The following is a 72,089-nucleotide window of genomic DNA, read 5'->3' as shown; positions in this document are numbered from 1 at the left end:
CTGTCTGACTCTAAAATCCACTCACAGCCAGTGTTTGCGCTGCCTGCGTACATGTTTCCAGGAGAACGGTGTCTGGCCTCTAGCCCATCTTTAACCCACACCACAGAGTCCTCTAGAGAACCAACTTAGTCTTCCAATAATAATGCTGTCTAAAGGAGCCAACAGAAAAATAAATGATGGGATTGGTGCAACCATTCAAACAGGACTGCGGGAACACTAATTAGGCGGGATGCAATGCCCTAGTGACAGACCTCTGCGCAGGGAAATAGGTACCAGCAGATGCCAAGGAATAGACCACAGAGGAGGAAGACCAGAACCATGAGAGGAAGATCACATGGAAACTGGCCAATTGTGTCTCCTGGGAGACACACTGGATGCTGACTAGAAGGGTCTGGTTAGACCTAGTGAAGACCATACACAGAAAAATCACCCACTTAGCAGGGTTAAAGTCAAAAGCTTACCACAGCATGTCTTCATCAACCCTCAAAAGTGAGCCTCAGAGCTCCTTTCCAGAGTGTACAGCTAGCAAGGACAAGTCCGTGAGAGCCGACACATGGCTTTGTGGCGGTAGCAGCAGTACTGTGGGTACCAGTCAGACAAGAGCTCCATACTAATGGTGTTAAGCATGTTCACATCCGGGACATAGAGAGGCTTCCAAGTGTGCATGAAAACTAGCCTGCATGTTGCAAGGATGTGGAATAGCCAAATAAGATCCTGTACAGATTGTAAGGCCAACCTAGCAAGACTGCATCCACGTTGGCCAGAAGTAGATGGAGAAGGCATTACTCCCTCTGCAGAAGTCCAAGAGCTAAAGGGTGTTCATCAGCATACTGAGGCCAGTGAGGAGGGTCAGAGACCCAGGATAAAGTACCTGAATAAGTACTTGAAGTAAACTCCATGCAACATGAAGCTATCAGGGGTTGCCTATAAAATACCAGAAACCAACTTACCATGGTGCCTACAGGAACAAAAACTAAAACAGATGCGTATTCCATGATTGCTAATCTGCACCATCAACGGCACGATAGGTATTGTACCAGGATGAAATTTTTTGGACACTTACTTGGGCTTCTCAATTCCCATCTCTTCCATAATTGCTGTATTAACTTTTTCCCGATAATTCAAAGATATATATATTGTCTCAGGGAAAAGTATTATTTTTATCATGAAGTACTGAGGATCCCAGCCACTACTTAGCTCTTGTCTTTCAGAATAAACTACTAAAGAACTAAAATCTTATTCCCATCTCCATGAGTGTTGAGCACTCATTTGAAAAAATGCAGGAGTAATTTCTGACTAAAACACTCAACAAAATAGTAATGGAAAGGTACCTAATTTGAATTGAGTACGTAATGTTGGGCAGGAGGATATTAGATAAATTCTTGCTAATTGGAAATGAAGAAAGGATGCTTACTATTGTCATTGTAATAGTATATGTGTTAGAGTTATTCAATAAAATATTTAGAAGAAAGAAATCAAAGTTGTAAGAATCTAAAATAAAAAAAAGCAAAGTATCTGTCTGCATAAGACATACTTTCATTTTGCCTGAGAATATAAATGAAAACATTACTATCAGAATTAAAACTTCAGTAAGGTATTTATTTATGTGGTATTTGACAGGGTAGATTAACATACAAAAATCGTATCCTTCATGTGTAGCCAATAGGCAGTTAGAAACTACAATAAAGGAGATCCCAATTTCAGGGCCAAAACAATATATTTAGCAAGACGCTGGAAAAAATTGTATAGAATCTATGTGAGGAAAACAGAGCTTCCAGAGAAACACAAAAATAGACTTGAATAAATAGAAGGATAAATTGTGTTGTTGGATAGGAGGATGCAATATCATGAAGGTGTTAATTGCCTCCCAAGTTAATATGTACATTTTGTTTGAATTCACTACAAATACCAACAAGATTATATTTCAGACAAGGTCTCAGTCTAAACTACTTAAGAAAATAGTGAACAAGTACAAATAAGCAGATAATCCTGAAGAAAAATGAATGGAAGAAAACATTGGTATATGAATAGACAAAGTATGAATGGTTCTACACAGGAAGTCAAAAAATAAATTTAACCATACGTAAAAATTAGTATATAGTAAACACAACATATCAAATCAATAATAAAATAATTTTTAAATCTTGCTGAGCATCAGAAGTACTATTTGGAAAAACTGACACAATTGGATTTATACCTTACACCATACCCTGGTATAGATTCCAAATACATCAGGGTTCCAATTCTACAACTTCACAATATACACAGTAGAATAAAGGAAGAATTCCTTTATCTTCTGGAACTGGGGAAACCTTTCCAACTCTCTCTCAAATCTACAAGTACTGAATGTTGATAAATTCCATTATACCACATGTTTTAATTTTATATAGCAAATAAACAAGCAGTCAAAAAAAAAACTCCAAAATGTAAAAAATAAATGCAACTTATCACAATGAATTAATTCTCTATTAAAAAAGGAATTCCTAGAAATCAAGAGGTGGAAGATCAGGAGCCCAAAACAAAAATATGCAAAGAAAGTTGACATAAAAAATAACAATAAACTCTCAAACATATGAAAGATAATCTGAGATGATTAATTACTGTAAAGGTAATGTAAATGTTTTCAAAGCTTCACTAAGCTACTATTTCTCAGTTGTTACATTAGTAAAAAAAAAAAAATACAAAAGTTGGACAATAGCTTCTGTGGTGAAACTGCAGAAAAACAGACATTCCCATACTAATCATTGCTGGTGAGGGGAATAAGTCTCTGTGGAACCCAACTAGCAACATCCAAAGTGATTTTTAATATCTACAGACCTTTGAATCCATAAATCAGATTTCTAGAAATAATTCCCAATAAGTCCCATAGCTGTACATACACAAAGTAATTATCATAAGGTTACTCAAATGGAATTATCTAATAGAAAAAGACTAAAAAGTAGTTGTACAAAATATTAGTGACCTATAAAAAAAGGAATGAAGAGAGAGGATGACAGAGGAGGAGGAAGAGAAGAAAGGAAGGTTGGTGGAAGAAAGCTTTATGCTAACATGTGGTGAAAACCAAGATACATAAAGAAAAAATGAAGACACAGAACAGTATTTCAATGCTACCTTTTGTGTAAGAAAGACTCTGTATAATTGATTTTACTCGAAAAATACAGCAGAAAATTAAATCTGAAACTAACGAAAAATCTAAACATAGGAAATAGGTTAAAAATTCCTCTGGGAATATCTTTTTATACAGTTTTCACTATTGAACAACATGAATTTTTAATATATTCAAGTAGTAAATTAAGTTGAAAAGCAACGAAAACAAGATATAAAATCAAAAACAAAAAGAAATAAATGTAACTATATCAAATGGGGAAAATACCTCTCAGAAAAAATTTACTTACAGGTAATCTAGGATACAATTCTTTGTATATTCTCAGTGAAATGTAAAAATGACCAAGAAATCCACAGCAATCATTTTATTAGAAGTAGTACAATTGATGTTTTATTTTATTTATGTTATGGAATAGAGCAAAGGAATTATTGTCAATATTGTTCTGCAATATATCCAAATATAAAATCAAGACAGTTAAGTAAAGTCTAAGAAAAAAAATAAAAAAAAAAGTAAAGTCTAAGAATTTTATTTAGAAATACTAATATTAACTCATGATTTTTCTACATATTTTCTCTAGTTCTATCTACTCAAAGGTCATAGAAGCAATGATACTCAAGTGTAGATTTTAGTTTCCATAAATAACATTCTTCATTAAAAGAAAGTATGGGGGGCTGGGGATTTAGCTCAGCGGCAAAAGCGCCTGCCTGGCAAGCGCAAGGTCGTGAATTCGGTTCCTGGTACCAGAGAAAAAAAAAAAAAAAAAAAAAAAAAAGAAAGTATGTCAGAGGATGAAAAGACAAGTTAGATTGGAGAAATTATTTACAAATAGCTTGCATTAAAGGTTTCCAGAGAAAAATTGTACATATTTGTGTAAATATGTGTGTGTGGATTTATTTTTTTTAATTCAGTTACCACAATTGTAGGCTTTGGGAGATCCAAATTCTACAAGGCAAGCAAGAAAACTAGACACTCATCAAAGAGTTGATGTTGCTGCTGGAGTCTGTGGACAGCTTGGGTACCGAATTCTTTGGGGTGACTTTATAGCTTTTTTGGTTTTAGAGCTGTCAGCTGATTAGATGAGGCCAGCCTCATTAACGAGGGTAATCTGCTATGTTCAGTGTCTACTGATTTAAATGTCAATTGCATCTAAAAAGTAACATCTAGAATTGTGTTTTAACAAAATATCTGCACACCAAAAATTAGCCAAGCAGATAGTTAAAAAGAACTATTATATCACATATCCAATGAAGGGTTATGTCTACAATACATGAAAAACATTTAAAATTAAGAAAACAAAAAGGCACCTTTTAAAATAAACAAAAGTTTTCAATACTTTATCAGAGAAAAGATCCAAAAAGTAAATTAGCACATAAAAGAGTTCAACATCTTTAGGCATTAAGAAGAAATTAAAGCCATTGCGAGATACCACCACATGCTTATGAGAAAAAACTAAATGTACTGACAATATCAAGAGGTCAGGAAGATGCAGAACCACTAGAACTTTCAGACAATGGCAATAATTCAAAATGTTATAGCCACTCTGGAAAATATCATTTTCAAAAATATATGTATAATATGTATTCTATATCATATATAATATTGTATATATCACATGACTCAATGTGATATATATCACATATATATTATATCATATATAATATTACATACATCACATGACTCAATCCCAAAATTAAGTATTCATTGAGAGGAATTAAACTCTATGTTCACCCCAAAAAAATGTACATGAAAGTTACATCAGCTTAATTCATAATGAGAAAAAAACTTAGAGGCATAATCTCTGCTCACGTGAGAATTACATTTTAGCAGATAGGGGAGTGCCAGTAAAACAGATAGAAAAGGTTAACTAGCATGTCAGGCAATATTGAACACAATGAAAAGAAATTAAAAAAAAAAAAAAAAAAAAAGCAGACAGGACAAATGGGAAAGGGACCTAAAGAAGAGGAAGGGGAAGGGAAGGGAGGAGAAGGAGAAGTAAAAAGAATTAAGATGTACTGTGTTCATGTTCCAGTTCCCTCTATGATGTGCATGATGCACTAAATACAGATACTAATTAAAAACATTTGTTAAAGAAAAGCAAGCAGACAGGGAGTCAGAGAGTTGAGGTTATAAGACACTCATGGTAGACTGAAAAGGTTAAAGGCTGGGAAAAACTTCCACTCCACAAAGGTAGGAATTGAGTGCGGTGAGTATCTGTGGCAAGAGGACACAGCAAATGCCTATGGCGGTGATGGTAAAACTCCTAGAACTTTCAGTTCTACAAACAGCCCCCTGCGGCACTTGTGCTGTAGGTTCGGCACCTTGGTAGAGTGTGCTAAGAGCAGCAGAGAGCTCACTGTGGCTGCGGTGGACTGACTGAGGGCACAGAGTGAGAAAGGACAGCAGGGAGGTAATGGGATCTGAACACATGAACAAACTCACTTTATCTTTGAGGATTTTGAGTAGAGAAGTGATAATTCACAGCTTCACTCTCTATGTTGTTGCTAAAATATGGTGTTGCAGCAAAGAACGGAAAGCAAAGGCAGGCTGTGAGCTGCTGCAACCAAGCAGGGATGAAGCAGAGCACTGTCGCCCTAGTGGTAGCAGTAGAGTGGCTCGGATTCTCCTGAAAGTAGAACCAATAGGTTTTGATATATATGGGGTAAAGAGAGTGAGGGAGGGTGAGGAGGCAGGATGTCTCTGGGATTTGGAGACTGAGCAACAAGAGAGCAGGCATTGCCATTAACTGAGACTTGTATGTAGGTAGGATCTTTAATTCCTTTTAACCAGTAGAATATGACAAAAATGATGGACTGTATCTTCTTTGATTGTTATATTATGTGTACAAAGTGATGGGATTTCTCAGTGCAATTAAGTTAATTGAAGAGAGAGATGACATTTCCTGGCCAATCAGGAGAAGCCTTTCAAGAGGGGCTCCTGGGCAGAGAAGAAACATCAGAGACACTCAGCTGTTGACTGGAGGAGAGTGCTGTGTGGTGAAGGCTGGACTCTGCCAATAGCCAGCTTGAAAGAAGACCCTGAGCTTCAGATGAGACCCACAGCCCTAACCAACACATTGACTGCAGCCTGTGAGACCCTCAGCAGACCACGTGCTAAGCCAGATCCATGGAAAGACACCCAATGTGCTGTTTTAAGCCTCTAAATTCATGCTAATTTTAAAAAATGAATGCAACAAGCAACTAGACATGAGCCTGGACTAGGAGGTCTTGCAGGAGATTTCAATTTGGAAATCATTGGTACAGGTCATATGGTGCTGCTTATTTGCCCCACTGCCACCCTTCTCCATCTCTCCCTGGGCCCCTGTAGGCCAACGCCCCCTGATTACATACACAAGCTTCCTGGACCAGACAGCAGGAAGCAACAGCAGGAGCTGAGAAAACTTAACATTGGTCAAAAGACTATTTCCCCTCTTCCCTCCAAGATCTGGATAGCACAGCACTTCAACATGGATAACAATGACCCACTGCCATGTCAGCAGTGCCTTCCTGGTGGGGCTTCACCCTCCAGACCCTCAATTCCCTACCACATGGAGTTGGTCTTAGTAGGAGCAGTGTTAGTTCACCCACAGAAGCACAAACAAAGGCAGAATACACAACGTTAAATGTTAATAGGTGATATACATAGAAGAGGATCTTTGAGGAATTTATCTTTCAAATGTTCTTATTGTCTTAATAAAGATAATCAGCTTAAGTGAGGGTGATGGAAACAATGTCACAAGTTTATAGAAAGGGGTGGTCTAGAATAGTCTTGCAGGAGAGCAAGAGATCCACAGACTAGAGAACCATACCATAGTTGCTGGCAGCATGAAAGATTCGCTTGAGGCTGTTGGTCATTTCTAATGTGTTATTATTTAGGGAGATTTCCTTCTCCTGCTATGTTCAGCTGTAGGGTGCAGACACAAAACAAGCAGTCAGAATTATTAAGGGTTGTGATTTGCCCAAGTACAGGAGACACTGTAATGAGGTGTCCAGATATTATGACATTCCTATTATGAGTTTGGTTTCATCAATCCATCCACAAGGTAAAGCAGGTTCCATTGCTAAGGACTTGCAGCTGCAACCCGCTCTGAAGGTATAATTCTTGAGTGAGTATAGAACTTCACCCTTTGAGGTCTGCCTTCAGGGAAAGTCATAAAGTCCTTTCTTACTCCATGATGAGACAGTTGATACTCAAGATCAAGATGGATCTTGACTTACCTGAAACTCTCTTCATGTCTAACTCTGCCCCTTCCCTATTCTACATCCCTCACTCTCTTACACATTTCTTCTGAGAACCTTCCCTTAAGCAATCCCCATTTCAGGCTCTGACCATTAGCATGGTCTGAAGGAAGGGTGTGAAAAACAATGGCAAAGAAAAGGGCAGACCATGATTCAGAAGCTCAGTGGTCGATGTCCACTGCAGGTGGGATCTGACAGTCATAGATACAGTTCCAGAGCTAGGTCCTTGGTTTCACCTGGGATAAGAGGATCTAAAGTAGTGAAGACTGAAGAACAACACTAATAATTAAAGGGAGATAATTACAATAGACAGTTCAGAGGACTGGCCAGGGATCCTGCTGGGGGAGAGATGTAATGGAACACAGCAGTGCTAGAGGCCAGTATTTGCAAGTATTCAAGGTATCACTTTTTACAAAGCATAATCAAAAAGAATGGAGGACAAATGAACAAAAGTCAGCCAGCCCAATAGTCATGATGATTTACCCAGATTTTACACCTCAGATCCACAACACATCAATTTCACATGAGGCTGACAAGTATGTGATTGAATTCTCAGAGCAGGGTGTGAGGAGGAGGCAAGAGGTGGACTCGTGTGACCAAGGCCTGCATGAAGATGATGTCCCTGCACGTCAGTGGCTCAAGGCATGTGTCCTATTTCAAGAGATTCAGAAAATAAGTGAATATATTGATCGTGATGGAAGCAAGAATCCTAAATGCGGAGAAAACCAAACACAAATTAAAATACAGACAGCTGGAATGAGCCTATGATAGACTGCAATTAAGGATATAGGTATAACTAATAGTTTTCAATATTTATATGTAGATATCTCTAGTAATATGCAACATAAATTATTATCATCAGGTACATGGTATACATATTTATACACATATACATAGATATATACACACATTTATATGTACATATTTATATATAAACACATACACACATATATACACACACACAATAGCTCTAACAACTAAAGATCCTAAAAGCAGCAATATAGTGATAAATCTGTTTGTAAATATCATGCTCCATCTAAAAAGTATAAGCCCACTTGAAAAGAATGGCTGATTCCAGGACAAGGGCAGGAAAAAGAACAAGGTAACTTTGGTAGACTCTTCTTTACTCTAGAAAATAACAAAAGGCTAAAAGAACTGTAAAAGGAACACAGAAACCAACTTCAAGGGACTCCTCTGAAAAATCTATACATGTTGAGCAACAAAATGTTGATAACAATACATTATACTGATCCATGGAATTACAGGAATCAGTTCCACAATTACACAAGTATAGGAATCAATAAATTAAGTGAGAAGAATTAAAAGTGTTTCCTTTTGATAAAATGCCAAATGGAAATTGATAGAACCAGAAAATCAATGTTTGGCAATCCCTGGAGTAATAATTGATTGGGAGAGGAAAAATTAATAGATGCTAAAACTAGTGAATTAAAATTGACTGGGAAAGGTTCTTAATACAGTCTCAAAATATTTCTCCGTAAAATTCTTATTTACAAAGTATAGAGGGAATAATAATGATCCTGGAGGAATAAGGTAGACATTACATTGGCCAGTGATCAAATCAGTACTACCAACCTGGAGGAAATCATCATGCAGGATGCCATGAAAAAAATACAGCACCCTCTTCAGGGACACTTCAGCCCAATTTCTGAACTAGAAAATTCTACAACTCAAGCTGAGGATCATTCTGCAAAATTACCAGTCTATAATCCTCAAAAAACTTAAAGTTATGAAAGTAAGGACTGAGAAGTATTTGCAGATTGAAGAAGACCACACAGATAGGAAGAGTGGGCACAACATGGTATCATAACTAGAGCTTTTTTCTCTAAAAAAAAATCCTTAACCTTGAAAGATGAGACTAATTTTGTCATTGAGCGTAGGTCTGTCAGGCTCACATTTATTCTTTATATCTATTGATGAATTATTAACTTTAATTTTTCAACCTCTAAAAAAGAACATCAGAAATAAATTCCCATGTAAACTATGATGAAAATACCAATAGCACTCTAAAAAAATCTTTACTTCAAAAATAATCTTTGCACCTAAGGCACTGTAGACATGAAAATAGCATGTTCCATACACATGCATCACTTACACTGACAGCACAGGTCTTTTGCTTTCCTGCCTTTTTGTAGGAGGTACTTGACATCTCAGTGATCTTGCTGTTTTGTCATAAAGTTCTTATTATATTACAGTGTGTAGTTAACAGAAGCATAAAATATCAATAAAATAAATTGTTAAATTCTTAATATGTGCTATGCATTTAGATAAGACATCAACATTTTCACATCAGCTGTGTACTTGCTTACAAAGCCTAAAAGATAGCACCAGAAATAAATTCCTATATGAACTACAATGAAAATACCAATAGAACTCTACAACAAAAATAAATTTTGCTTCAGCTGTCACACCCAAGGCAGTTTTCACACATGACAACTGCATGTCCCATAACCGTGTCTCACTTACACTGACAACATTTGTACTTAGCTTTCCTTTCCTATGTGGCAGTCTTGTCATCTCTCTTCCTGTTTTGTCAGGAGCTTTCTACTCTATTGTACAATATGCATTTAGCAAGGAAATAAAATACCAACAAAGTAAAATATTAAGTATATAATAAATGTTTAAAATAGACATCAGCACTTTCACATCATCTGTTTACTTGCTTACAAAACCTAAAAGATAACATCAAAAATAAAAAGCTATGTGAACTACAATGTAAACACAAATAAAAGTCTACCACAGAAATAAGCTTTGTTTCAACTGTTACACCCAACACAGTCTTCACACATGACAACTGCATGTTCCATAAACAAGTGTCACTTACACTAATAGCATATATTTTTTTGTACTTTCTTATAGGGCAGAAACTACATCTTTTTCATTTTCCTGTTGTTGTAGTAGGTCTTTGAGATACTATGCCTGTCTGCTCACCTATCATCTCACCAGTCTGCTCCACAATTTTTCTTGCATAGTTCTCTGGGCAGAAACATTTTTATTTTACTCTGTTGTAAATGAACTCTTATGAGTTCCAGTCACAATCCTCTAGGAAAATTTATCCATTATATTTTGCAATTGTTATTTTCTGTGTAAGTAAACAAACTATTTATGCCACACCTGCTTAGGATGGAGTAAATCACAACCATTGGCCAATGCTTTGTATTTCAAGTGACATCATAGTTGCTGCATAACTCATCAGCAAGGACTACTGCATGTTTTGTTTTGTGGTTGAAAGTTTCCATGTCAGACTTCTGTTGTGTTGAGGTTTCCCTATCAATATTGCCATCATGGTGAATGTTGATATCAGCAGTACTAGTTTGCTTTTTTTGGCCATATATACACTCAATGTTAGATCCTCTGAAATCCAAAGATTGTACTATATAATTCTCTGTTTTGAAATTGCCACATTTCATTTGAAATTTCTGCTTTGTTCCTGTGCACATTTCTTGCACTGATCAACTTGTGCTCTGTTAGCTGGGCATGGTGACCCATACCTGTAATCCCAGCACTCAGCAGGCCAAGGCAGGAGGATTGCCATGAGTTCAAAGCCAACCTGGGCTACAAAGTGATTTCAAGGCCAGCCTAAACTGTAGAATGAAACCCTGTCTCAAAAAAAAAAAAAAAAAAAAAAAAAAAAAAAAAAGCAAAGAAACTTGTGCTCTGTTAGCAAACTGGAAACGAGTAAACCAATTGTCAATTAATTTTGGAGATGGGAGCAACAGGTCTGTTCACAACATCATTCAGTTTATTACTGTATGAATAAGGACCTCATGACTGAGTTCCAGGATAAATGTCTAAATTAAAAGCATAGTAAACCTTTGCATCAACAAAGGCAAAAATTTTTATGCCATATTTTGACCCATGGCTTTTCCATAATTTTTTACGCTCCTGCAGTCACCATCAGAAATCTGTGCTGAGTACAGCAGACCTATGAATGCTTTCATTTCAGCTAGTGATGTGTCATAATAACTACACTTTTTAGTACGGCTATTGGTGCATACAAAACATTTTACTTGCACTTCAGCCTTTCTGTATTTCACAGCATCTTGTAGCATCACACTTTACAACACTGAATGGCGGTGCTGGCCTTCTGCCCAATACATTTCACCCCGGCCAAGAGCTTCTCTATATTATTGGTCTTAGTTTCAGCATCGGATCACTCCACTTGGTTTTGTGGCCATTTCACATTTCAACTAGTCACTTATGTACTCACACTGCTGTTTTCTTTGTCATATGAATCAAGGAGATCTACATTCTCTGTGTCTGTATCAGTCAATTCTTGCCCCATTCCACTGTCACAGGAACTTTGGCTCACATGGCCAATGTAAAGTCATCATGACCATCCTCATACACCCACACCACTCTTCTGTTATGAAAGCATGTATTTTGCCATAATGATCATCTTCATCATCCATTCATGAGTAATTTTTCACTTTTGATCTCCTCCAAAACTTGCAAATCTGATTTTCCATGTGCTTTCATACTGAATTGGGCTATTTCTACCAGAAAACTCCTTTTAACAAATCTCCAAATGGTGTGGGTCTATTGGACCTTCTGTGATGCCTGGATAAATATATACAAAACCAGTCAGATGGAGCATAAAGGTGAGTCCAAATTCCTTTTAGCCACTTTTTGCAGACATGCATACTCCATGCAATCTAACATACCAGTGAATAAACATATAGATTGCTTCATGTATCCCTCAGGAAAAGGTTCTGAGATGCACAGCCAGCTACTACAACACTGAAGTACATGCTTACAATAGAAAAATAAGGGATGGGTCCACTGGACCCAGGCTTATGCCCCAAGGGTGAACTTGAATGGGCTTTCTTTTTTTTTTTTTTTCCTTTTTTTTATTTTAAAGAGAAAAAGAAGGATAACATAATAATAGGGGGGCTTACCAAATTACAGACAAAGTGATAGGAAATTATCAATGGTTATTGTTTTACATATTGTTATCTACAAGATAGTTTCTCAGGAAAATAAATAGACAAATAATACTGAGTTACAGACAAAAGAGGTAGGAGATTATCAATAGTTGTTGTACTATACTTTGGTCTTGAATGGGCTTTCTAAGAGAAGGCACGCAAGATCTCTTTATACAGTTCTTACAACATTTCTGTAACTTTGAAATTGTTTCAAAGGAAAAACTAAAATACCTTATATTGTAATTTGGGGAACACAGGAATTTTCTTTATAACCTTGAGAAAGAGCCTTCAAATACCATAGAAGTTGTGTGATTCCATTGGTTCTTTCCAAAAAAGATCTACTGCCAATGTTCAGCCAAGTGAAGTGCAAATAGTTGAGTAAAAGGGAAGAATCAGACTGATTGAAAACCCTTATATACAGCCTGACATGACACAGAAACCCAGGGACCTAAAGCCCCATTTTCTATTACATGAGAATCGGATAGTAGAATCTTGGAGCGGATCTATCTGAGCCAAGCAGATCCACAGAACACCAGTGCTCATCTCCACAGTTCTAAAAAGATATCATTGGAAGGGACCGACTTAAGAGTTAACAAAAATTTGTATGGCTCTCTGCTTCTTGGTTCCCATGGCATAAATAGCTTTCCTCTGCCCAGGCCCTTCCACCCTGTGGTTGTACCTTCAACCCTGTTGAACATGGATTGACTTCTAAAACATGTGTGGTAAAAAATACAAGGATGACCGGAAGGGAAGCCATGCTGAGTCCCAGACAGTTTTGGTAGCCTCAGTGAGCTGCCCCCAACACCCCCACACCATGGAAGGAGCAGAGCTAAGCCCTGGGGCTCTTCAGGAGCCTCAGTGAGCCACACCATGCCCGTCACACCTTCACAGAAGCCACTCAGAACCTTAGAGAGCTTTGGGAGCCACGATGACTGTGCCAAACCCCCATACACTATCACAGGAGCCACACTGAGCCACAGGGCATTTCAGGAGCCTCACCTTGCCACCTACATCATCGCAGGAGTGACATTGAGCCCCAGGGAACCTCAGGATCTCCAAAAATGACAAAATAAATAAGAAAATGCAATCTCAGACCTCCACCCCACCCAGAACAAGTCCAGGAGACGTCAACATAGAAGAGGTTGAAAGTGACACACCTGAAATTTCTGAAATGATAGCAACTGAAGTAAAGAAACAACACCATCAAGCCACAGAATGAATCAGATCAGAAAAAATCTCTCAGGTTAAAAAAGAAAAGGCAACAATAATGAAAGAATTGCTCAGCACATCTAAAGATGACATAGATTAAAAAATAGAGGAGCATAGAAAAATGATGGAAACCTCGAATAAACAATATAGGAAAGAATTAGCATGCATGAAACAGATTCAAACAGATATCCACTTTGAAGATATCAATATGTAATACAACCACCATTGTTAATTCCCTACCACTTTGTTTGTAACTCTGTATTGTCTGTATTGTGCTTGTGATATGTTGTAAAATGTTGTATGTCTGTTAATGTTTCCCTCCTTTTATCTTTAAAATAAAAAAAAAAACAGATATCCAGGAAAATAAAAATTCCATTAAAACCTGCCAAAACGTCTTGAACAAAGGTGAAGATAGACTTTTAGACCTTGAAGATACTTTTGCACCCAATGATTGCAAAAGGAAAGATCTCTTAAAAATTAAAAGGAACCAGAGGGGCTGGGGATTTAGCTCAGTGGCAAAAGCGCCTGCCTGGCAAGCGCAAGGTCATGAGTTCGGTTCCTGGTACCAGAGAAAAACCAAAAAAAAAGGAACCAGAAAATAGCACTTCAAGAGTTGTAAGATGATGTAAAGCAAAACAATGTAAGACTAATAGGTGTCAACGAAACACAGGAGTCAACACTAATGACATTAAAGACTATTTACAGAAGTAATAGCAGAAAATTTCCCAAGCGTGGAAAAAGAATCTGACATACAGGTAAGTGAAGCATATAGAACTCCAATTAGCATCACAAAAATAAATCTACACCCAGACATATAATAATCAAGATCCCAGAAATTCAGCAAAGGCACAGACTATTAAAAGCTGTTAAAGAAAAGAAACAGATCACCTATAAAGGAAGCCCACCAGAATCACAGCAGATTTCTCAACACAAATCATCAAGTCAAGAAGAGCTTGGAGTGAAGTATTTCAGGTCCTGAAAGAAAATAATTTCCAGCCCAGACTGATGTACCCCATAAAACTATCCTACAAAATTAATGGAGAAATAAAATATTGCCATGTTAAAGAACAACTGCAGAAATTCATGAGTGCCAAACAACCCTACAAAGAGTACTAAAATATATTCTAGAAAGAGATAAAAATGACTACAATTTCCAGAACAACAATAGAAAGGAACCACCAAGGAAAAAAGAAATTAAACAGAAGTGGAAATTAGGAAGCCAACAGCAGGAAAATAGCATGACAAAGATAAGGCAATGCATATCAGTTATAACCATTAATGTAAACGGCTTCAATTCACTAGTCAAAAGAAACAGACTGGCAGAGCTGATCAAGAATCAGTCCAGCAATATGCTATATACAAGAAACACATTTAACTAAAAAGGAAATTCATAGACTGAAAGTCAAAGGATGGAAAACAATACTCTATGTGATAGGAACCCAGAAAAAAAGCCAATGTAGCTATTCTGTCTGCAGACAATGTGAACTTCAAATCAAGAATGGTCAAAATAGATGAAGAAAATCCCTACATGCTTGTTAGGGGAAAACTGAAAGAGGAAGAGATAACAATCACAAGTATAAGATATATCTAGCATTCATACTTTGTTTTCTGCATTTTAAATACTTCTGCTGTATCCTCTAGCTCAGTGGCAAAGAAAAAGAGAGTCAATTTAAATATGTTTGATGTTTGTGTGGTAAAGATAGTACAATTTAGTGGAAAGGATGGGTGCAAATAGAAAAATTACTTAGCTGTTTGTGGTTAAAAAATATAGTTGGATCTCTGCTTTCATTCTTTATGTTAAAGTTCCATATAAATAAAAAATTCAAATGTAAAAAAAATAAAAATAAACATATTTGAAAAAAGTAAGGGTAAATTTATAAGAATAGAATGTGGACTCAATAAACTAGTCAGTCTCAGGAACTAGGACTCCAGTTAAAGAATTACTCCATTACTCCATTAACAGTATAAAAGATGAACTCATAAACACCAGCAAAAGTCACATAATACCTACCTTTTATAATTTGTAGGACTTGTGCAAATCAAGAAATGTAAACACTAAAAAAAGTTGAAAAATAAAAGATATATTAAAAAGAAAAAAAAATTGCAAGTATCTATGCACCAAACACAGGCACATCAAACTATATGAGACAAATTTTAACAGAAAAATCAAATAAGCAGTAACACAATCGTAACACAGAGTTTAACACCTCACTGTCACAAGGAGATAGATCAACTAGAGAAAAAATCAGCAAAGAAATAACAGAACTAAGACAAATGTGTGAACAGATGGACTTAGTAGACATATACAGTGTTCCATCCAACAGCATCAGATTACACATTCTTCTCAGCTGCACACAGGACATTCTCTAAAATAGACCATATACTAGCACATACAACATGCTTAAATAAATGCAAAGGAAATGAAATTATGCTCTGCATATGATCAGACTATAGTGCAATGAAATTAGAAATTATTGACAAAAGAAATCACAAAAACTCCATAAACACATGGAAATTAAATAACACACTCCTGAAGAACCACTGAGTTACAAATGCAATTAAAGAGAAATTAAATAATATTTACAATTGAACAAAAATGCAGATACAGGGGCTGGGGATTTAGCTCAGTGGCAAATTGTCTACCTGCAAGCACAAGGTCGTGAGTTTGATTCCTGGTACCGGAAGAAAAAAAAAAAAGAAATGCAGATACAACTTACTGGAACCTGTGTGGAGCAATGAAAGCAGTCCTCAGAAGGAAATTCATAGCAATAATTCCCACATCAGGAAAACAGAACGAGCACAACTAAACATCTTTTTGCTGCACCTCGAGCCTCAAGAAAAAAGAAGAGCAACTCAAGCCCAAACAAGGGAGGAAATTATAAAGATCAGAGCAGAAATTAACACAATGAAGACTAAGAAAATAATACAAAGAATTAATGAATCAGAGAGTTGGTTCCTTCAAAGAATAAAGAGAATAAATAAGATTGATAAGCCCCTAACCAACCTTATCAAAAAAGGAAAGAAAAACTCAAATTCATGCAATAAGGAATGAAAAAGATGAAATAACTACAGATCCTGTTGAAATTCAGGAAATCATCAATACTGGCTTCAAAAATCTTTACTCTCAAAGCATGGAACATAGCAGAAATGGACAGATTTCTAGATACACATAAATTACCATAGCTGAATAAAGAAGATATAAAAATCCCAAATAACTCAATATCAGCCAACAAAATTGAAAATGTAATTTTAAAAAATTACCAACAAAGAAAAGCCCAGGTCCTGATGGATTTACAGTTGAATTCTACAAGAAAATTAGAGAAGGTTTAATGCCAATTCTTCTCAAACTCTTTAATGAAATAGAAAGGGAAGGAATTCTCCCCAGCTCATTCCTGGAGGCAATATTACCCTAATACCAAAACCAGAGAAAGACCCAAGCAAAAAAGAAAACTATAGGCCAATCTCGCTAATGAACATACATGCAAATATTCTCAATAAAATCCTAGCAAATCATCAAGAAGATTGTACATCATGATCAAGTAGGATTCATGCCAGGAAGACAGGGATGGTTCATTATATTCAAATCATTAATGTAATACACAATATCAATAGAGCCAAAGACAAAAATCACATGATCATCTCAATTGATGCAGAAAAAACTTTTGATAAAGTTCAACAGTCATTCATGATAAAAAGAAAAACCTACAGGAAATAGGAATAGATGGTCTTTACCTACAACTGATAAAACCCATCTATGACAAACCAACAGCCAACATAATTCTAAATAGACATAAACTGAAAGTTTCACTTTAAAATCAGGAACAAGACAAAGATGTCCACTGTCACCACTTCTATTCAATATAGTTCTGGAAATATTAGCCAAAGCAATTAGACGAGAGAAATAAAGGGAATAAGGACAGGAAAAGGAGAAGTGAAATTATCATTATTTGCAGATGACATGATATTGTACGTAGAAGACCCCAAAAACTCTACCAAAAGGTATATAGATTTAATAACCAAGTTCAGTAGCGTAGCTGGATACAAAGTCAACATTTAAAAATCAATAGCATTCCTGTGCACAAACAACAAACACACTGAAAGAGAAATTAGGCGAACCACACATTTCACAATAGCATACAAAAAAATGAAATACTTAGCAATCAATATAACAAAGGAAGTAAAAGATCTATACTGTAAAACTTACAGTACTCTGAAAAAAGAGATCAAGGAGTATTTCAGAAAAAAGAAAGAAATTCCTTGCTCATGGATAGGAAGAACCAACATTGTGAAAATGGCCATACTCCCAAAATTGTTGTACAGATTCAGAGCAATCCCAATTAAAATACCATTAGTATCCCTCACAGATCTAGAGAAAACATTCCTAAAATTCACCTGGAACCAGAAGAGACCTAGACTAGCAAAAGCAATCCTGGGCAACAAAGGAAAGGCAGGAGGCATAACAATTCCTGACTTGAAATTATACTATAAAGCTACTGTATAAAATCAGCATGATACTCACAAAAAAAAGACCTGAGGATCAGTCGAGCAGATTGGAAGATGCAAACACAACTACAACCACACTTAGCCACCTTAGCTTTTCTTTTTTGGTTTTCTTTTCCAGTACCTGGAATCAAACTCACAACCTCGCGCTTTCCAGGAGGGCTCTGTGCCACTGAGCTAAATCCCCATCCCTTAGCCACCTTATCTTTGATAAAAGGGCCAAACATGTTCACTGGAAGAAAGATAACCTCTTTAATAAATGATGCTGAGAAAACTGGCTGTCCACATGCCCATGACTAAAACTAGACCCATATCTATCACCATACACTAAAGTCAAATTCGATCAAAGATCTAAACATTGAAACAGAAACACTAAATATACTGAAAGAGAAAGAAAGTGGAAATCTTGAAGACATAGGGGTAGGCAGAGAGTTCATGAACAAAAACCAAACTGCATGGGAAATATTTCAAAGAATCAACAACTTGGATCTCATCTTATTGAAAAATTTTTGCACATCTAAAGAAATTACCAACAGGTTAAAAAGAAAACCTATGAATTGGGGAAAAATTTTAGCCAACTGTCCCTCAGACAAAGAACTTCTATCTAGAACATATAAAGAACTAAAAAAATCAGGCCCCTAAAATTCAAAGGCACAATCCAAAAATGGGCATCTGAGATAAATACACACTTCTCAGGTGAAGAAAAACAAAGGCAAATAAATATATGAAAAAATGTTCAACATCATTGGTCATCTGAGAAACGTAAATTAAAACAACACTGAGATTCCATCTCATCCCAGAAAGAACGCTATCATCAAGAAATCAACGAATGGCAAATTGGAGGGGCCTTGGGGAAAAAGGGACACTTCTCCACTGCTGGTGGGAGTGTAGACTGGTGAAACTACTGTGGAAATCAGTGTGGAGATTCCTCACAAAACTAGAATTAGAGACCGCATTCGAAATAGCTATTCCCCTTCTTGGTATTTCTCCAGAAAAACTGAAAACATCATAACACATCAATATGTGTGCACCCATGTTGATAGCAACACAATTTGTAAGAGTTACATCTTGGAAACAACCCAAATGTCCATCAATGGAGGAATGCAAAAAACGATGTGGTACTTTTATACAATGAAGTATTACTCAGCTATAAAAAGATAAACTCAAGGCTTTTGTAGCTAAATGGATGCAACTAGAGACCATAGTCATAAGTGAAATAAATCAGACCCTCATGTGTGAATATTGTATTGTCTCCCTAGTGCAAGAACCTGAAAGAGTGAATAAAACCCAAAAGGTATGATAGAAATTGTAAAAGAGAAAGATATTGCTCACAAGGAAGGAACAACTGGGATGAGGGAAAGGGGAAAAGAAAGAAGAAAGTGGAAAAATATATATATATGTATGTACAAGGATAGCTGGGATAATTGTATTGATGATTTCTATTGGTTTATTGAAAGAAACAGTTAATGCTTACTTTTTTTTCTTGACCAATATTGCATGCTTATATCTGGCAATCTGAACAACTAATTTGAAGACAACATTATGCAATATAACAACCACTGTTGAATTCCTAGCATCTTGTTTAGTGAAACTCTGTATCATTTGTATTTTTTATTACTTTTATCCTCCTTAATTATTTGATCAGTCTTGCATTCTTACATCTGGTAATCTGAGGAACTTCAGTGACAATAACAATATGTAATATAGCAACCATTGTTGATTCCTATCATCTTGTTTCAAAATCCTGCATCGTTTTTATTGTTTTTGTGTTGTTTTGTCTTTGTTATTGTTTTTTTCTCTTTATAATACAAATTTTTTAAAGTTTTGTATGCATAATTTGACCTACTGTGTGAAAGCTATAGTAGTATGGAAGATCAAAGTGGATGACCTTGAAACTGTAGTCTACTCAAAATAGTAAATATAAAAAAATATTGAACCCATGGCAAAGGCAGAGATTGATACTATCCTCAAAGATCTGAATGACTGCAAAAGTGGTTGTCGTGAAGGAATGCCCATTTATCTACCTGGTCAGATTCTGGTAAAAAATCAATTGTAAGGCCTGGCGTGGTGGTGCACACCTGAAATCCCAGCACTCAGCAGGCTGAGACAGGAGGATCACCATGAATTTAAGGCCAGCATGGGCTACATAATGAGTTCAAGGCCTGGCTGAACTACATAGTGAGACCTTGTCTCAAAAAAAAAAAAAAATCAGTTGTACATGGTAGACAATATCTAATGAAGAGTAGTACCAATGGTAGCTGCTGAACCAGATTTGGCATCATTATGACATATTCTGCATACAGAAATATTATATTGGTACATAAATGACAGCATACTGAGTTGGCCTGACAATTAACAAGCGACAAGTGTTCTGGATGTCAAGAATGTACATAGTACACAGTTTCAAGGTCCTACCTTGGTGGTTTAGTGGCTTTAGTTGTACTGGGACATCACCTCCAAAGCAAATGATGTGATTATATATCATATATTTCCAGCCACCACAAAAAGATTTCAAGCCTCAGAGAGCCTCCTTGGAGTCTACGTGTAGCATATTTTACAACTAGAATACTCTAGTCCACTGACCAAGTGATGTGGAAGGCTATTGGTTTCAGAAGAAATTCTAACCAAGAAAAGGTTCTGCAGCAGGTTCAGTCTGCAGCACAAGCAAACTATCTCTTGGACACTACAATGTAGGTGAAACTTGAAAATATTTTGCTCAGTAAAAGAAGCCAAACACAAAAAAAACCCACATGATTCCACTTCTGCAAAATCCCCAGAATAGACAAATCAATAGAAAGCAAACTAGTGATCACCTGTAGCTGAGGCAGAGGCAAAGTGAAAGCAAGAAGGGGAACGACTGCTAAAGGAAGCAGAATGTCTTTTAGAAGTGATGAAAATGTTCTAAAATTAGATTGTGATTGGGACAGTTAAGCTTAATTGTCAACATGACTGCCTTGTGAACTGCTTAGATGCTTAGTAAAGCACACTTCTGGGTATATCTGGGTGGGTCATGGAGTTGTGACCTTGGGAGTCTATATCTGGAACCTGGCTCCTTCCCTGTACTCTGCTTCCCCAGATGTGGGCAGCTTTGCTCCACTCCACACTTTCACCATGATATTTCTGCCTGTACCAAGCTGACCATGGACTGAAACCTTTCAAACTGCAAACTCAAATAAACTTCTACCTGTAGGCACTGAATACTTTGTCCCAGAAGAAGAAAGTTAATACAAGGCTATTAGTTACACTCTGGGCTGAAGCAGCAACCCAGGGACACAAAGCTTCATTATTGACTTCTATGGTCCATGGGAATTAATTAATATTTTGGAACCCATGGAGGTCTATCTGAAGCCACTCTTTGGATTCTCTCTGTCTGTGGTCATCTTTCTAGTTCTAAAATATATTGTTGGGATGGGCTGAGTTAACAGCTAAGGTTTTCTGGTACTTCTGATAACCAAAGGTATGAGAGCCATTAGTTTAGACAACTTATTTGTACTGGATGATTTTAATGTAGCTCTATCTAAGTCCTTCCCAATGTTACAAGTCTGAAACTCTATTATCTATTAATTGCAAATTAATAGCCCTTCATTTAAAAAGTGATCCTGAGTTTAAGCCAACCATAGGATGATTTTAATTAAACATAATTTAATGTGATTGTTTCTGAAATTCTGACACAAATGTTTTCAATATGGTACATGTTAAGTTGACCAAATTTTACAAAATAGCAGTGATTCATCTTAAAACGTAATTATATATGTTGCTATGTTAGTCTAATCTGGCCTGTGCTAGGCAATCAGTGCCAGCAAAACCTCAGCGACCTGCCAGTCACCTAACAGAGTTGATTTCCAGTTCATAAAAAAGTCAGCATGCAGCAGCACCTTTCTAGGCCTGGACTCCAAGTCTACCATGAACCAAGGCCCTTCCATCTCAACATAAAGCTAAGCATGCACTGTTGCTAGAGATACCCACATTGGAAATTAAATGTCTGGCCATCAGGCAGCACTGAGCTTTTCCACGGATAAAGTTGCACCACTCACAAACCAGAATTACTCACATTACCTGCTGTATGTCCAGAATAAAAGACTAACTGAATATTAGGGGGACCAGCAATATCTACAAGTTATTAAATAATACAAGGAAAATACAGAAGAGTAGAAAAAAGGGGAAAGACTTTATATGACATAACTACTGCAGGGTTTTAATCTGATACATTTTAAACTTTGAACTGAAAAAGTAAGACCCAAAATCTACAATACACATTGTGAAAGGGAAAGAAACTTCTCAAAAAACATAGAACAACTGGGATGGGTGAAAGGAGAAAAGAAGGAAGGGAAAAGAAAAAATATATATACAAAAGATAGATATGATAGTTATACTACTGATTTCTTTTAGTTCATTGAAAACAACAGTTTAAGTTTATAATGTTTGATCCGTTATGCATGCCTATATCTTGAAATCTGAGCAACTACTTTGAAGATACCAATACACAATATATTAACCACTGTTAATCTCCTATTATCCTGTTTTGAAATTCTGTATTATTATTTTTTCTCTTTCAAATAAGAAAACTTCAAAGATATCACTTCTTTTGCATAAGATTTTTATTTTATAATTATGCATTATTGCTGTAGAATATTTTTAAATACATCAATGTATACTGAAAATAAAATTCTAATTCTTACATGGTCACCTCCAAAAAATAAGATTGTCAATCAAGGTTGGAATAGTACTGTTTACATTTGTTTCTACTATGTTTGTTCTCCTTATCTATTTATCTAGATAGATAGATAGATGTAGATATATACTCTATTTTATATCCAGTGTTCTGACAACTATTGATTGTGATTTTGTGCAAGGCACTTCTCTCTGTGTCCCAGTGACTTCATCTTTAAAATAAGGATATTAGAATAGATTGCTTCTAAAATACCTCTCAGGTCTGCCGCTCCATGAATATATACAACCCCTTATACTTCCACATGACCCTCTTAACCTCTCCTTTCCACAGGTCACATCCAAGACCTTCTAGAACTTAAATAATAAAGACCTTGAACCGCCTCCAAGTCCACTTTTGGGACCCACACAGCTGCCAGTGTTGGGGCTCCTACCCATCAAGGTGATGCCCAGAGACTTCAACTGCTTTTTCTGTGATGTACAGATATCATTGGAGCCTTGAGCTCTTAGCTGTTATGGTTTAGCACTAAAATGCCCCTGCATGAAGTTTCATGTATGCAGAGGTAGGTGAGGGAAGGTGACTGGATCATGGGGATGGGCACTGTACTCACTGGATTAATCCACTGATGAATTCAGAGCTGAATGTGCAGTTAGAAGGTGTGGCCTGGTGGGAAGAGGTTGGGTCACTATCTGATCTGAAAGGGTGCTGTCTTGTTCCCAGCTCTTCTACTCTCTCTCTACTTCCTGGCTGCCATGAGCTGAGCAGCTTTCCTCCACTGTGTCCTTTCTGCCTTGGACCCAACCAGTTGGGGACTGGACCCTCAAAAGCCAAAAGCCAAAAACCAAAACAAACTTCTTTAAATTGCGGGTGACAGATATTTCTTCACAGCAACAGGAAACACTGGCCAAAAACTTTGATGAATCAGAGTATCATTACTCAGAATTGATGAATCTTAGAACCTCTGGTTAGAGAAGAATATTGAAGGCTGTTTCCCCCCAATAAAATGTAAACTCCTAAAAAAGGGACTTGACTCTGCTCACAACAGTTCACCCTGCCACTGAGGACACTTTCCAGAACACAACAGTTACTCAGTGAATACTTGTCATTTGAATAAATGAGTCTAAGCTTTATCCATCTGTCTTATAAAATTCTCGGAAAAACTCGTACTTCTTCCACTTCTCTATTAGCAACTGAAAGCCGATGAGCTTCTGGAGCATCCCAGTCCAGTGTTTCACTGAGGGGTATGTATACCTGAGGGTGCACAATCTAAACTCCACTGGTGACAATATAAACTCTGCCAGAACAAGTCAAGAACTGGGGTGCAGTGAAGTGGACAAACCAAATGGGCAAATGTCACTTCTGACACAGGAGATCCAGACTTCAGAAACAATTGTCTTCTTATTTCTAAACTGTATCTTACTTTACAGGATGTTTATGCCAATTTTCATCCTATCTTCTTGCTTAGATGGAGGCGGGATTGACTTTTTAAAATTTCATAATGGTACAAATTTTTTGAAATTTTTACACAAGGCACCAGGGAGCACATGTGTTGCTACAAAAGTCATATTCCTGCAGCTGGGGACCTGTGGAATCTAAGCATATGCTGGACTTAAAAAGTAAAAAAGAACTACGTAGGTCCCATCACTGACCCTATCTACACCAAAGAGACTATTCTGAGGGGGCACTGTGGAGCACAGAAGATACTTGAGGCACATGGCACTGGTGAGATGGCTGGATGGTAATGCTTCTTTTACCACTTACTAGACAGCCAGAGGAGACCCAGGGGAAAGCCAAAGACCTATAGCTCAATATGACCACCTTCATGTGAGGGCTTCCTGTGGCTCTAGAATCATAGGCTTGTAAAGTCAGCTGCTGGTGCTGCTTTACTTCCTGAATCTCTGTCAGTCTTCTGATTAAATGTTAAGGCTAGAAGACACTGCAAGAACATCCAGCTATTTCTCCACTCTTCTTCTGCAGGTGAGCAAACAAGTCTAGAGAAAAACGAACTGCATGTGCAAGGTCAAATGATTATATACTGGCAGAGCCTAGATTAAAACCCAGAAAATTCTTTTTCTGATCATTTATTTGTTTAGCTGGTGGGAAATGCTCACTAAAAATAAACCTTTGGGTTCAGCACAATCTAAACTCCACTGGTGACCAAGTGTTGTCTTTGTCAGAGAGATTATTGGTGATAATATCTTTGTCCAAAACAGAGAAAGAGAAAATGAAGAAGGATGAAGAAGAAGGAACGAGGTAAGGATCAAGAGAGGAAAGGAGGAAGGAAAAAGTAAACGCACAGTCTCTGATGGTCTAGTCTCCAGGAAACCTCAGCTCTTGCTCTGTCTTAGTAAACGAAGCTGTGCTGCACTGCCTCAAGTATTCATTTTGTTCAAAATCAAAGATAAAGGACAAAGGGCCTTGGGATTTAGCTCAGCGGCACAGCACCTGCCTGGTAAGCACAAGGTCGTCAGTTCAATTCCCAGTACTCGAAAAAAAACAAAACAAAACAAAACAAAAAAAAGATAAAGGACAAACTCACAAAACAAAAAGTACCTTTCTTCCCAGGGTTTAAATAAATCATAGGGGAATCCCACTTGGGCCCCCCTTATGTCCTTCTTTTGTACAGAAGCTTTCTTTCCCTCAATAAATATATTCTGCTCTTAACCTCCATTGTTCCTAAAACTCATTCTTCAATTATAGAGAACATAAACTCATCCCAGATATCATTCAGGTTAAGAGCTTTTATTTCCCTGTATCATTTTGGAGTTCCACACTCAGATCCTTGTTTTGTAGACTCTGGATTGGTACTCATTTAGGTAACAAATTTTTATGCTTCAAATTTTTGTTATCTTTTTGCCTGTTGTTTATAATTGCTTGTGCTTTGTCTCTTATACAGTTTTGTTAAAATGTTGATAAATCTAAGTTAAAACATGACAAGGCTATAAGATTACAATATTTCTTTAATGGGATATTTTATTCTTGTTTTGTTCTGGTATATGTTTTGTTTGAACTAGTTGCTAAATGTACTGGCTTTCCTTATTTGACTTTGTTTAGCTAGGGAGAGTAATGCTAGAATACTCCTAGTGGATTTTAATATAAACAGTTAAATGGATCTTTTTAAATCAGGCTCAGATTTAGAAAAGAACTCTATAGTGTTCCAACTAAGTTAAGCCCATAGAAGATAAGTGTTTGTTAACACGGAAGACAGGGAAGTCACTGAAGAGAAAAAACACATACCCCCTCACTGGGTCGGATGAGACATTGGAATTTTGCCCGTCCAGGAGAACACACATAAGCCATGTCCAGGAGCTATCTCCAAAAGCAGTATACTTCTGGGACAAAAACATATTTAGCCTAAGGGAGGATCTCCAACCTTTCCTCTTCTCCTAGGTCTAGTGTTAGGTAATCTTGTTCAGGCTTTTAACTATCCCTTGTAGAATTTTAACAAACAGTGGTCACTCTGCCAGCTAGTTAAATGCTCTTAGAGCAGCTGCCACTCTTTAAAGCAGAGGACTGTTTTCCCCAGCATCTCTTTGGTGAATCCCCATTGAAGCCAATGGCTGATGGAATGTTGACCAGAGAGACAGCTGGATTCCTTTCTGGAGACTGATCTCTGGTTGTGTGGGCCAAGAGACACTGAGAACAACTGAGGGGTCATGGCCAGGGCTACTCTCTGGCAGATACCCAAAGGTTCCTCGGTGGAAACTGGCACCTGACTGCTGAAAAATGTCCACTTATCTATTGTATTTATCTCTCTCTGCCAGTAGACTAGGAATTCTCCATAAGCTTTTCAGTCGAGCCACTCCTCAAAAACTAGGCTGAGACAGCTTGCAACAATTTCCATTTCACAGCAGCTAGCAGGCAAATGATTAATATTGTGTGCCTTACATATGCTAACTAAGAGGAAAAAGGGATTTTTGTCACCCTTAACTAACGTGCCTTAAGCAATATTTAAATGTGATTGCTAGGTGGTAAATAGAAGTTCAACCTGTGAGCTCCAGTTTAGATAAAACATAGTCTTGTTCTGTTGCTAGGAAAGGTCGCCTAGGTGATTAGGTATCTAGGTAGTGAACACAAACGTCTGGAGACTTCTTTGCCCTAGTGCATGGGGCAAAAGTCCTCCAGCCAATTGTTTGTTCTATCTAGAGGTGATCTCCTTTGTAGCTCAAGAATACTTTACGTACTTCCAACTTGCCTTTTTATATATGCCCTTGTCCAAAGAATAAAAAGCAATAGTTTATTACAAAGATATGCTTCCTTATTTAGACATTCCTGTCACCAGACCAGTTGTAACTTATGCTTATAAATGTCCAGTAGGAGTAAGTGCACAGTTTGTGAGTTTTCTGGGAAGATAAAATCGCGTCAGTCCGAGGGTGGATAAGCTGACCGGATTTTGTCCTCTGCTCTCTCCAGATGGCATCCACCTGCCCTGGAGTGGAATCTACTTGAGGGACGCCTTGAGGGTACAAGGATCAATTAGAAGTAGGGAGAGAATGCCCAAACTGTTTCTTTTTGTCACAGTTGAAGTCTCTTACTTCTCTCAAATGCATCATTAAGCATTGGAAGTCAAGTTTAAAAAGAGCCGTTTAATATTTTTCTGCACGTGTACATGGCCTACCTATCCCTTAGAGCCAAAATGGAATGCAGAGGGAAGTATTCATGATGCTGTTTTACAACTAGAAAGATACTGTAAAAAGGAAGGAAAATGGTCAGAAGTGCCCTGTGTTCAAATTTTCTTTGCATTAAGAAATAGTCCTTATGTAGATTCAAAATGTAAATGTGAGCCACAGGGAAATGGGCACCTCAGACTCTTAAGGCATCCACTATCCTAGAGCCTGGGACTGCTTTTCCCAATCTTTGGAGCCTGAGGACAAGACAGCCTCAATCAAAGCCTCCCCCACCATGACTGAACCTAAGGTTTCCCCTACTTGCCCTTTTTGGCTAGAGGATGGGCTTCCAGACCAGCTGTAACCCAGGCCTCTACAGGGCTATACCCACCCCTAGCTGAGTTTAGGCAAGCTCCTCAAGGACAGTACCCATTACAAGAAGTAAATGCACAATTTGGAACTGCCAGAGTTCATGTACCTTTTTCTCTCAGTAACCTGAAACAGATAAAGTTAGATCTTGGAACATTTCTAGATGACCCTGGTAAGTACATTGAGGTGTTCAGAGACCTCACCCAGACCTATGAGCTAGATTGGAAAGATGTAATGTTACTCTTAAATCAAACATTGACCTCTAATGAGACACAGGCAGCGTTACAGGGTGCTATTGCATTTGGAGATGAATACCATATTATTAATTTTAGAAAGCCAGAAGAAACACAGTCAGGGAAACTACCAATTCCCACTGGAGCCCAAGCTGCTCCTACCCAAGACCCCTACTGGCCTAGCAACTATATGGGAGATTGGAATAGGAGACATTTTCAGATATGTGTTCTTGAAGGTCTAAGAAGGATAAGAGCTAAGCCATTCAATTATTTTAAACTATCAGCTGTTCAACAAGAAAAAAGGGAACATTCCTCTGCTTTCTTAGATCCCTTACAAGAGGCATTGATAAAACATACTTCCCTAGATCCTAATTCAGTACAGGGACAAATTATTCTTAAAGATAAGTTCATTACTGTCAGCCCCAGATATTAAAAAAAGCTACAAAAAATGGCTTTCGCTCCAGATAGCTCACTTGATGTGTTAGTAAAAATTGCCTCCTCAATATTTCATAACCATGATGAGGAGGAAGCCAAGGAGAGAAAACAAAGAGACCTAGAAAAAGCAGCTGCCTTTGCTGCAGCACTAAGAGAAACAGACCCTAAGTCTGATTCTTGGGGCCCCAAGAACTCAAAGACTACATTCATCTGCTACCACTGTCAGAAGCCAGGCCACCTTAAGAGGGACTGCCCTAGAAGCCCCCTGGGCCATGCTCTAACTGCAAAGGTGACCACTGGAGGTCAGACTGCCCTCTGAAGCAAAGGTCCCAGAGCTCAGACCCATCCTACCAGTTGGTCCAGCAGGAATGAAGGGCCCTGGGGCACTCTCTGCCCTCTCCTCTGGCCAGACTGTCATCTCCACAGAGGAGCCCTGGGTAATCATGATTATAGAGGGAAAAGAAACTGGCCTATTGCTGGACATTGGCACAAGTTTCTCGGTCCTTCTTTTCAATCCTGGCCTTCCTTCCAGCCATCATACCTCAGAGAAAGGGATCACTGGAGAGGAGATAAATGGCTATTTTTCACAACCCTTAGGCTGTAACTGGCATGGCTTTCTTTTTTCACATTCCTTTTTGATAATGCCTGAAAGTCCAGTCTCTCTCTTGGGGAGAGATATTTTATCTTGTTTAAATACTGTAATATATATGCACCCAGGTCAGGTACACTGTCTTCCCCTCATGGAGACAGAAATAAATCCTGAAGTATGGGCAACTAAAGGCAAAATAGGTAGGGCATTAAGAGCTGATACATCTCAGAGATTCTACTATTTTTCCTAACCAGAGACAATATCCTTTAAAACCTGAAGTTAAAAAAGGGTTATTACCTATAATTGATAACCTAAGGGCACAAGGCTTACTTGAGCCCTGTAACAGCCCATGTAACACTCCCATCTTGGGAATTCAAAAACCCAATGGGGAATGGAGATTAGTACAGGACCTCAGATTGATAAATGGGGCAGTAGTGCCAATTCACCCAGCGATGCCTAATCCATATACACTCCTTTCTCAAATTCCAGAAAATGCCAGTTGGTTTTCAATGTTAGATTTAAAACATGCTTTCTTTTACATTCCTTTACATAGAGATTCCCAGTTTCTCTTTGCTTTTGAAGATCCTCATGACCAGGCCTCTCAATTGATATGGACAGTGCTTCCCCAAGCGTTTGGGGATAGTCCACATCTTTTGGGGCAAGTGCTTTCCCTTGACTTGGCATGGTTTGAGTCTTCCCAGCTCACAGTCTTACAGTATGTAGATGACATTCCTTTATGTGCCCCCTCAAAAGAGCTCTGCAGTCAAGGCACCTGTGCTTTGCTAAATTTTCTAGCAGACAGAAATTATAAGGTCTCTAAATCTGCAGCACAACTTTGCAGTCTTGAGGTAAAATATGTAGGCCTCATCATATCCAAAGGAACCTGAAGGCTAGGAAAGGACAGAATTAAACCAATTCTTTACTTTCCACAGCCAAAGATCCTAAAATAGCTAAGGGGATTCCTAGGAATTACAGGCTTTTGTAGCCTCTGGATACCAGGATTTGGGGAGATTGCAAGACCTCTCTATCAATTTATAAAAGAGGCCCAAAAGACAGATACCCATATTTTAACCTGGGAGCCTGATTCCCAAAAAGCATTCCAGAAGCTTAAAAAGCTCTCCTAAATGCCCCACCCCTAAGCCTCCCCACAAGGCACCATTTCAATGCATATATCAATGAGAAGCGAGATATGGCTTTAGGAGTCCTTACACAGGATTGGGGACCCACTCAACAGCCTGTAGGGTATCTGAATCATGAATTAGACACGGTAGCAAAGGGATGGCCTTCTTGTCTTAGAGTTATGGCAGCTGTAGCTCTCTTAGTGCCAGAAGCATCCAAGCTGACTTTAGGTAAAGATCTGACAGTACATACACCTCACAATCTGGAGGAGACAAGGACTTCTTTCATCCAAAGGGAGCCTCTGGTTATCAGACTGTGGACTTCTTAAATACCAGGCTCTACTTCTAGAAGGATCAGCCATTTAAATAAAGACATGCTCTTCCTTAAACCCTGCTACCTTTTTACCAGAAAAGGAGGAAACTGAGGCTAACAGACATGATTGTGAACAGCTTCATACATATGCAGGTAGAGATTAGACACACCCCTTACTAGCTCTGATTTGACCCTTTTCTGTGATGGCAGCTCCTTCATGGAAAATGGGACAAGGAAGGCAGGGTATGCAGTGGTAACTTTACATCAGATTCTTGAAAGTTCTCACTTACACCTGAGACTAGTGCTTAGCTAGTGGAGCTCATAGCTCTGACTTTACCCTCTTTATGGGAGGAGGTTACCAGCTCCTCTTGGTGGAAATCTTTGCTGACTATATTCATAATAATCCTGCTGATCTTACTATTTGGCCCAGGCATACTTAATTGTTTCTTCAGCTTTGTCTCCTCCAGATTTAGAGCTATACGCCTACCTAAGATGAAAACCCCTGGTGACTATGGAGGGCCTTTAGACAGACCCTCTGGAGAGTATATCTGACTACCAATCAACATCTACGACCCCTCCTAGCCTGAAAAAGCCATGAAAAAGTAACAGTCATTGCCTATTACTCCCTCATGGCAGTTCGGGTTACTTCTTCAGGGGGTGAATACTATAGGCAGCTGAGTTAGATAGAAATATTATAAGCAGTCAGACAGGGCCAGGTCCTCGAAGGAGCCAATATGAAAGACAAGATAAGATACCTGCGGGCCAGACCTCAAGACAAAAGGCCTAAACAAATGCACCCACATACCTTCCTAGGTGTAAAATACCAATCCTACCAGGGATTGGTATTCTAAATAGGTAGCAATCACCTTGAAGAGTCCCTGTCCCAACCCCTTACAGGAAAAGCCCCTGTTCTGTATTCATGTGTGCTTGCTATGTGACTTGCTTCACCATTTGATCCCAGTTTATTCTGAATAATTCTTATTGGTTGATCATAGTTTTGTCCATTTTTCTCCTATCTTGGACCTGCCTCACCTGGTGGTTTTGCTTTATAAAAGTCCCTAGGAAAGACAGAGTCTTGGGCAACCCACTCAGGCTCCCTTCTGTCCCTCTCTTGGACAGAAGCTTTCTTTCCTTCAATAAATATATTCGGCTCTTAAATAAATCATAATTCAGGAACACAAGAATCAGGGTGAATCATCCCTTAACGTCATCTGCAGAGCAAGTAAGCACTGTCCATGGCCCAACTCATCTTTGAAGCACAAACTTAGAGTGCTGTGGAGCCAGAAGGAAGAAGAGCTTCGGAATCATCTCATTCACATACTTCACTTTGTAGGTCAGAGATGCAGAGAGAGAACCATAACCTGAGTAGTTATAGAGGTCAGGGAAATCAAGCCAGTGGGATTAGGTAAGAGGTATTCTGGGTATGTTACAGAAAATAGTGACATTCTCCTTTAAGAAAAACAACCACAAATGATTGATAAGTGGCAGGTAACACATGGCCTCGGTAATCAAGATAAGAGTGAGGACTGTGACAAACTGTAGAAGCCAACTGCTACCCAGCTCCATTTGGCTCCTGTGAGCTTAAATTGTCAGATCATCGGGTATTTTTCTTGATAATATACATTTGTAGTTGATATGTCCCGATTTTTGCAAGGATGACAACTAGCTCAAATTAGATGCATTCCGAAGAGAATCATCCTGAAGTTGGAGCTTCAGGATACTTTTGGTGACCTCTGGCTTAGGGCCCGGTGGATGAGAAGAAAGGACTCTGCTGAGAAGCCCTGGATTCATTTCACTTCAACCATCCACGTTCTTTGTGACCTTCCAGAAATTGCATCTAATACACTTAGAAAGTAGAGAGGCAAATTGACCAGTGACATGAATGAAAAGGCCAAGGAGCCTGAGAGGACAACAGTTAGGGGTTTCCTCCATTGTGTCCTCAGGCCAGGCTGAGCTGCAGGAACTTAAGAGGGCCAGTGAAGGGTGCATTCAATCCTCCCTGCCTAGAGGTTTCTGCCTTCTTCTGCAAGGACGCTCCTGCCCTGTGTGAGCCTGGCAGTCTGTACCAACTGGGTCTTGGTTCTTTTTTAAATAAAAGAAGGAAAACATTAACAAACTGACAACCATTTACAAAATAGCAAAAGAACAATACAAACAATACAGAGTTACAAACAAAGTGGTAGGAAATTAACAATGCTCGTTGTATCACATATTTATATCTTCAAAGTGGTTTCTCAGGAAAACAAATAGAGACATGCAATATTGATCAATCAAGGAATCATTCACTGTTTCTTTCAGCAAAGAAATAGGAGACAGTAGTTCAACTATGTTAACTCTCCTGTATATACACACATACAACATTCCTTCTTCTTTACCAGCTGGGTCTTATGAGAGACAGGAATAGGCTCCTGCTCTTGATCATCCTCCAATCTACTCTTCTGTTTTCCATATGCCCTGGGTTACTACTCCTCACAGTTTCCAACATTTATCTATTCTGTTTTAATAAGATACATATGTTCATTGCTAATTCTAAATCAATGAGAGTAGATGTTGAATTCTTCATCCCCTTTCTATAAGCACTGAACACACCACCCTGAAAAAGGATCTGCAGGACCAGTAAAGGGTGAGGATTCTGGTGCAGACCTGTGGGTTCAATCCAGGCTGTACTACTTTATGGAATGAGAACAGGAGCAAGTTCTTCAACCTCTTAGTGTCTCTTTCCCCATAAGTAAGAGGAAAATAATAATTATTTCATAATACTAGTGAGGATTAAAAGAATACCAGTTACTCAATCAGCAGATACTGTTCAACTACCTGTAAATTGGTTCTTGTTCTGCCTGAAATCTGTATAACCATCTCTACTCACATCCAAAGCCTTTCATAAAACAGTAAAGAACTTTCCTGCAGCATCTTCTGTGATCAGAATGATGACCCTGATCCTGGGTTTACCAGCTGTCGTTATTGCTGTGGTTGAGCCAGCAGGAAAAACTCATCAGCTTCTTCCATTCCATCCCTTTTTGCCCCTCCATGCCCTGCTTCTACCTCCCTATGATAAGTTCTCCCTGCCTCACAGGCCTGAGCATTTCCAGTGCCGTGGGAGCCAAGTGCTGCCTGTTTATCCTCTGGCCCACCTGGTACCACTGCTGTCAACCAAGATACCTGTCAACTAATATGCTCTTCTGTGGGCCCTGATGCTGAGCATCTTGTGAGCCACCAGCTGTGGCGTCTGCTTGTGTACTTGGATTTTGTTTGGTGTCAAGCATTTCATTTTTTCATCAGCACATTGCTGATATTCGTAACTGTGGTTCTCTCTGGATCCTAGTAAGACTCTTGGGTGGTGCCAGGAGATGCAACTGACCAGAATCTATGTGACCATCCTGGGTCTGCTCCTAGATTCCCTCCCTAACAGCCTGACTGATGGCTCTGAATGGCTCGTTGGGTTGTGGCTTCAAACTGACTATAATTCATTCTTTCATGACTTCATTGCTTTGTGCTTATCCTGCCCTGTTAACAACCACACAGATCTATCATTACCTTCTTCATGGGCTTCTCTGGGCAGCAGACCCTCAGGGTGCTTCTCCAGGGGACTCCTCAGCTCCACAGCTGAGGAGGACAGCGTGGAGGTGGCACTGCTCCAGGGGCCCTGGACGTATGCAGATCAGAGGGGAGCAGTGATGAAGAGCTTCCTCCCGATTCGTCAGATGTGGCTTCGTAGTACACACTGCCATGCCTCCCTTGACAATTATCCGATCTTCTCTCTCCCTCGTGCCTTCGAACTAGCTCAGTAATTTCCCAATAACTTTAAATGGGTTTGTTTAAACCTGGTTTTTTGGGTTTTCTCTCTGCACACGCACAAAAAAAAAAAAAAAAATTCTTATAATATTTCCTCTAAACCATTTCTTATTCAGCACTGTCTACTTTTAGTATCACAGTCATGAAAATAATCCCTCCCTAAACCACAAACTGTGCTTATGATTTTCCTATGCATAAAAGATACATAAAAAGAAAAGCTTTTTTCTCTCAGGCTATGTTCCCATGAGAATTATATTCTGTTCTTAGTGGGGCCTTGGTAGAGGTAGAAACTATCACATTACACCATCAGGTCTTTTAGAAAACAATGTTCTTAAAGATAATTTATCTGCCTGCAAATGAACAGCCCTGTGCTATAGAAGGATGATGCCTCCTAAGATATTTGTCCCTGGTACAATAACAAGCTGTCCTTGGACTCTAAAATTAAAAAGTATGACCTTTACCCTCGAAAACTAGTGTTTATTAACTCTTACCCAGACCAAGATGAGTCTAGAAAAATATAGGCCAAATCCCTGTTTGACATTGTAATCTCAGCACTGATTTCACAGTGGAAAATATTTAGGGAACCCACTGATTAATACTTCATAGATATATTACATTTTGGGACGCAATGTGAACCTCACAATTTTGCACTAATTGTTACATCTGTGACTTTGCCTCAGTCAGTCCTCAATAGATATGAAGATTTCTGTTTTTGCCCACCACTCACCTCCTGCTTGTAATGACATTACATTATCGGGTCTTTTACAAAATAATGTCCTTAAAAATAACTTTTTTGCATACATATCAGTCCTAATGGGGAGCAAAATTAAAAACAACTGATACTCCTATAATCATGTTGGTTATATTGGTAAAACCTAGGGCCAGGATAGAGTTTAAGACTCTTTGGTACAAGGAGTTGCTCACTGCACCAGGAACCCACACACACAGAGGGGGCAACAATGAAGTCCTGTAAAAACACAGCAGATCTCTGCAGATCAGAAGCTACCCCTTTTCCTTAAAGGGGAAATCTGAGTATTCAGAACACAGTGAAAGAAAATAGCTATGCAAATATCATCATCTATACCTTGCAATTTCCTCAGCCAAATATATTGATTGTTTTTATAACATGGTTCACTACACAGAACTTAAGTTCCATAACTTAAGATCCAGTTGTATCTCCAATCAAGCACTTTGCTGATTCTGTATCCTGTATGCACCCCGTGATTGTCACATGGCCCTGTAGAGTTTGGCTATAGGTGAGCGTTTCCTACAGGCAGGAGGAAACAGAATGACAGAGCTTGCCACATATGTCCAAACAGGGTGCTTTGTTGTAATATCTTCAAATCAGCCTAAGATTGTAATGAATGTTAGGATTCATAATTTCCTCAGACAGACAGCTTCAACTAAAGATATTTTTCATCATGAGGAAAACCAATGGAGAAGTCCCAAGATGGAAAGAGGGGAATGATTCATCTTAATTTCAATCATCGTTTTTGTTCTCACACAAAAGTTATACTCAAAACATTTTAGTACTTTGAGACGAAAGATGTATTAATGGTGTGCAATCCGTTATTATAAACAAACATTGTTATTAAATTTAAAGAAAAAATGTAATACATGCTGATGTCACTGGAAGTGATGTGAATATTTACTATATTACTTTGTGGCCTAACTATCTAACTTAAAATTTTCACCACCAAGAACTCTGTCCTCAATTATGGTAGATCCAATATCCACCTATCATCAACTCAACACCCTAACTTCTCCAGTTCTATACCAGAGGCCCCAAGGCTGGCCCGCAGACTGGCCCCAGTCTATGGCCTACTAGGAACTGAGCCATGCAGCAGAGGGTGAGTAGGGAATGAGCACTGCAACGTCCACCTCTATTTATAGCTGCTCCTCATCACTTGTGTTACTGCCTGAGCCCTGTCTCCTATCAGATCAGCAGTGGCATTAGATTCTTATGGGTCTAGATTGCATGCTTCTTCTGAGAGTCTGATGCCTAATGATCTCTGAGGTGGAGCTGAGGAGGTGATGCTAGTACTGGGGAATGTAATTATTATATATCACAAACATATGCTAATAAAGCAAAAAGAAATTGAAAACATTTTTTAAAGATTTCTTAAATTAATCCCCCAAGTCGATGGAAAAATTGTTTCCCATGAAACTAGTCCCTGATGCCAAGATTGAGGGCTCCCAATCTACTTCCTTTGATCTTGTCATCCATTCCATTCTAATCATCCAGTCCTGCATCTTGTCATCAACACATTGGTATGACCACCAAAGTCACAGGTTCAAGGTCACCATGACTGAACTTTGATCTATATAACCACTCTTCCTACAACTTCAAGCTGTTTTCCCACTCCTTCCATAGTGGGTCCAGTCTATTGACCCAACGTGTGTCACTGACCTTCAGTTCTACCCTTGACACATTTAGACTTTACAAATTCTTGTTATACTCACTACCTTGCACTTATTTTCCACCTCTGTGCCACACTTATGCTGTTAGTTTTTCACCAAAGCCCCATCAGCTAAATCCAACTCTGACTTGCCCCATGCCTGTTCCTATAATTCAGTGCACCTAGAGTATTTCTCAATTTCTGTCCATTGTATGGGGGTTGTAGACTTGTGTATTTCTTAGCACAGACTAATTAAACATAGAAAAAAGTCACTGTTCAAACTTAAAGTCTTAACTAATAAAAGATTTAAGAACAAAAACTCAAACAAGTTGTTGCTTCTAGAAAGTAGGGTTTTAGAAGACATTTGTCTTTTATTTGCTATGTTTCTGTGCCATTTAGAAAGAAACTGTAAAGAAACACACATTACTGCTTTAGCAAAAAGTCAGGGCCATACCGTAGGGCCATACCATAGAGAGCCTTGTATGACAACTAAGGAGTACGTGCTCTGTCCTTAGAAGAGTTCCCAACACAGCTCATATTGCTTGGCATTAAGGGTCAGCAAAAATCCCCAAAATAGCAATCACTCAGAGGAAGAATAAGATGGCGTGGGATGAGCAGAGGCTGAGAGACAGAAGTAGCATCAGACCAAATATTGAGAAACATTTCATGAGGAACATGACTTAATGGACGCCACACGCTCATTTGCTAGCAGGTCTCTGCACAGGAAACCAAAGTCTGTCCAATATCATTATCAGTCTCATTTACACATCAAACTTCACTCCAGCCCCTAAAGGCCAGCGTCATGTCCTTTAGAGACTGAAAGCTCCACAGGAGTCTCTTCCCTTCAACACAGGCCAGCTTGCTATATCCAGTAAGAAGAATTAAGGAAAGGTAAGATTTTATCTACAACTTATCTTCAAAGTCACTGTCATCTTTCTACTCAGTCCGTATACACATAATCCCACACTGGGGTGAAGTGCTATCTCAGAGAGCCTTAGGAGCTATGAAAGAAAAAAATAGACCTGAAGGTCCTGTTCGTAACTTTGGTGCAGGCAAGCTTAACAACATGGGACTCAAAGCTGATAACCAATATTGATAATTGGGATCCATCCTTTTTTAACATATTTGTAGTACATAAAGATGACATTCATCATGAACATTAGGTACACACAACTAACACATCTTAATTATTTTTTCATTTCCTTTCCTTCCTCTCCCACCTACTTTGCTCAATCGCTTGATCCCCCTCCCTTTTGCAAAAGAGCTACCTTCCTGTTTCCTATTATCTATCTTTCATTTTGCTCTTTATTTATACTTTGTGTTTCTCATATGAAAGAGACCATAAAATATCTAAGTTTATGTGCCTGACTCATTTCACTTAGCATTATGGTCTCAAGGCTCATCCATTTTCTGACAAATGATTTAAGTTTATTCTTCTTTGTGATAGAATAGTGCTTCACTGTGTATAAAAACCACATTTTTTATCTACTCATCTGATGATGAAGATATACTCTGCATCCAAGATTTAGCTATTATGAGTTCAGCTTCTATAAACATGCATATGTATGTATCATTGTAATATATCTTTAATTCTTTCAGAAAGATAACCGAAAGGGGAATGGCTGGGTTGAATGAAATTTCTAGTTTTAGTTTTTTGAGGAATCTCTATAATGTTTCAACAGTGATTGTACAAATTTACTCTCACATCTACTGTGTAAAGAGTTCCTTTTACCCCATAGCCTTGTCAGGATTTGTAATTATTTGAATACTTTAAGATAGTCATTCTCACTGGCAAGAAACAGAAGCTCAGTGTTGTTTAATTTTCATTTCTCTAATGGCCAGAGATGTTGAACTTTTTGTTTAATCATTAGCCATTTGAACTTCTGAGAAATGTCTGTTCATTTCACTTCCCCCTTTTTTATTGGATCTCTTATTTTGGGCAAGTCTAATATTTTTCAAGTTCTTTATATATTCTGCATATTTAGTCCTTTGTACTAAAATAGATAAAAATATTTTTCGCATTCCATAGGTGACCTTTTCATTTGGTTGGTTCTACTGTTTGTTGTGTAAAACCTTTTTAATTTGAGAAGGTCCCATTTGTTGATTCTTGATGCTATTTCTTGAGCAATTGAGGTTCTGTAAGTCCTTGGTTATGTCTACCTCTTCAAGAATTTCACTTATTTGACCGTCAACAGATTTAGTGTTACTGTTTTAACATGTAGATCATTGGTCTGTTTTTATTTTAATGGAATACATGGGGAGAGATATGGTTCTAGATTCAATCTTCTGCATGTGGATTACCAGGTTTCCTGGCACCATTTGTTAGAGTCTTTCCTACAGTGCATGTTCTTGTCAAAGGTCAAGTCAGAATGTGCCTGCAGTTTTTTCCTCCATCCACTACTCTATTCCACTAATCCACAGGTATGTCTTTGTATGATGTCATTTTTATCACTGTAGTTTTGTAATATAACTTGAAGTCTGGGATTGTGATGCCTCCTGCTTTGCTTTTGTTACCAAGGGTTGCTTTTGTTATTCTGGATCTCTTCAGAAACAACACAAATATTACAAATGTTTTCTCTAGTCCTGAGAGGATTGCAATTGTATTTTGATTGGCATTGCATTAACTCTGTATATCAGCTTTAAAACTATGGCCACATTGACAATGTTGGTTCTGCTGAGCCAGGAGCAGAGAATCTCATTCCATTTTCTGATATCCTCTTTGATCTCCTTCATCAGAGAACTGTAGTTTTCACTGTAAAAGTTTTTTCTTTCTTGGTTAGGTTAATTCCTAAGTATACAACTTTTATTGATACTATTCTGAATAGTATTGTTTTCCTAAACTCTTCCTCCATAGGCCCATTATTGGTACCCAGGAACACTATTGATTTTTGTGTACTGATTGGTATCCTGCTACATTGCTGAATTTAATTATGAATCTGAATCTTTTGATGGAATTTTTTGAGTCTTCTATGTAATGGATCATGTCATTGGTAAATAAGGATTATTTGATTTCTTGTTGTCCTGTATGTATCCCTCTTATTTCTTTCTCTTACCTGGTGACTCTGGCTGTTTCAAGTACTATATTGAAGTGCAGTGCTGAGAGTGAACATTCTTGGCTTGTTCCTGATAATAGAGAGAAAACTCAACTTTTCCCCATTTAATATGATGTTGGCAGAAATTTTGTCATAAGTGGCTTTAAGGTCCTTCTATACTATTTTCTTTAGGATTTTATCATTAATTGATGTTTAGTTTTGTCAAAGGCTTTTCTGCATCTATGGAGAAGATAATGTAACTTTTGTTCTTGATTACATTTATGTGATGTATTATATTTATTGACTTGTGTATTTTGAACAACTCTTATATCCCTGGGATGAATCCTACTTGTTCATCAAGTAGTTGATCTTTTTGATGATTTGTTGCATTCTATTTGCCAGTATGTCTTTGAGGATTTTTACATCTCTGTTCATTAAAGTGATTGACCTGTGGTTCTCTTTTTTGGTTGTGTCCTTACCTCATATCTGAATCAAGGTAAGGCTGGCTTCCAGGAATGACTTTGGAAGTACTGTTTGCCTTTCAACTTCATTAAAAAGTTTGAGAAGTATTGACATTAGATCTTCCCTGAAGTTCTTTTAAATTCAGTAGTGAATCCATTAGGTCCTGGCATTTTCATAATTAGTTTTTTATTACTACTTTAATTTCATTACCTGATATTGGATTACTGAAGGATTTTATGTCTTCTTGGTTCAGTTTTCATAATTTAAGGGGCTGGGGATTTAGCTCAGCGGCAAAAGCGCCTGCCTGGCAAGGTTGTGGGTTCGGTTCCCGGTACCAGAGAAAAACCAAAAAAAAAAAAAAAACAGTTTTCATAATTTATATTTATCTAGAAATCTACCCATTTCTTGTCCATTCTCTAATTTATTGGAATACAGGTTTCCAAAGTAGTTACTAATAATCTTCTGGATTTCAGCAGTCTCCATTGTGATTTCACTTTTTCATTTCTTACTGTAGCAATGTGGGCTTTTTCTTTCCCTTTTTTGTTAAGATTAGCTAAGGGTTTGTCTATTTTTTTTTTTATTCTTTCAAAGAATCAGTTCTTTGATTTATTGATTCATTGTAAGCATTTTTGTCTAAATTTCATTAATTTCAGCTCTGATCTTTATCACTTCCTTCTTTGTACTAACTTTGGATTTGGATTTTTCTTGTTTTCCTAGGACCTTGAGATGCATCATTGGGTTATTTTTGTGGGCTTGTTCGGTTTTTTCAATTTGCGATTCACACCTATAAACTTTTCTCTTAGGAATGCCTTTTTATGTCCCATACATTCTGGTATGTTGTATTGGTATTATCCTTTGATTCAAGGAACTACCTCATTTCTTCCTTGATGTCTTCAGTGTCTCATTGATTATTCAAGAGTACATGGTTTAATGTCCATGTAATTCCATAATTTCCGTGGTTCCTTTTGTCATTGATTTCTGGTTTCATTGCCCTATGATCTGATAATATTGATGGTATAATATTGTTTCTTTTCCACTTATTTAAGCATGCTTTATAGGATAGTGTGTGTGGTATATTTTGGAGACAGTTGCTGCAAGAATGTGCCTTCTGTTATTTTTGTATGGAACATTCTATAATATATATTAAATCCATTTGTTTGAAGGTTTGATTCAGCTCTGGTATTTCTTGTTGATTTTTTTGGTCAAGTTCATCTGTCTATGTTTGGCATTGTGGTATTGATGTCTCCCAATATAAATGTGTAGATTTTTATTCCATCTTTTATGCCCAGTAGTGTTCAGTTTAAGAAGTTGGGTGTGCCAATTTTCAGAGCATACAGGTTTATAAACTGTTGTCTCATCCTGTTGAATTGTTCCTTTAACCAGTATGTTGTGACCTTTCTGCCTCTTTTTTTTAAATTTTAAATAGAATAATAAAAAAAATAGCAAAATACCAACAACATAGACAAAACCAAAACAAAGCTGCCTCTTTTAATGTTTTGGCTTTACGTACACATTGAAAATAGGAGAGGCTCTCCAACTTGTTTTCAGATTCTTGTTTCAGGGAATATCATTGTCTATGAGTCTATGAGTTTCTTTCTTGATTAAATATTTTCTTGTAGGCAGAGTACTGTTGGGTATAATAATGTTGGGTTTTGTTTCTTGATTTATTATGCCAATCTATATCTTCTGGTTGGGGAATTGAGATCATTCATATAGAGAATTATCACTAGAAGGTATTAATTTATTCCTCTCACTGCATTATTTTCCTGTCACTGATTCCTCTCCCCTCCCATTTCAGTTTACCTGTAAACCTTGCCTAACGTGTATTCCATTAGGCTTTTGGGTAGAGTTGGCTTAATTTTCCCCTTCTGGGATATATCCTTGAGAACTTTTGCAGTGCTGGCTTCATGATCATGAATTCCTTAAAGTGCTCTTTGACATGGAAACCGTCTATTTCTCTATCAATTTTGAAAGTTTTCTACAATATCGGTTGAAATTTATTTTTTTTTAAGGCTTGAAACACACCACTCCAAGCATTCTGGGCCTTTAAGGTTTATCCTGAAATGTCTGCGGGTTTTCCTTTATAAGTGACTCTGCTTTTCTCTAACAGCTGTTAAGATTCAGGGCTTGTGTTGGACTTCTGAGATTTTGCCTATGGTGTTTTCCGGAGAAGTTGTTTTCTGATTATGGCCATGTGGGGTTCAATATGCTTCATTTATCTCTATGTTAAATTTCTTCCCCATATATGGAAAGCTTTCTGCTATTATTTCTGTAAATAATATGTCATTTATGCTGTCTTCTGATTTTTCACTAAGTCCAATTAATCATAGCTTAGTCTTCTTTGCATCATCTAGCAGCTGTTGGTTCCATTTTCCATGTTCTTTTACTGTTCTTAAGATATCTCAGAGTATTTAGTCACCTGCATCAGCCATGTCATCTAGTTTTGACACTCTGTCCTCACATTGATCATTTCAACACCTCATATTTTCACTTAAATGTTTTAAACATAAGATATATTTATTATTTTTCTGACCAAAGTGCAATGATTTTTAAATCTTCTTAAATGAATAACTATGAAAACAGTATTCCAGAAAATAAAGTACAAATGGGAAAACTAATCACTAGATTGCCTTTTGCAATTTTACCCTAATCCTGTATTTAGTCTAGGAAACAAACCAAAAAAAAAAAAAAAAATGAATTATTACTAATGCAAGAACTGAAGCAGCATAAATCTAGGACATGCATTTCAAGGTTCTACTTCTATGAATTGCATTATCATTTTAATTACGAATAACACTATGTAACAGAGCAAAAGGAACACAGTTATTGCATGTGATCCTTGCCCCACATGCTCTGATTATGTCATAATAAAGCTGACAATTCTGTCAGGCTCTGAATCCCTTGTGACCTCAACCTAAACCTTGAAAGTAAAGGCTATGGCCTATCATACAACTTTGCACAAGGTGTAGTAACCTAAGTTTTATCTTTCTATAGGAAATGGTCAGTTATTTGGTAAATATTAAAACATTGCTAGCAATCTATTTTCTGAGTTTGTTCACCAAACATCTTATGCAAGAACTGATTACACAAAAAGTTCCTTCAAAATTTGGTCCACAAATTCACTTAACAGGTTAGAATTTGAAACCTGCAAGAACAGGAAGTGGAAATCCCTAATCCTAACATGTTGTAATCACATTTTTTGTTTTGTTTTATTTTTTTTGAGACAGGGTCTCACTATGTAGTTTAGGCTGGCCTTAAACTCACTATGTAGCCCAGGTTGGCCTTGAATTAGCAGCAATCCTCCTGCCTCAACTTCCTGAGTACTGGGATTATACATGTGGCTACCTACGGAGTCATTATCAGCTGATCCACTCAGTTTAATAGGTTAAACTACATAGTGAGGGTCTATCCCTGCCAAAAAGCACCAGTAAAAGTCAAAAGTGAGAGGAGCAACTGTCGTCACAGTTGTAAAAACACAAAAAAAAGAACACAAGGATTATAAAGACTCCAGAAATTCTGACACTTCCAAAAGAAACTACCAAATCTCCAACAATAGGCCCTAAACTAAGGGAAATACATGAAATGATAGAAAAACAATTCCAAATAATTTTTTTTTTAAATTTCAGTGAACTTCAAGAATATAAGTATGAAAAAAGTATGGGAGCAAATGGTGGCTAAGTAACCAATCATCTCCCCACAGAGAGACAAAGTTGGACTGCTAGTTGTTCACCAAGGTACATTCACAGAGCTGGGGTAATCAGGTGAGAGACCACAGTGCCTAAGTTTAGTATGGTAATAAGATAATATATATTGAAGAAGTCAGGGGCTGGAAATATAGCTCAGCAGCACAGCACTTGCCTGGCAAGAGCAAGGTCCTGAGTTCGATTCCCGGTACCAAAAAAATAAAGAAGTCAGGAAGGAAAGAGTTGACTGCATCACTACTACCCCAACACTAGATAGCACAGTGTACAGAAATATCTGCCTCAAAAAAAAAAAAAAAAAGAAAGAAACATCTGCCTCTTGGAGTAGTTTCAGGCCTGTCATGGTGAAACCTAGAACCCCCTGGCCAGGCCCCAAGGACTGAACCTCAAAATATCCATTATCCAGGTGGCCAAAGAACTGTTTCAACCACTCCACTGGCCCAAACTCAGGAAGCACATCATGGAATAAGACTCCACCTGCTCGTGGGTAGGGCAAGAAAGTAAGCATGGGACTTTGTCTCAGAGCTCAGAACCCCACTAGAGAGATCCAGCACTAAGCAGAACTGAAACACTCCTACCCCAGGCCAGTGTTTGCAGAAAGAGACCCTCACACAAGGCAAAGACGTCTGGTATAGAGGGACAGATCTGTGTGTCTGCATCATCACCAACCTTCGTGAGACTCAGTTCACCACTGAGATGGTGCAGGTTCCCGTAGCTGTCAAATCATGTGTAACCCAGCTTAGAATTAGTTTTGAGGGTCAAGGAAGTACGGCCTCAAACTCCTCCCCCAACCTCACACACCACAGAATGGAGCAAAACTCCATTTCTCTGGGGTTAAGACAGGGTCATAAGCATAAACATGCACCATGGGATCAATGTCAGGCCAGTGAAATGCAACACTGGGCAGATCCTAACAGCCTCTGTCCACAGGCAAATGTCTACAGATGGGGCCTCTGGACCTGCCCCAGTGCCGGACAGAAAGATATGGGTTCCTGACTAATTGAACTTATGTCCCGGCCAGTGTTTTGTTTTGCTTTATTTTTTAATTTTAAAAATAAAAGGAGGAAAACATTAACAGACAACCTTTTACAAAATAGCAAAAGAACAGTACAGACAATACAAACAAAGTTACAAACAAAGCGGTAGGAAATTAACAATGCTTGTTGTGTAGTGTGGCCAATGGCTGGTCACAGGGAGCTCAGTCATGTGTTTCCCCTCTGCAGCAGGTGGGCTACCGCAGTGTGGGTCTTGGTCCTTCCTTGTCTGCACTGGTCTCACTGAACTGTGTGGGCTGAGTGTGACCAAATAAGGTGGCAGTGGGAACCACAGGACTCCCACTCCATCCCTCCTCCAATCTCAGACTGTACAATGCAGACTAATGACCTGCTTAAGGGAAAAAGGGAGGTAGAGCCCACGATGTTGCACAACAGACTGGGGCCAGTCCCTCTGTGGTGTGACCTAGAGCCTAACACAATCCTACAGCACCACATAGTGGTGACTGAGCAAAGTGTCTGTACCTACATGGCACCTGCAGAGGCCCATGAAGACCCTACACTTTTTAGGCACTCCGCTAGTTCATTCCAAAGAACAAAGAAACTATGGATTTGGGACAAACTTGGGCATGGTGCATGCTGTAGTAGTAAAATCTAGAATATGCTTAGACTGAAATTGAAGGGATAGAATAAGATATCCCATGAAAATGGAATCAAAAGCGTATGTTGCCAAATATATCTTATAAAAGCATATCTTATATCATTATAAAAGCATAATGGTATAAGAAATTTATAAAGAAGCTGGAGAGAGTATAAGGGAGGAAAAGATGAGAAAGTTTGATCAATAAATATTAAGTTAATAGTAGGAGAAAGAAGTCTGTATTCTCTTGCACAGTAGGGTGACTACAGACAATGATAATGTACTGTATATTTCAAAAAAGCTAGAAGAATGTATTTGGAAACTTTTGCCATAAAGTAGTGATAATTACTTGAGAAGATAAATATGTTTACTGTGACTTGAACATTATACAATATTTACATATATCAAATGACCACATGGTATTCATATGGAACAAAAAAGAAACTAAGAATAGCAAAAGCAATCTTGGGCAACAAGAGCAAAGCAGGAAACAACACAATCCTGGACTTCAAGCTGTTTTACAAAGGTACAGTGATAAAAACAGAATATACTGGCACACAACCAGACATGTAAATCAATGGAAGATGAACAAAGGATGCAGAAAAAACCCTGGGCACATTCAGTTATTTGATGTTTGACAAAGGGCCCAAAAACATGCAAGGAAGGGAAAATAGCCTCTTTAATAAAGGGTCCCAGGACATGCAAAACATTGATTCTAGACCCATAGCTCTCATCACATACTAAACTAAAGTCAAAATGGGTCAAAGATCTAAACATTAAAATAGTAACACTTAATGTGCTGAAAGATAAAATAGCTAAACTCTTGAAATCACAGGCATAGCCAAGGACTTTCTCAATAAAACCCTAATTGCACAAGAAATAACATCAAGAATCAATAAATAGGGTATCAAATTTAAAAGCTTCTGCACAGCAATAGAAACAACCAACAAAAGACAGCCTACAGAGTGGGATAAAATTTTTGCCAGAATTTTTCAGATCATGATTAATACCTAGAATACATAAACAACTCTGAAAATCAGATACCCTAAAATAAAACACCCCCAAAACACTCAAAAAATAAGTAGCTGTCTCAAAAGGAAAGAACAATGAGATGGGGGAAATGAGAAAAGAAAGAAAGAAGGAAGGGAGGAAATGTATATATAGACAAGATAGCTAAGATAATTGTACTACTAATTTCTATTGGTTTATTGAAAGGAACAGTTAATGCCTAATTGTTCAATCAGTTTTGCATGCCTATATCTGGTGATCTGAACAACTACTTTGAAGGTAACAATATGCAAGATAACAACCATTGTTAATTTCCTATCATCTTGTTTTGAAATTCTCAATTGTTTTTATTGTTTCTTTTATTCTCTAAAATAAAAAAAAATGGACAGCTGAAATGAACAGACACCTCTTGGAAGAAGTACAAATGACCAACAAATACATGAAAAACTGTTAACATTGCTGGCCACTAGATAAATGAAAATTAAAACAACGCTAAGATTCAATCTTACTCCAGAAAGAAGGGCTATGATCAAGAAATTCAATAATAACAAATGCTGGTGAGGTTGCTGGAAAAAGGAACGCTTCTCTGTTGTGAGTAGGAATGTAAACTAGTATAAACACTATTTGTTTTGTTTTGTTTTGTTTTTTTCCAGTACCAGGAATCGAACTCACGACCTTGCGCTTGCCAGGCAGGCGCTGTGCCGCTGAGCTAAATGCCCAGCCCCAACATTATGGAAATCAGTATAGATATTCCTCAAAAACTAAAACTAGAATTTCATTCAAGCTGGTTATTCCCCTTCTAGGTATCTTCCTTAAACAACTAAAGATATCATAGTACAGTAATATATATGCATATCCACATCCTCAATGCAAAGGAATTATGGTATACAATTATGAGACCTAGCATACGCATAATGGCCAGTCAAAAATGAAAAACAGATAAATTTACTCAGAAAACATATTTAAAGAAATAATTGATGAAAAATTTTCCTAATCTGAGCGAGGTAACGTCAAGGTATAAGAAGTGCAAAGGTTTCCTATAAATTCAAACAAAGATCAAATAGTTGACTATGTCTGGGGAGGTGTATGACTCCTCAGTTCTATTCCATTGACCCATGTGTCTGTTTTTGTTCCAGTGTCTTGCTGTTCTTATCATTATTGCTTTCTACTACATCTTCCGGAAATCTGATATTGCTATGCCACCTGCTCTGCTCTTATTGCCCAAAATTACTTCTGCTGTGTGGAGTCTCTTCTGGTTCCATATGAATTTCAGGATTGTTTTCTCTTGATCTATAAAGTATGCTGTTGCTATCTGATTAGGGCTGCAATAAATCTGTATAGTAGTTTTGAAAGTATGGCCATTTTGATAATATTGGTTCTGCCTATCCAGGAGCAAGGGAAATCTTTCCATTTTCTGATGTTCTCTTCAATCTCCTTCTTCAGGGTACTGTAGTTTTCTTTGTAGACATCTTTCACATCTTTGGGTAGGTTAATTCCTAAGTATCTCATTTTTCTTGAAGCAACTGTGAATTATTGTTTTCATAATTTCCTCCTAGTCCTATGCATTCTTGGTGTACACAAATGCTAATGATTTTTGTGTGTTGATTTGGTATCCTGTTACTTTACTGAAATTGATTATTAATTCCAAGAGTTTCTTGGTGCAGTTCTTTGGGTCTTCCATGTAGAGTATTGTGTCATTTGCAAATAATAACAATTCCAATTATTCCTTGCCCATATGTATCCTTTTATTTCTTTCTCTTACCTAATTGTTCCAGCTAATTTTTTAAGAACTATATTGAATAGCAGAGGTGATAGTGGACAACCTTGTCTGGTACCTGATTTTAGGACCACACATACAGGTGTGGTCCTTCTGTATCTGTTTTTGTCAGGGTTTTTACCATGAAGGGGCGTTGGATTTTGTCAAAAGCTTTCTCTACATCTATTGATATGATCACATGGTCTTTGACCTTGCTCCTATTTATGTAATGTATTACATTTATACATATACAAATATTGAACCATCATTGCATCTCTGAGATGAAACCTATTTAATCATGGTGTATCAGCTATTTAATAATACATTACATTCTATTAGCTAATATCTCGTTGAGAATTTTTGCATCTATGTTCATTAAAGCAAATGACCTATAGTTCTCTTTTTCTGTTGGGTCTTTATCTAGTTTTTGGATCAGGATGATAGTGGCTTCCATAAGTGAATTTGGGAACACTCCAACCTTTTCAATTTCTTTGAACCGCTGAGGAGGACTGCTGATATAACATCCTTAAAGGTTTTATAGAATTCAGTTGTGAATCCTTCAGGTCCTGGGCTTTTTATAGTTAGTAGATTCTTTATTACTGAGTCAATTTCATTACTTGTGCCTAGGTTGTTAATATCATAGAAGTAGACAGTAGAATAATGGTCAGTAGAGGTTGATGAGGAGAGAGGAAGGATAGAAGGAAGTTGGACAATGAGCACCAAAGTAGAGTCAGATAAGACAAATTGGAGGATTCTTCACAACAATAGGCTAACTATTGTCTATAAATTTTATTATATATTTTGAAATAACTTAAAGAGAATAACCTCCAAAGAGTAGCAGTACATAAGAATGATAAATGTTTGAGGACAAGAAAATGCTCATTACCCAGAATTGATCATTATATTATACTTTGTACATGTGTACTAAAGTATCATACTGTACCCCATAAATTATATATAAAGTATCAAATAAAAATGCCATTAATATGCACCTTCTAGTACACATATTTTGAGATCCAAATATGTGTCTAGCAAATAACTAAGTTTAGCATTAGTTGATACTCACAATTTTACATATTAGTTGTGCTGATTTATAAAATGAACTGGTAGTCCTTGTAGTTCTATAATTCTAACGCTTGATCTTACTGGCTTTTATTTAATGTTTTTAATGATCATGTTAATGGGCAGATAGTGGTAGAGCACTCTGGTTTTAATTATCATTTTCCCAATAAATAATAATGCTAAGTACCTTTTAAAATGTGTTTAGACATTTGTACATCCTCAGTTGAAACGCCTACTCAAGACTTCTGTTGCTTCCTTTTATTTTGTTGGACTATTTTATTTTACCTATTGATTTGTACGAAGTTCTAAAGATATATAATCACTGTATGAATCCTTCAGTGTTTTACCTATATTATGTATACCTTCTCCTACTTCCATTGATGAAATGATAATTTTAATTTTAATAAACTCTAATTTCACCATCTTTTCCTTTAAAAAATTCAAAATAAGATGTTCACACAGAAATAATAATAAAACTTTCAACTCCAAAAGACAAAGACAACAATAAAAGTCAGAGAGCACAGAGAAAAGAAGTCCATCCCATACAAAGGAATCCCAATAAGGCTATGGTGCTTCTCAACACAAACTGCAAATCGTGACAAATTAGAATCATATATTAAAAGCACTGAAGGAAAAAAACTGTCAACCAAGAATGTCTTACCCAGCATAGCAATCTTGCAGAAATGATGCAGAAATAAAAACTTTCCAGACAACAAAGTCAGTGTAATTCAGAATCATTTGGCCTCTTTTATAGGAATTGTTTAAACTACAAATGATGTCGTTAACAATTCAAAACCTACAAAAAATGCAATAAGTAAGGAGATCAATATTTAGAAAATTTTGGGATTGAAATATTGGTATATGCAATTTTATGCTTATTACAAAACTTAAAGGGCAAAATTATTAATGATAACTATGGCTAGCTGAAGTTGTCAAGGAATACACATTACAAAATGGCATTATCATATATAAAAATCACAAATGTTAGAGGAAAGAAATATGAAAGTGTGTATGAAATTCCAATTGTTATCAGCTTGAAATAGATTGTTGATCTGCAATCTTAAAAGATGTAAGAGGGTCTATGCAAGCCTCATAATAACTGGAAAACAAAAATCTATAGAACACACAAAAACTTAAATTTTAAAAATCTAAGTGCACCATGATAGAAAATTACCACCATAAAACATCATCAAACTGTAGAAAATCATCAAACCAAAGGATGACAAGAGAAAAAGAAAAATTACCTACCAAGAAAGCAATTAAAATAGCAGCAAAACCTCAGCTATATTGCAGATTTGGTTCTGGATCACAACAATAAAGCAAGTCACACAATTTTTTTTATTTTCTACCACATATAAAAGTTAAATTTCCATAGCACTATCAACAATTAGGTTTGCAATAAATAACATTTTTATGTATCTTAATTTTTAAAGTATTTTATTCCTACAACATGCTAATGATGATCTGAGCCTTCAGCAAGTCATGATCTTATTTCTGGTAGACCAGTGGAGTAACTCACCTCCATGTCAATGGCCAGTGATTGATCAGGGTGCTGCTTTCTGATGATTGAGCTGACTGTGACAATTTCAAGAAATGAGACAAAATGATGCATGCCACATAAATTGACTCTTCTTTTCCAAAATATTTCTCTATAACATGTGATGGTATTTGATAACATTTTATTCCCAAAGAACTTTTCCAAGAAAATTCTAGAATCTTGTCTTGGTTTCTTTTCTCTCATTGCTGAGGCAAAATACCCAATGCCCAAACTTTAGAAAGGAAAGGTTTATTTAGCTCACAGTTTGTGGAGGTTTCAGTCTATAATTAGCTGGCCCCAAGGCAGGGTGGCATGGCATAGGGGCAACAGTTCAAGGCAGCACAAGACAGCAAAAGCAACAAGAGCACAAGGAGGGAGGGAGAGCAAGCCTCTTTCCCTCCCCTACACTGAAAGCAGATGGCCCCCACCCAGGGGGAGTGTAGCACTCACATAATCTCCATGCTCTTCTCCTGCAGAGGCACAGGATGATACAAAATAAGTACCCTGCCCCCTGCCCAGTCACTTAGTTAACCTTCTGAACTTCTCAAACTGACACAATGAACCACATCCCAGAGCAGGAAGGGCATGTCCTTTTCACCTGAGGATGCAGAACTTCTGAGTCATTTCACCAAGCCTCTAGATTCCTCAAGTTGACACAGTGTGTCAACCATAACAAATTTAATATATTCACTGCTGAATTGGACCAAATATTTAAAGAATTAATACCAGTTCTCTGACAACTTTTCCAAAAACAAGAAGAGGAAGAATATTTTCAAAGTCTTTTTACAGGGCTAGGATTATTCTAATGCTAAACCCAGACAAAGACATCACAGGAAAAGGAAACTAGAAGATAATCTTCTTGATGAACATAGATACAAAAATCTTCAACAACTGTCAAACCAAATTGAACACTGCTCACCATTATCAACTGGAGTTCATCCCAGAGATGTATGTACAAATCAATAAATAGGATACACACATTAACAAAATGAAGAACAAAAATATATAATCACTCATTAGATACGTAAAAATCCCTGGGCCAATTCAATCTCCTTTCATAGTAAAATCTCCCAAGTTAGGAAAGAAAAAATATACTGTAACACAATAAAGGCCACATATAATAGGCCTACAGCTAACATATCAACTGTGAAAAATTGGAGCCATTTTCTCCAAGATCATGAGAAAGACAAGAGTGCCCATTCTTGCCACTTAGAGCCAACATGATAGTGGAAGTCCTTGTCAGAGCCATAAAGCCAGAGGAAAGTTTTTAAAGGTGGCTTAGTTACTTTTCTCATTGCTGAGACAAAATATCTGACAACCACGGTTAAAGGAAGAGAAGTTTATTTACCTCACAGTTTGTAGACGTTTCAGTCCATAATCAGATCAGAGTGGCACATGGTAGAGGGGGAACAGTTCACAGAGGTGAAAAACAGCAAAAGCAGTCAGTGAAGGAGGCAAGAGAAATCTTCTTTCCGTCTCTTAAACTGTATGCAGGCTACCTGCCCTAGAGTGGGTGTAGTATTCACACCACCAATCCCAGCACTAGATAATGAACCAATCACAAACTCTAGATTAAGCCGCTTATAAAAAAACCTAGCCCCCATGACCACATGAGGCTTTAGGGGACATTCAGACACAAACCATGACATCAATCATCCTCACAACTATTCTTTTTCAGGAGATAGAATTGAGATTTATTATCTCTTTTCTCTTAATTGTCTGTTTTGTATATAACAGTATATACTTGAGTGTTGATAAAGATAAAAAGGTGTGCAGTCACCTGTTTAAATGATTTTGGCTGTGATGGTGCTTTAGATGAGATCTAGAAGTCCAGGACTATCATTTCATCACTTGCCATCCTCCCTGCTCTGCTCCTGGCCACTTGAACTTCAAGCCCCTGTTCCTCTGCACCATGTTAAGATCAGTAATGACTACATGTTACTAAGTCACAGGCCAATTTCTCAATTGCTCAGCAGCTACTAACACTATCCACTGGCCAATGAACTCATCACTTGAGATTGTGGACAACACACTTTCCTGGTCTTCTTCTCACCAACATCTTCTCCTTCTCATGTTTAACTCACTAATTTGACTTGCCACATTTGTTTATATTATATTCTCATATGCATCTCATCTAAGTCTGAGGCTTTAGATCCATTGATCCCTTTCTGTATGTATTGTTTGCTATATCCAGTGTTTCCTCCAAACTTCTTTTTTTTTTTTTTCCTCCAAACTTCTAACTGATGAAGATTCATTCATCTCTCTTCTTTATTCAGTCTCTATCTACTTTTGGTAAGAAATCCTTCAGCCCTTGGGGGATAATCTTCAAAATGACCAGAACTTAATTTTGGTCACATTGAAACATCATTTCCTAAAATAAATGCCTAGGGCACAGTAAATCTATTTTAGTTTGCTAGGACCTTCTCAAATTGCTTCTCCAAGTTCCTAGAAAGATATCCTCATCCTGGTAATCTTATGTGGCTCTTGATCACAACAGGATCCACTCTGGGGAAAGAGAAGGAAAGATTAAGATTAAGAGAATCACATGACCCAGAAGTTGCTTACATCACTTCTGCTTTTTTATCATTGGTCAGCTAGTCATATGGTGTTATCACAGTCATGAAAAACTGGGAAATGGGTTTGTTTTATCTTATTTAGTTCTCTTAGAAATATTATGTGACAGAAGGGGAGAATGGATATTGGAGAAAGCTAGCAGCTTCTCTAGCCTCTGATTGTCTCTCAGATTCTGTGTTCACAAGAAAATATTTTGGAAGCTCCTCAGAAGTAATAACTGACATGAGAAAGAACAGAGGAAAAGCCATGAAAAGGGCTCCAGGAGGGTGGGCAGGTTTCCAAAGGCCCTTCATAATGTGATCTTGGGAAAATCTCTTTCTCTGTTCTTAACTTTGCTCTGTTAATTAAGGATGGTCTTTAAGAACTCAGGGTACATTCGTGCACAAACCAGGTAAGACATCCCTCACAAAGCTTCAGATTTGGTGAAGACAAATAACACAAACCCTAATAACAGACATTCAGTTATGTTTCCTTGGTGGAAATAACAGAGGTTCTGGTTTGTTTTTCACTTCCTTCCTGGCCAGTCAAGGTTGTAGGAGCTTACAGCTCTTTTACACGATGAATCTACAGATTCAGCCTCTGAGTCCTGGAAGTTGCTGATTCCTCCACCACATGGAGGCCTCCTGCCTCTGTGAAGCCCGGGATTCTAAAACTGAGGCTGTTCCTAGGTTCTGACTTGTGTTCCTGATTTTTCACTCACCACTCTTTTGTTCCCTGTTTGGTTAGCTTCCCTTCCTCTCTGTTTCTGGAATTTGCTTATGCTATGTGGGACACAAATGCGGAATTACTCATCTTTTCTCTCATGCATATGTAATTATACCCAGCAGTGGAGCATACAAAGTGCTGGTCACAAGAGTGGAATCTGAGACAGCTTGGCGGGGTTCACAGGATTAGCCAGTATGAAGCTACAGGCTAATCACTGATTTTGTTTGTGCTACAGTTGCATCCTCTAAAAAAATGTCAAGGGGATAACCAATTGTTATTTCTAGACTATTCAGGGATTTAAAGAGTCAATGCTTCATACACTCACAACTGCTGCTGTTTATTATTCACTTAGGTAGGATCTACTCCTCTTTCACCAATGGAAATCTACATGAGTAACTCTTCTCATATGCCAAGCCCTATACTTTTTTTTTTCTACTGCTCTTCACAGAGTCCTCATACACACTTTGTTTTTGTTTTTGTTTTTGTGTTTGTGTTTGTACAGGGAATCGAACTCATGACCTTGCACTTACCAGGCAGGCACTGTGCCACTGAGCTATATCCCCAGCCCTCAGACTCCTCATATAAAAGCTTAAATCAGCAAAACAAACTCTGCTATGAATCTTCTGGGAGATAAAATGCGATCAGTTTTTTGTACACACCCCTGAACTACACTCAGTAATCATCTGTCAACATCTGCATATTTATACCTTTCTCCAGGGGGACTCATATTTATACCTTTCTCCAGTTACTGACTCCTTTCTCCTCAATGTTGCTGAGCAATTCTGCTCAAAAACAAGCCCTACCCATGCACAGTGTAGCAAAATTCTTCTAGGTCCTCACCAAAACCATATCAAAAGGCACAAGAGTGGTCAACTTTAGTTATCTGAGCACCCATTAGGAATTCTTTGTGACATACCCAGAGCAATCCTCCAAAAGAATGATGATGAAGGAAAGCTCCTTCATGTCAGTATGTGTTCTAATCCCTTTTACTGTATTTTCACTGAGCCCAAATATTCAGTCCTGTTAAATCCCACATTCACTCATCCAGCAAGTATGAATACATAGCCTACAGCTATGACAAAGCTAGACATCAGGAGTAGACACAGAGCTTTAGTCCTCAATGGCTAACACATTAGGACATTTCTCATTCACTTGACCCAGCCACCCTCACACCTGCCCTAGCAGGAACTCACATTTCACTCATGGCCCTAAAATAAGGCACTCTTTCTCCTGCTTAATAATACTCTGAGTCATGGGAGTGACATGATCACCTCTGTCTTTCTAGATTCTGGTACCTGAGAGAAATTTTCTGGCCAGGACAGTGTAGTGCTTGGGTCCTGAGCCCAGGCTTTTTGAGTGGAGACACTGGGTACACAGAATGTTCCCCTATCAATAAGGGATCTGTGCTGCACTGGAGAGACTCCAGGCTTCACAGTAAGCAAGAAATGAGTTTGTATCCAAGTCGCAAGACCCACCAGCTTTGAATAAGTTACATAGTGCACACACACACACACACACACACACACACACACACACGCTACATGCATGACACTAATTGTCACATAGCAGGGTGGTCTGAGATTCAGGGGTCCTGCAGCAGGGGCTTACATCTTGTGTGTCTTCCAGGTTCACCAGTGGAGGGCTTTTGAGCATGGTTCCAAACACAACAACTTTGGGGACAGAAGTCACAACAATGAAAGGAAAAAATGGAAGCCTTCCTGGAACTTTCAATGAAAAGGACCTGGTCCCAAACGTGGTGATCATCATCTCTGCACTGGCTGGACTCACAGGAAATTCAGTCGTGCTCTGGCTCCTGGGTTTCCGCATGCACAGGAAGGCCTTCTCCATCTACATCCTCAACCTGGCTGCAGCCGACATCCTCTTCCTCTGCTGCCATATTATAGACTCCTTGCTGGTACTCGTCAAATTTTCCCATCCAGAGGTTTTCTTCCTGCCCTTCTATAAGACCGTGATGATGTTTCCCTACATCACAGGCCTGAGCATGCTGAGTGCCATCAGCACTGAGCGCTGCCTGTCTGTCCTGTGTCCCATCTGGTACCGTTACCGCCGCCATAAACACACATCAGTCACTGTGTGTGCCCTGCTCTGGGCCATGTCCCTGCTGATATGCATTCTGAACAAGGTTTATTGTGGTATTACAGATGTCCGTTTTAAGGATGCCAAGTGTCTGAAAGCTAATTTTTCCACTGCTGCGTGCCTGGCTGTTTTAGTTTTGATTCTCTCAGGGTCCAGCCTGGCCCTGCTGGTCAGATTCTTGTGTGGCCCCCGGCAGATGCAGCTGACCAGATTGTATGTGACCATCCTGCTCACGGTGCTGGTCTTCCTCCTCTGTGGCCTGCCCTTGGGCATCTACTGGTTCGTGTTAATCTGGACTCATGATAATTTTAGTGAGAATTTGCATTATGGTCTTTACCTGGCCTCAGTTGTCCTGTCCTCTGTGAACAGCTGCGCCAACCCCATCATTTACTTCTTTGTTGGTGCCTTCAGGAGGCAGCTGAAGAAGCAGACCCTGAAGCTGCTTCTGCAGAGGGCTCTGCAGGACACCCCTGAGGAGGATGAAAATGGAGGCCGTGTTCCTCAGGGAACCCTGGAGATGTCCCTAAGCAGAGAAGAGTGGTGATGAAGAGCCCTTGCCCTGGCTGGATGGGGCTCTGCAAGTACCCCCCTGCCGCTCTTGACAGTTGTCTCTGCTTCTCCCAGCCTCTGGTCTCTGAGATGCCTTGATGATTCCTCAGTGTCTTTAAAAAGACATTTTCTGGTTTTTGTGACCAAAAAGGCATTACCTTGAAAGTAGACCATGTTCATCTTTTTTAATATTAGCAATAAACTTCTCATGTGAACTTTCTCTGAGTCAGATGGTATCTCTCTGCAGTTGTTCTTGCAGTGGAAAGAATCCCTGTCCAAAATCATAACTGTCTTGTTTGTGATTCTTTCCTACCCGGAAATACAGAAAAAGAAAGCATTGGATGGTTTCCCATGAAACATCTTCATGGGATGCCATCCTCAGCAAATATTTTACATTCGTGGAATCATAAGGCTCATTATGCTCCATCTTGTAGCAGTCCACAGCTTATACTCTGACATTAAACAGATATACAATTCATAAAAATATTTTCCAAGGAGAGCCCCTGCAAGGACTAAGCCTGTGCTGTGCCGCTAGCCTGTGGGCCCACAGAGACATCCCTTGCCTCCAGCCACCTTATCTCAGCAACCAGAAATCTTGAGATAACTAGGGATGCAGTAAGTGCTGGGTTGGAAAGAACGTTTGACCTGGAGTCAAGCAACCTGTATTCTCAAGCAGACTCCCTGACTACCTTGATCACTCTCCCTCTCCAGGGCAATGAGGTTATGGAATCGCATCAGTCTGACTTATCCATATGAAGTGTAGAATCTGTTTTCAGGATGAGGCTGCAGAATTTGACTTTACCATAAACATGAACTGAATGTAGCTATCATACTGATTAAGAACACTCAAAAGTTCGTGTGTCTGCATTGTAACTATCATCACCGTGAATAATCTTTGTGCTTATTTGGCAGCCACCTTGAATTTGGAAAGGGTGATGCAGTGCTCTTTCTACATGTTGGTAGGGTAGACATTGGGTACCAATGTTGTCAATATACCATTGCTGGCTATAAAAACAGAGAAGATTTGGTTTCTGTGCCTCAGGAACTTATAGCAGCAATGGAAGAAGTGATGTCCTTATATACACCTTGCACACTGGTCCAGTTGGCTTTGCCTTCTTCTCTTCTTCACAACACAAAGAGGTGGAGAAGAAAGAGGGAGAAGACTTCATTAGTAAGTGTATATCTGGAGATTAAATAAGTCAAGGAGGACTTACTGAAATGCTTGAAATTTAAACCAATGACACTACAATTTTATTGACCATACCTATTTTTTGTGGTATGCATCCAAAGATAAACAGAATTCAGAGTGTCATTGTTAATAAAAAGTTAAGGTTCTTTAGGTACTGGTTATAAGGAGACCAAAATGTTTCATTCTGTGTACCTCACCTATTTGGTCATGGTAATAAGGTCCCTCTGACACTGGAGTGCTGTGAGTAAAAAGCAATATCCCTCATTACCTTGAAGTGGGTAGCGATTAGCTTAAGGTTTGCAAAATTAGTTGAAGTCAACCCCAAAATACTGTCACATCAGAAAGAACCAGCAAGATCAGCCCATAACAAGCCAAAAGGGCAACATGCTGCTATGTTGACCCTCTTTCCAAGGTTATGTCCAACTCTACTGAGCCAGAAGCTGCAAATGAAACTAACAGAGAATTTTAAAAGGAGAAGTTGGGGAGGTAATGGGGAGAGAGAGAAGCAATGAAATACACTCACTTCTCAGATGCAGATATTTGTTGAGTTTTGTTTTGTTTTTTTATTTTATTTTAAAGAGTAAAAAAAGGATAACATAATAATAGGGGGTGCTTACCAAATTACAGCCAAAGTGGTAGGAAATTATCAATGGTTATTGTTTTACACATTGTTATCTACAAGATAGTTTCTCAGGAAAACAAATAGACAAATAATAGTGAATTACAGACAAAAGAGGTGGGAGATTATCAATAGTTGTTGTACTATACTTTGGTATCTTCAAAGTGGCTTCTAAAGAAAATAAATAGAGCTATACATTAGTGACCTATTGAATAATCATTAACTTTTCTCAATGGTTGTTGTGGGAAACACATAATGATAGACATGCATCCATTTACAAAATAGGATAGGAACAACACAAACATTGCAGAGTTATGGATAGATTAGTAGGAAAATATCAATGTCTGCTGTAATACATGGTGGTATCTTCAAAGTGGTTTCTCAGGAAGACAGAGACATACAAGAAGGATCTAACAAGTAGTTACAGCCTAAGGGTTGTCAAAAATCAAGTGAGCTGTCTGGGGTGAAAGCCATTCTTTGTAGCGTTTTCTCTCCAGCCTCCCATCGCATTGGGACCCCACAACCAGTTAGTGTCCTCTCCCCAACTGTCAGCACAGGCAGAAGGAATCCTGCTGCAGACTTCTCCAGAGCTCCACCACAGCCTGTACTGTCAGGGGAAGAATGGCTTCCAGGGAGTCTCTGCAGGTATTGTGCAAGGTCCTCCTGGTTTACAGCCTCCGCGTGGCTCTCATGACCCCAGTCCACAGGACCTCTGACTCCTCAGGCTTAGTCTGCATTCTCATGTTCTCTGAGTCCTTGTTCAGCAGCTGCTCCTTCACTGACTCTGGACCTTTCTGGTTCTCAATGGCAGGAGCAAGAGTGGCCCATTGTATGGCATGTATTCCCAGGGGTTTCTCCATGTTTGAATGATTCACACACATCTGTGGGTGGGCATCTGCAGTCGGTGCATGGTGGGCCAATTGTGTCATTGTTTGTCCGTGTCATGGTAGTTCTCAATTAAGTGGCCGCGGCAAGCCTGAGGGCCTGTGAGTGCGCCTATGAGGCAGGGAGCTAGCTGATCGGAAGACCTGTGCTCCCCACCATGGCTCCCTGTGCACCTGGGCCCCTCCTTCCGGGCGCCTACGAAGCAGGGAGCGAGCCAGTCGGAAGATCAGCACTCCCCACCCGTGGCTCCCCGTGCACCGGGGGCCCTCCTTCCGGGCACCTAGAGTTTTGGTTTTGGCTTGGTTTGATTTGGTTTGGTTTGGTTTGGTTTGGGGATTTGGCATGCTTTTGGAGGGTGGAGTTTGTTGTTTGTTTGTTTGTTGTTTGTTTTCCCTGTAAAAGACCCAAGTAGAGAGCAGAGGAAATAGCTCATCTTCAAAGTAAACTCAGTATTTTTTTTTAAAAAGCAGCACTTCTTGAAAGGAACAGTTAATGATTGTTTGATCAGTGTTACATGTCTATATTTGTTTTCCTGAGTAACCACTTTGGAGATATCAATATGTAATACAACAACCGTTGTTAATTTCCTATCACTGTGTCTGAAATTCAGTATTGCTTGTATTGTTCTTGTGTTTTTTGTAAATGTATGTGTGTTTGTTAATATGTTTTTGTTCTTTTATTTTTAAAATAAAAAAATTAAAAACAGCTCATGGCCCTCTTAACGCAGTGGGCAGCGTGTCAGTCTCACTAAAAAAAAAAAAAAAAAAAGCTGTGTACTTTCTTATAGCCTTGACATGAATGATGGCTTAAGATATGGTAAAGAGTTGTCAGAAACCTCATATTTGCACTCTGCTTGTCATGTCACCTGAACTTGTACGTGGTATCTGAACAGTGCCAAGGCTTACACACACTTGACCCTGAGATATGCCTTTAGCCCTATAGTGTCTTGAGGTTAGACTTGACTTTTGTTAAATGTTTGACAGAATAATGCATCTCAACTTTAGACATTCTAATGAATGCAACTGGAGAAGGGATACAGGTTTGAGCCTTTAGTTCTATTCATAAATTTTTATTTATTCATTCTCCAAGGCCTATTGGAAGAAAATACAGCCAAATTTCAAGAATTACTTAATTATAGTGGAGGGTATGAATGAATGCTTATATTTTCTTCTAGCCTATGTTCCTGGGTTATAAAATTCTCTCTAGCATACACAGTTTCCTCATTCATGATGAATTCAATATCTATGTCCTTCCAACAAACAAACTGACCTTTTTCTAGTTGTTTTGAATATTTTATTCCAAAGTAACTGAGGATTTAAATTGCAAAACTAGTATACAAAGTTTCTCTATACTCACTACCCAAACTATACCAGTAATGATACATTACACAAATACGATATATTATCAAAACCAGGAAGTTGATCTTGGTAGAGCTAAATTACCTATGCTACAAATCTTATTTGAATTTTATTGTTCTTTACATGACTTCATTTTTAAGAGTGAGGTTATCCATTTGAGTGTAAGTCTATGACATTTTATCACATATGCATATGCATATAAGTACCAGTGTATTCGTGATATGGACATAGTTTTTCACCACAAACAACTTGGAGTGCTGGAGGAGCCAGTGAAGCTGGCTTTGGCTTGTGTGCCCCCCTGAGGAGCCAGAGTTTAGGCTGCAATTGTCACCCCATCTGCTCCTGGTGTCTGGCCTCTCAGCTGCATGGCATAGTGGCCGTACCCCTCTGCTTGCCCACACTCCAGTGAGCAATGCCTCCCAACCCTGGGGCAAATTTTTTCAGAACATAAACCAAGAATCTAGTTGTTATCAGAGCTGGAGACATTTAGAAGTTGTTCTCAATCAGAGCGAAGCTTGTACTTCAGAAAGCCAGCCTCACTCCTCAGCATTCATTCTGAGGAGGCACCTAGATCTCCAGGTTCCTCCTTGATGAAAAAAGATCAGCTCAGCTTTACCTTTCAACAAGCTGGAATGAATGAGAGGCTCTTAAAAGACTATGAAGATAAAACTTGAAAAGAGTCTGAGCAAATTCTTTATACCAAATTAGTATGAATCGTTTGTGAAATTCACACATGACCAAATTATGTGGTGATATAGGACGAGGCCAACTTGCTACATATCCTAAAGATTTCTTGCATGTCTGGCTACCAGATTTGATCTCAAGAGATGGCTGCTCTGTGTTTTTTGCAACTGGTTTAGTAATCACATTTCAGTTCCAAACTTTGCATCTGAGAACACTTAAATGTTTTTGAAGGTCCATTTTATACAACTTGGAAGACCTTAAAATGTTCCCATTGTTACAAGCATATCTTTCTTTTCTGCTCATCAAAAAAACAGCTCTGCCCTACCATGATAGATTTTCCAAACAAAAATACCTAAAACAGCAATTTAACAAAATATGCCTTCAATGACACTCAACAGATGGAGTTTCCCCAAGCACAGTTCTGTAAGAAGTGTGTGTGAGAGTGCAGGAACGTATGTATGCCCATTTTAAGTTATTGTTTGTATTGTGCAAGTTTTTTGAACTTGGGGATTCTGGCTGTGAATTGATGTGCAAAAATTATGGTTAAAAACATTTGCTTAATCTACAGCAGATCATTAATGTTTTGTGGCCACATATGTTATAAAAGTGGATGTTATGGTTTGTATCTAGATGTCCCCCCCAAAGCCTCATGCAGTCATGGGGAGGGCTTCTAGAGTTTATGACTGATTCATGGTCCAATGAATTGGACCATGGGATTATGGGGTTGAGTGCTTCACTCCTCCTGGGGCAGGTAGCTTGCATACAATATAAAGGGAGGGAAAGAGGCTTGCTCTCTGCTGCTCCTCCTTTTTTGTTCTTGCTGCATTTGTTGTTTTCCACCACCATGAATTGTTGCTCTCTGCCATGTGCCACTCTGCTTTGGAGCCAGTTGAGTATGGACTGAAACCTCCACAAACTGTGAGCTAAATAAACCTTTCCTTTCTTAATTCTGGATGTCCAGCACTTAATTTGGGTATTTTGTCTCAGCAACAAGAAAAAAGTAATTAAGACAAACAGATTGTTTTATGTATAGATATGATTGTTAAATGCAAGGATCGTTTCCAGGCACTGAATACAAATCATAAGTTAAGATGGACATTAAGTGTGGATATGATTATATAAGGGTCTGTGGTCCTAGATCTATAAATGTGTAGTAAAAAATTACAAAAACTGGATATGGGCCATTGACACATGGATTCTGCCTCACCTGTTAGAAAAATACTTTGACTCCAAGCCCTAAAATATCCCATGAGGTCAGTGCTCACCTCATTTACAATCAGAGAGCACCCTGAAAACTGAGCCTCTAAAGGAAAATGATGTTGAGCAGGACCATACAGGTTAAGCTCTGGAGCATAACATAGGTGAGCACAGGACGGGGCCAGGCCCTCGCAGCACTGCTGCTTGGGAGGAGCCACTTCACCTTTGTATCAGTTATTAAAAATAGGATTCAGATCCTTTGGTTAGGTTCCCAAAAAAATTTTCTGGGGGGACCATTTCAATTGCTTGAGCTTTGTTTCAGGAATCCCTTTGCCCAAAGTTGCTTTCAGGCTGTTCTTCACCTTCTTCCAAGGTTGGGGACCAGGAAGTAGCCTCTGTTTTGAGAAGGTGTAAGTTAAGTATACATTTACATTTTACTGTGACTTGTTCAAGACCACATTTTACAAAATGCCTTGTTTCCTTTATCATTGTTTCTGGAAAGGAAAGTTCTATTAAAATTGTTTCAGTTTGGCTATAGAATAGTTTTGTAATTACAACTTATTTTGAAAGACTCTAAGTTTAATTCAAAAAATGTCAACACCTTTCAAAGCAAGGTAATATTCAGAGACAGATGTTCTGATCAGATGGCTTAGAGAAATTTCTGGAATATTCACATTCGAAGATTCTTTATTAATGAATGCCTTTGACTTAAATCTAACCAAAAACAGTAGCATTATTCTTTGTAAATTTTCATTATACAGTGTTAACAAGCTTCGTTGCAAGCAAATAAAATATTAGGGCTAAAAAAAAGAAAAAATCGCTATTGGGCTTCCCCATTATAGTCACATCCACTTCATGCCATGTCCCAAAACCCTGGCAACCACTGGCCTATTCTTTGTTTCTGTATTTCATAATCTCAAAAGTAGTATATTAATGGAATCATACATTGTATAACTTTGGAGTTTGTATTTTTCTCCCAAGCATTATGCTCTTAAGATCCATCAAACTTGCAGCATGTATCAATAGTTTGTTGTTGTTCTTTATTAATTGCAGAGCTAGATTCCATTATTAAGCTTTCTTTCACAAATCACTGGTGAAAAGACATTTGATTTGTTTCCAGTTTGGCTCTTATAAGTAAAGATGATATAAACATTTGTGCACAGATTTTTTAAGTGAATATTGTCTTCCATTCACGGGCATGTATGCCAGAGGTGGAATAAGAAGTATGCACTTAATTTTTTTCAGAAAATGCAAAAAAAGAAAATTTCCACAGTGCTACATTATGTTACTTTTTTGCTGGCAATGTAAAGATCCAGTTTCTCCAAAATCTTTCCAGCCTCTGAGACTATTAGTTTTCTTCACCTTAGCCTTTATAAAAGGGTATTGTGGTCTTCATATGGTCTTCCCTTTATGTCTGCGTCTACATCTCTTCTTATAAGAATACCATTAATACTCAATAAGACACACACCCGTGTCCTCATCTTAATTAGCTCGTTAAGAGCTCCAACTCCAAATACACTCATAGACTGAGATAATGGGGATGAGGATTTCCAGTTATAAGTATTGGAGGGGCACAATTTAGTCCATAAGAAGGACCTTATTAAAAATTTCTCTGAATTAATCATTTGAAGAATATTTCTGAAAGTATTTAAGTAGCTTCTTTATTAGTCAAATTTTGTTACTAGAATAAGACAATTGACATGGGCTATGTATGAAATTAAAAGGCTCTTGGGCTGACAGTTTTGGAGCCTAAAAGTCATTTGGTCACAGCCCAGGCTCTGGGTGGGTTCTAGACAGCGGTAGCTCCGGTGGAGGAAGGATCACATGTCTGGTCAGGAATCATAGAGAGGGAGGGGGACAGGCTTGCTCTTTTCAAACCTTTCCTATTCTAAGTTGTGGATGTCGGGGGTTTTATATCAGCAATGAAAAGGTGACTACACCGTGCATAATATAAATAAATCACAAATTACATGAAGTAGAGAGGGAAAGGAAGAACAACTTATGCATGTTGAATTCTACATTTCAAAAGGGAAGACCATTGACACACTTGCTCATACTGACAAATTCAAAACAGAAATGAGCTTGCTATTAAAAGCTAAAGAGGCCTCAGTCACTGAGCCCCACCTAGGACTCAGCTGCGGCCCCCCTGAGCCCTCTGCTTCCCAGAGATCCATGCCCCACCCCGTGTCCCACCGCCTGCCTCCTCCCACAGCAGCCTTTCGCAGGCCATTTCCACCTTATGTCCACTCTCCAGAACCTCCAGTCTTTCGACCCCTTTGCTGATGCCAGTAAGGATGATGACCTGCTTCCTGCCAGCATGGAGGATTATATCCATATACGAATCTAACAGAGAAATGGCAGGAAGACCCTTGCCACTGTCCAAGGGATCGCTGAAGATTACGATAAAAAGAAGCTAGTGAAGGCGTGGAAGAAGAAATTTGCCCGCAGTGGTACTGTCATTGAACATCCAGAATACGGAGAAGTAATCCAGCTCCAGGGTGACCAGCATGAGAACATATGCCAGTTCCTGGTAGAGATCAGACTGGCTAAGGATGATTGGCTGAAGGTTCATGGCTTTTAAATGCCTGTGGCTCACTGAAGCTTAAGCGAGGATTTCCTTGCCATGAGTAGAACGCCCCTTCAGTCCCTTGTCACAAGTTTAAAAACCTCACATTTGTATAAGGTAACCACTGAGGTCCGCTATCACTTGGACTAGTGTAACTCCTCCATGCAATAAACTGAGAAGAGCCACACTGTCTAGTCAGAAAGTCCCGCATTTGAACAGAGCTCACGCAGTGAGCAGCGGACAGTGTGTTGCTGGAACAGCAGTACGTGATGTTTTGGCAGAGCCCCTAGACCAGAGGGAGCTATGTCTGGCCAGGAGCTCCCTCTGCACAGTCCCCACCCCTAGAAGGTCCTCATCCGAGCAGCCCCGGTGACCCAGGAGAGCGCCGGGGGAGACCGCAGTGTGGCTGTGACACTAGTGGAAACCCTCTGGCAGCCAAAAGCCCCAGAGTCCAACCTGACCAGGGGACAAAACTGGGGTCACCCTCCCTCCTGCGAGGTGGTAACACACCCAGCTGGCCACCAAGATCTTTTGACCCGGACATCCTAGCTAAGGGACATCACAGCCCAGCACAAAAGAGGCCAGCCCGGTGCAGTTAAACTTCTGACAAGGGAACACACCGACCTAATGTGACCCGTGTTGCGGGCTACAGAGCTTGCAACCTGCTTCCAGCAGCTGCCCGACAACATGTGAAGTAGCAAACTGGGTTTGGTTTTATTTTTCCCTTCCAGTCTGGATGTTATGTAATGTATTTAAGCCCTAATTTAAATAAAACTTGTTTTCAGGGTGGAAAAAATAGCTAACAATAATAAAAGAAAGAAGAATGAGTAAGGGTAGAAAGAGGTGACCTCTGGAGCATGTGATTCAGGGAGAATATCATCTCGTACACATTACTCTGTCATTTGGAATAAAAGTTTACACACAACTGCATTACTGCTATGATAATGAAAATACTTTTTTTAAAAATGCAGTCAGCCCCTGATGAGCCTTGATGACACAGCTCCTTACTCTTTAGTTATAAAGCCCCACAGGGAGAGATAACATTGCTTTTTATGGCTACCTAGGACTGAGGTTGGCAATTAATGGACAGAATAGCAAGTACTTAGAGGGAAGTGGACCACTTGCAATGGGATGGGAAAAACCAATATGTGAGTAGAAACATAGCAGACACCAAGAAATATCTTAGGAGTGGATCAGGTTTCAAACAACTCTGGTTTCTAATTTGCTTCCAGGACCTGTATAGGAAATCACACAAACGTTCCAGAATCTTGATAAGCCTCATTTGGTCACAAGCTTTTACTCCAATTCTTGTAGACATCGTGGAATTAGGGACAAAGAAGCATATTCCTGTGTCACTCGATCTGAGAAAGGTTCTTCCACCTCAGCACTCGTCAGCTCTCCACCTCTGGACAAGAGAATGGAAGAAAGGTAAAGCTCTTTCCTCTTGCAGTGTTTGCTCTGAGTTCACATCCCTGTGTTTCTGCAACAGGGTTCCACATGCAGGGGGTCATGTTACTTCCTTCAGAAAAAGGCAAGAGACAGAAGCTTTTTTCTGAAAACTGGGTAACGGTGTAGCCAAAACTCGGAGTTTCAAATGGGTTTAACGAGACCTTTCTCCCCCTTGATTGAAGTCCTTAGATTCTCCCTTTTATTCCAAACATTCAAATCTGCAGACAGGAAGAGATTGCAAGGTTATACGCAGGTATTGCTTACCACTGCTGACATGCTATGGAGAGGTTTCATTTTACTTTAGTTGCTTTTCAAAAATCTTCTCCTTTGTGTATCTCTCAAGGTTCCAGGAACAAACAGATGGTTCAAACTGGGATAATTAAGAAGTACTTTAGGGGAGACCACAAAGATGGGCTGGGTTAAGGGAAAATGGCAGTGCATCGAAAGTGCCTTAAGATAAGTAACAATAAAGCATTATTTCTGGCCATAAGCTGTAATGGACAAAGGAGGGAGCAGTTTCCAGACAGAAACAGCCATAGCTACAACTGCAGTAGTAAACAAAGATTATCATCAAGGGGAGAAACACCGCCCTTTGCCAACACACAGCCTCCTATAAGACAGTGGGAGATGAAAATCTCAAACCCCTCTCCTCCTGTCCTTTATTGTGGGGGTGTCACTCAGTAGCTCAGTTCAACCAGAAATAAGGAGGAATAGAATTCCACTGATGAGGTTCGTAGAAGCCACCCTCCTGGGATGCCAATCAGGGCAGAGAATCGTGGAAAGAAGATTCTCATGGTACCTGAGACTAACCCTTATATCTTATGTCTTCCTACTCCCTGAGATTTTCCTCTATTTAATGTCATTTAATAATTTCTCATCCCCTCTTCATCAAAGTTATTTTTTTCTTGTTTTTACTTTTATGAAGCAATCATGCATATTGATAAAAAATGCATTGAAAATGGAATTTAATTTAAATGGGGAACACATTCCTTACTGAGTACATAATAATTGAAGTTACTAAAATACAGAACCATTATAATGATGACCTCAACAAGAGCTTTATTAGGATTTTGTTGGAAGCTTCAAAGCATCGGATCTAAGGACTTCTAGAAAATTGCTACTCCCAACCCTAAAGAAGAACCATAATTATTTTGTTCTTTAGTTATATCTACTAAACCTGGCAGGAAAAGATAGAGGGGAATTGGAGGTTATACTTATGCTACATACCTATTTATTCAGTGACCCAGAAGTTGGTTACTCCACCATATTCACCTCCCAACTGGTCACTGCCCAGTAACATTTTGCCATCAGCATTAAGAGGGGATGGGAAGGGCCAGGGATATAGCTCAGTGGCACAAGTACCTGCCTGGCAAGCGCAAGGTCCTGAGTTCAGTTCCCGGTACCAAAAACAAACAACAACAAAAAAGGATAGGAAATGGAGTCCTTTTCCAGACTTAAAATTCAGAGAACCACTCTATTAGAGAAGAATGGTGACTGGGAGACTCTAGCAGAACCTACAGTCCCTGATGTTCTTTCAGGTTCTGTGTTCATATGAAGATTTTTGTGGAGTATAAAAAAAAAAATGGGGCCAAGAGCAGTGGAGAAGCCTCAGACAGGACTCAAGGAGGCCATGGGCTACTGGGCCTATTCTTGGTGATGTGATCCCTGGAAAGTCTCTTTATCTGTTTCTCAGTTTCTTCCAGTATGAACTGAGGATATCACAGTAAATGACTTTTAAGGACACATGCTAAATTTTTTGGTACAGTAGTTAGTAAATAAAATAGATACGACTCAGTCCTTACAGACCTTTGTGTTTGATGAAACGAACAAATACATCACACCCTAAAAATAGATGTTCAAACTCTAGAGTAGCTTGAGTAGGGACAACAGAACTTCTGCTTTTCTTCCTTCTCTGGCTCAAGCCAACCAAAGCTGTGGGAATTTGTTTTGCTAAGAGAGTTCATGATGAATACACTTACTTATGGATGCCTCTCTGCATCCTCAGGAGGATGAGGCCTCTTTCTATCTTAGGGCCTCCTACCCCAGTGCATCCTCTGGATTCTAAAGCTATGGCTGCATTGCTTGGTGGTAGCTGCTATCACAAGGTTCCTAATTGACTTACACCCACATCTTTGTTCCCTATGTGACTGGTTTCTTTTCCTCTATGTTTCTCTAAGCTGCTTATGTTTGATTTTATTCCATCTATAATTTTGACTGCCATCTTGGATATGGCTCGGGAATTACTCATTTGCTTTTCCCTCATCCATCTGTAATGAACACAGAGGGGTGAGGGAGCCAAGGGGCAGATGAAAAGGTTGAACCCAATGAGTTTAAACTCACACTGGGTGAGATCAGGGGCTAGTCACTCATCCTGTTGGTGCTGAAATTCCATTCTCTGTACAATGGGGACAGTCTTAATTCTTACCTTGGAAAATACCTGGCAAACTCTGTCAGTTCCTGCTCATCACTAAGATGTGAGCTGGTCCTTTCTCTATAGCTGAAATCTGCATGAGCAGCTCTCTTTACACCGCCAGTCCAGCACACTTTCTATTTCCTCTCATACACTCTTCCCACACAAAACTTTCATCAACAAAGAATACTCTGCTAAAGATCTCCTGGGAGAGAGGATGGGGTAGTTTTGTATTATACACTCCACAGTGTACCACTAAGTAGTCCTCCATTGGACCCATACTTGAATTATCTCATATCAGCGCCACTCAGACATCACTCTCAGTACTTCCTCTTCTATACTCCTGAGCACTTCAGCTCAAACACAAACCCTATTGCCACATTGTGTACCTACATGTGACTAGGTGCTCAACAAAGCTATGTTGGATCCTCACTTCAAAGGCCCTTTAGTGGCTAACATCAGTTTCTGAGCATACACGGGTAGTCTAAATACACACAGAGCTATCCACAAGGGTTGTGATGAATGAAATTTTCTTCATCTCATATGAGTGTGCTCTAATGCCTTTTTTTCCATTTAAACCCAATAATCTAATGCTTCCCATTCATATACTTATTCATTCAGTGAATAAATATTGAGAACCCATGGACAGAAGCTGAGCTAGGAGATACTTTAGAATTTTTTTTGTTTTGTTTTGTTTTGTTTTCAGTATTTCCATTGCCTTCACCCTGAGCTACACCCCTAGCCTTAAGTCACTACATCACCCAGGCTAGGTTTGAATCCCTGCTGAATTGCAGGCATGTGCCACCACAACCGACTGGCTCTTGTTTTCAATGCCTGACACACTAAGCCACTTCTTGACCCAGCTGTCTTCATACCTGACCTAGCAAGAGCTCACATTACCCTCCTGACCCTAAAGAGCATTCCTTGGGTTGAAACATCTTAGTCAAGGGGATGTCATAATGACCTCTCTGTCTGTCTTAGTTTCTGCAACAGGGAGAAAAATTCTTAACAAAGTAGGGCAGAATAGTACTAGGTCCATCACTTTAGCACACTGAGAGGGAGTGTCTCTACCCTTCTATATTTTCATATTGTTTAGAGGGACTGAGGCGCAGGACAGAGGGTTCAGGATATTCAGACAATGAGTACTGAATTTGAATGCATACTCCAGGAATCCCCTGCTCTTCATAGGTTGCCTAATGGCTCCAATCTGGTTTTCCTCCTCTTCAAAATGGAGAAAGTAATCCCTACATAGCAGGGTGTCCCTGAGAATCAGGGGTCCTGCACCAGGTGCTCATATCTTGTCTGTCTTCCAGGCTCACCAGTGGAGGGCTTCTGAGCATGGATCCAAACACATCAGTTGGGGAGACAATGAAAGGAAAAGGTGGAGGCATTCCTGGAACTTTCAGTGAAAAAGATCTGGTCCCAAACGTGGTGATCATCATCTCTGCACTGGCTGGACTCACAGGAAATTCAGTTGTGCTCTGGCTCCTGGGTTTCCGCATGCACAAGAATACCTTCTCCATCTACATCCTCAACCTGGCTGCAGCCGACATCCTCTTCCTCTGCTGCCATATTATAGATTCCCTGCTGGTAATCATCAAATTTTTCCATCCCGAGGTTGTCTTCCTGCCCTGCTATAAGACCGTGATGATGTTTCCCTACATCACAGGCCTGAGCACGCTGAGTGCCATCAGCACTGAGCGCTGCCTGTCTGTCCTGTATCCCCTCTGGTATCGCTTCCGCCGCCCTGAACACATGTCGGTTGCTGTGTGTGCCCTGCTCTGGGCCATGTCCCTGATGGTATGCATTCTGAACAAGATTTATTGTGGTGTGATGGATATCCACATTAACAGTGCCGAGTGTCTGGCAGCTAACTTTTTTACTGCCGCATGCCTGGCTGTTTTAGTTTTGATTCTCTCAGGGTCCAGCCTGGTCCTGCTGGTCAGATTCTTGTGTGGCTCCCAGCAGATGCAGCTGACCAGACTCTATGTGACCGTCCTGTTCACGGTGCTGGCGTTCCTCCTCTGTGGCCTGCCCTTGGGCATCTACTGGTTCGTGTTCATCTGGACTCATGATAATTTTAGTGAGAATTTACATTATGGTCTGTACTTGGCCTCGGTTGTCCTGTCCTCTGTGAACAGCTGCGCCAACCCCATCATTTACTTCTTTGTTGGCGCCTTCAGGAGGCAGCTGAAGAAGCAGACCTTGAAGCTGCTTCTAGAGAGGGCTCTGCAGGACACCCCTGTGGAAGATGAAAGTGGAGGCCGTGTTCCTCAGGGAAGTTTGGAGAAGTCTGAAAGCAGAGAAGGTGAAGAGCCCCTGCCTGGTCAGTCATAAGTGTCTCTGATTACTGATGACCTAGCCAAAATCCCCAACTGCCAGTATGAGGGTTACTGTGAAAAGATGAAATAAGAAACAGAGACAAATTTAGTAATGCATGAAGGATGGCTTGAGGACAGAGACAGACAGAGACAGAGACACTCTAAACCAACCATAATTCCTTAGGTACATACAGTGATAAGAGGGGACAGCAGAAGATTCAAGGTTGGTGGAAATGTCAATGAGTCCTTGATTGATTAATATTGCATGTCTCTATCTGTTTTCATGAGAAACCACTTTGAAGATATCAATATGTAGTACAAGAAGCATTGTTAATTTCCTACCACTTTGTTTGTAACTCTGTATTGTCTGTACTGTTCTTTTGCTATTTTGTAAAAGGTTGTCTGTTAAAAAAAAAAAAAAAGACTCAAATGTCTATGACGGAGTGGGCAATGCATAATCCTGGGATAATTCAGGAGAGGGGAGATCATCCCATGTTAAGAAAGATCATACCCTGTAGTGTTTTTAATCTTAGTGGTCTTAGTTTAGTCTTAGTGGGTGGGAGAGGATGGCCTATCCCTAAAGATTTAATGGAAAATCTCAAAAGGGTAATAATCACAAGCCTCCATCCCAAGCCTTCCCCCTTAGGAAAGTACACAAAATTAGCCATTGTGAATTTGTAGTCCCCAACATATCCCCCTTTTTGTTTTTGTAATTGCAGCAGTTGAAACAGCATACAGGATATGATAGCCATCACAGCAACAAACATTCTCAGGAGTTT

General features: G+C 38.9%; 2 protein-coding genes and 1 pseudogene across 4 annotated transcripts; all 3 read left to right on the top strand.

Moving 5' to 3' along the window:
* Window positions 1-37,345: 37,345 nt before the first annotated feature.
* LOC102026211 (mas-related G-protein coupled receptor member A-like) lies at window positions 37,346-58,421 on the top strand. Of its 3 annotated transcripts, XM_013511706.1 has the most exons (3): window positions 37,346-37,408; window positions 43,638-43,772; window positions 55,613-58,421. In XM_013511706.1, exon 3 carries the CDS (start codon window positions 55,638-55,640, stop codon window positions 56,625-56,627), a length of 990 nt encoding a protein of 329 aa, XP_013367160.1. In that variant the 5' UTR covers window positions 37,346-37,408; window positions 43,638-43,772; window positions 55,613-55,637; the 3' UTR covers window positions 56,628-58,421. The 3 variants fall into 3 exon arrangements, with proteins under 3 accessions (XP_013367160.1, XP_005380485.1, XP_005380486.1); XM_005380428.2 differs by lacking the exon at window positions 43,638-43,772 and having other exon boundaries at window positions 37,352-37,408; XM_005380429.2 differs by lacking the exons at window positions 37,346-37,408; window positions 43,638-43,772 and adding an exon at window positions 46,913-46,943.
* A 6,382-nt stretch (window positions 58,422-64,803) lies between these two features.
* LOC102025901 lies at window positions 64,804-65,145 on the top strand (annotated as a pseudogene).
* Window positions 65,146-70,327: 5,182 nt separating this feature from the next.
* LOC102024001 (mas-related G-protein coupled receptor member A-like) lies at window positions 70,328-71,326 on the top strand. The gene has a single exon (XM_005380535.1). The coding sequence runs from the start codon at window positions 70,328-70,330 to the stop codon at window positions 71,324-71,326; it is 999 nt and encodes a 332-aa protein (XP_005380592.1).
* The last annotated feature ends 763 nt before the right edge of the window (window positions 71,327-72,089 follow it).

The sequence above is a fragment of the Chinchilla lanigera genome, unplaced genomic scaffold, assembly GCF_000276665.1.
Source record: "Chinchilla lanigera isolate Chin_1 unplaced genomic scaffold, ChiLan1.0 scaffold00013, whole genome shotgun sequence".
Taxonomy (NCBI): domain Eukaryota; kingdom Metazoa; phylum Chordata; class Mammalia; order Rodentia; family Chinchillidae; genus Chinchilla; species Chinchilla lanigera.
Note: the sequence above shows the minus strand (reverse complement) of the source record. Positions and strands in the feature narration are given on the sequence as shown.

Excerpts from the sequence above, each read along its gene's own strand:
- LOC102026211 (XM_013511706.1), top strand. The coding sequence starts at position 55,638 with ATGGTTCCAAACACAACAACTTTGGGGACAGAAGTCACAACAATGAAA.
- LOC102024001 (XM_005380535.1), top strand. The coding sequence starts at position 70,328 with ATGGATCCAAACACATCAGTTGGGGAGACAATGAAAGGAAAAGGTGGA.